We start from the raw sequence: 59,409 nt of genomic DNA, 5'->3' as shown, positions 1-59,409 counted from the left end.
GCCGGATGGAGGGTCCAGGTGGGAGGGGCTCGGGGCATGGGTGAGGGCGGTTACTGCTTTGTTGTGACATCACAAAGCTACAGAAGTCCTGACGTCTCGTTTTAAAGCCCAGTTTCTGAATGCAGGCTGTGTGCATTTCTCTGTCAACTGAGCACTTGGGATATTAATATAGCACCTCGACCTGCTTTATAATTAAAAAACACACACACACACACACACACACACACACACACACACGGAAATCTCACTTTATTCAATATGAGACTTTTAAATTATGAACATGTGCCCCTTTGTGCCCTCTGCAAAGTCTCCACAGACGCAACTGTGTTGCACAAGTCACACTCTCCTATGCTGCAGATAAATGAAAGTTTTAAAATTTCCTTGTGGATTAATAAAAAAAAAATATATATATATTTTCTTATGCTTTTGTTGTCAGAGCTTCATGTGATGTATTGGATCTGCAACACCAAGTTAAAGTTACCAAAAGTGTTGAAGTAAAATTAATGAGGTTCTGAATGAGAGTAGGTTGTTAGATTATTAAATTTTGTATTTCAAATTACACTTTCTCTACCCTTTGTATCACTCAGTGTATATAAACCTTTCTTTCCATTTAATGATATTCTGATTCTATAAGCATGATGAAAACATAAATCATCTGTCTGAAGGCTGTTTGGGAGGAAAAGTGAAATATTAGCATCCTCATTAGGTTTGCTGTGTACTCACGCTCACTCTCAGTTTGGTCACAGATGAGGAAGCGAAGGCAGTCATCATTGGATTTAAGTTCTTTCAACTCACTTCAAAAGCAGCCTTACACTGATAGTGCGGCAAAAATTCAAGCTTCAGTGCAGGAACATCACAGCCTGCACTCTCCGGATGTGTCAGCTCCATCATCTGGAGCCTCTTAGTCGTCATCTTCTTCAAATAGGATGTGTTCAGCTTGACTAAGATAGGGAATTGAGAACTGTATTTCAGTTTGTGCATTAGGGCATCAAGTGTGCGCCGTTCTGAGGGTCGTGCAACTTCATTGACATGCACTTCACTCCTACGCAGTTTCCCTTTTAAGAAGGGGAAAACAACCGTGTGTATATTCATAGAAAATAAAACAGTCAAATATGCGTGTGTGTGTGGGGGGGGGGGGGAGATTAACTGCTGCATAACTGGCAACACTAATGTACTATTAATCACATTCAGTTGTAACAAACTAATAGCTGAGGGTTGGTCAGTCAGTTAAGTTAAAGTTTTGTCAGGGCAAACAGAATAAAAATTCACGACAGGAGAAGAATTAAACACAAATTACATAATGAAGAATTAATTAACAACAATACACTACTGCAGCAATGAAGTGCAAACTTTGTTTCACTGCCTCCGGAGCACGTATGGTAATTCTACTCAGCGCAAATCCCAAAAGCTGTCCGCTGATAAATATCCTCAAGTTCACCCCTGCATACTGAGGTGTAGTGTGTGCACCGCTCTCATATCTGCTTCTTGTAGAATGTCCCTGCAGGCTTTCACTAAGTTGGGAGCATTGTTGGTTATACAGCACACACACACACACACACACACACACACACACACACACACACACACACACACACACACACACACACACACACCCTTGCCATCAGTCCCCAGTTTACTCTGTGTTTATGAAATCAAATTGGCAGTATGCCTTTGAGGTGAGGGATTATGCATCTCCCTTGCTTCTGATATCCTTGAAAAGCAATGTCAATGCTGATGTTGCTCTATGTTACAGTTGTGTGTGTGTCAGGCCGCGATAAAGCCGCCTTTCCTTTATTGTTCACAGAAATTACACGCACACGCACAAAAATGAAGGCTCACTCTTTGTGTTTCTTGCGCAGTTCGCTTTTGTATGTGCAAACAGGTAAACACTTCACGACAGCTGTATTATTTTTTGATGCTCCGGACTTCTCTCTCTTTCAACACATTTCCTGCAACCGCCACAAGATCAAACAACTAAAATTTCAATTCTTATACAATCGTCTTTTATCACTTCACTAATGCTTATTCAGATGGACTCTCCCTGAGTTGCTGTCTGAGTTACAAGAGGCGTAATGATTGACAAGTCTGAAGTGCTGACTGGTCTCTGCAGGAGTGTCCAGAGAGAGACTGCCGGCCTGCATCACAACTTTTGTTTGCCTGGTTTCTTTTGGCTAACAGAGGAAAAACAACAAAAAGATCTCACTTGTGCATCCCTTTTGAGTTATACAGCAGACTTAATCTACTGCATAACATTATCTTATGCTAAATATTTCATTTTATATCACTGTTGTGCTCAACGTCGGCTAACAAGCAGCAGTTGGGAGAGGAACAAAACTCTTACGACTCTTATTCCCTTGACAAATCTGCAACAACAAAAAGACATTTAAATGAAAATTAGCTTCACACTGAGCGTCTATGATCAAAAAAAAATAAAAATCTAAAAGCTGTGCATTTTTTCTAAACAATCTGCTACTGCTACAATCTGTTTTAAGAGTTTGCAGACATGGTCACAATGTCAGCGGTTGTCTGTTCAGCTACATTATTTATAAAATGGGATGTTTGTCGTTGGAAATTAATTTAAGAAAAATAAAAAAAAAAGGGCACTGTCATATTTAATAACAGACTAGCTCATCATCTAATATGCTAGCTTGTTGTTTTTCATAATGGGTGATAATCTAGTTCATTTTAATTTTTAATTTCAATTAACTTGATAGAAGAAACACATATGACATGGCTTATCTTTTATTTTCTTTTGTTTTTCCTCTGGCTTTTGTTGGTTGCTTTTTGCAGTTTTTGTAATGTGTGTGGCCTCAATTATTGTTATGGCCCAGAAAACAACAGAATCCATGCTTTTGAAAACAAAACAAAAAACAAAAAACACACAAGCGGAGATAAATCTGACACTTCTGACTTGTGGTCCTGCAACAGCTTTTCCCAGAGCTAAACGGTAGCACTTTACAGTTCTGTCTACCATGCAAAAAGTATGACAAATCACCCAAAACATCCACTTCTCTTTCTGCAGTTTTAGCATCTCTGAACCTTGTTCTTCGTATTCTGAATCTCCATCCCTGTGACAGTGGTGCAGGGAGAGGTGATGAATGATTGAACCTTTTCCTCTTCTGTTTTTTTTTTCCCCCCCCTCATTCTTCTATATGATGGCTACACTATCTCCTCTGACAGACAGTGGCTGTGTGTGGAGCTTCTCTTCAGCAGAGCAGGAACAGTATGGATACAGGAGTTAGCCTTCTGTGAAAAGACAAACGAGGCAGAAAATTGAACACCTCCATCAGAATTTGCAACAATCAATTTGCTTAAATGAAATATTTATGTACAGACCCTAAAGCCTCCTGTGGATACAGGTCTGTCTGACATGTATGTGTTTCAAGCTTGGTTTAACTATGATAAAAAACAGGGCTCCTCTGGGAATTTAGTGAGCATGGGGTGATCCTATTGTTAGATTTAAAAAGCACCAAAAGCAATGTCCTATACAATGTAATTATTCCACAGTCAGTGCAAGAGCACTGATTGTTTCGACTGCATGTTTCCATGGTCACTACCAAGCACCTTCCCTTTTCAAATCCTCTCCCAAATCCCCATAAGAACAGTAATTGAGACTAGATTCCTGGAGGATAAAGGCGCCAAGTCTGAACGGATGACAGTAAATGAGATCTGAATATGTAATAGAGACCAAGAAGGATTTAAATATAAATTATGGATACGTCAGAAATTTAGAGCGCTCTAAAAATTCTCCCTCACGCTTCAATTATGGATATGGTTTAGTGCTCTGCAGATCCATGTGGCATCGGCATTTATACACTGGTGTTTGTGAGTGTAATGCCAAATAATCTCTGTTCCTTTTTGTATGAAATTCGCAAGATTGTTTTGTCTCTTTTTTTTTGTTGCTGAGTTAAATTAAATTCACAGTATTTCATTTTCAAGCTCAGCCCTTGTCAGAGCTGTTTGATAATGTAAACACTTGTTAGAGCGCTCACTTCAGGTTTGCCACCTGTTTGGTTTGTGAAGAGGTGGAACCTCTTGAATAACATCTGCATGATTGTAGAGGGACTGACAGTGATACACCTCAGAGAAAAAGAAGAACATCTCAGACATCGCATTCATAAATATATAAAGTATTTCACAGCCCGTATTGAGTGCTGGGGATTTGCACTGCATTACATGTTACTTCTCTGTGTGGTCGCTGGATTCACACATCTGCGATACACACTTACATATGAAGTTGCTTTTTAACAAACGCCTTCTCAAACAGATGTCGAAAGCTGAGGTCTCACTTTTGTTTTCACAGCGGGAGGCTGTGTGAGAGCAGAGCTGCTTCCTCCTTGCACTGACAACTCTCGTATGCCAAGATGTCTGATGAACCGCAAGGCTCCTGCAGGAAAAATCAAGAATTACTGTGCAAGGAGGAGCACGCTGGAGGGGAATCAGTATCAGGTACTTTAAAAATTAATGTCACCTCAGTCCTTACAGATGAAATGATGAGCATTTTTGCCTTTAGTGCAGGAACATGGGTAAAAGTCACTCCTGTTTTTATGTGTTTTAAGCACACACACTCACTGTCTACACCACTTTCATGCTTTTTCCTGCCTGAAATCATCTTAAGCTTATGTAAACTCTTTTAGTTTGAGGTAAATAGCAGGGAGCAAACCTGCTCTTCTTACTGCGCGAGGGGAAATAATGAAGAACCCAACGGCCCACTGCTAAGTGCACCATAATTGTTGGTACACAGCCAGCTTCCTGTAATAAAATCCTAATTTGCTCCAAAACTACAGGTAAAATTGAAGAAAATCCATCTCAAAAAGTATTTTTGTTAAGTAAGAAAAAAAAAACAAACAAACAATTATCCATATTGAAACTACCCAAAATTAGACCAAAGAATAAACATCACCAAAGAAAATCAGGAGCAGCTACTTGCTGTTGTCCGTCTAGAATGAAAGAAAGTCTGAATGGAGTCTGATCAACAGCCAGTTAAGAAATTACCCCCCCCACCTCACCCCCGTCTCTTCAACTGGCAGCATGACCAACAATTTGCCTACAACAAAGGCAAGCCTAGTTGAATTTGGGCAAAAAGATGAGGTGCATTCAGTGCTGCCAAGAAATGTTTTGGTTTCCTTTCTTTGAACCAAATTAATGGTTTAATGAATGTCTTGCAGGCCATGGCAAAGCATTACAAATATTTAAACTGACTATTTGCTGGCATAGCCTTAACTTAATTAGAAATACCAGAACAGAAGGGCAGCAATGTGGAAGTCAGTGGTGTGTGTGTGTGTGTCTGTGGACACATAGTGTGGGAATGTCGGGGAGCAAGAGGCTAAAGAAACCACAGCACAGTGCAGGGAGAGAGCTATTCTGAGAGGAAGCTCTTACAAAGCCTGAGCGTTGGGCACAGCTGTTTTCAGTTGCACTGATGTGACAGTCCCTCCCATCAATTACCTGCAAGATCTACAACAGGTGTACATGCAGCGCTGATAAATGTTAGGGCACTACTATATTAGTGAATGACTGCATTTCTGTTCCCTTCAAGGATTATTTAAGGGATGTTCAAAGTTCAGGTTTTGATATACATTTTATTCAATAGTGCAATTTATAGCTGTGTGGAAAAATGTTTATATAATTCACTGCTCCGTTGAGTTGGCACTATGGACGCACTGGCTTGGTGCTAAAATGTACAAAATCATTGCTCGAGTCTCACTCATAATATATTTTGGCTGAGACTGCATCTGAATGTGAGTTTTGCTCTGTAAGAAATTCAGCAATTTTCATTCATTTAATTCCATTGTTTACTTTTGCCTTTGAGACTGATGTGTTGGCATCAACCTAATAAGGTAACAGCCAATCTAACATGTATTTACTTTATGGTTTTTGTTCTTCAGAAATGAAGAACATTTTGCACACACACACACACACACACACACACACACACACACACACACACACACACACACACACACACACACACACACACACACACACACACACAAAAACCCGCAGATGTAATTTTCTCCCTCTTGTTTTTCTTGGTCAGCATTTGGGAAACTGCTTGATTGATAAGAGCTGAAAACTCATAAACGCTTCACATAATATTCTGTGCATGTGGCCACATCAGACTGTGAAAATTAAACACTCCACAGTTTAGCTTGAAGCAGAATATGATCAAATTAAATATTCTCATCTCTGTCGGACAAAATACGCTGTGGGACATTCCAATCAATATTTGTCACTGGTAATACGATTAAACGATTAATAATTATCTAAAACTGAAATGAGGGATGTGAGCAACAGGTGACAGCTAAAGTTATGACACATAACTTTTGTTGAACCAAGTGTGACGTTTTTGTGACGGCCCTGTTTCTTGAGTTGGACAGAGAGTCAGAATTTACATGTGAAATGGATTAAATCAGTATACTAACTGATTAAATGTATATTAGCTTCATGTGAGAAGCTGACGGAGGCTAACGAGATGTTCTCTTACCAAGCTCTCTTTACAAAGTTTGTCAAGAGAGAGACTCGTATCCCTGCAGCGTCATTATCAGTGTATCAGTATACGTCATTACATTTCCCACTCCAAGGTTGCTCTGTGATAAAGTCCCACTGAGGAACAGCTCCCATTTTGTGTGGATTCAGGGTTGCTGAGCCTCGGAATAACAGCGGGGATGAGGCACTCCCCGTTTATGTGCTTTTCATAGGCCGGCAGCCATCCAGAATAAAGAATCTGTGGATCTGCAATCAAAGAAAACAAATCTGCGAGCCACTGAAGGGACATCGGAATCCACTTCACAGCCATCAATCGACTCCTGTTGCATTTAGGAAACAGAAACAGGGGTGTAGCCCTCTATGCACCGTGATCAATCACTCGCCGAAGCAACCCTTTGTCTGGGTCATTGAAACCCAAATAAAATGTGCAAAATCCATCAGGCATGTGGTTTGCCTCAATCAATAGGCAGCTGTGTTCAGACGTGCTCAGAGCAAATGAGCGGTTTAATTTCTAACAGCACTCGTGTCGTTCTCTGATGGCAGCTGTCCATCATCACAGAGCTGCTACATCAAAACGGGGCGGCTGTGAATCAGTCAGCGACAGAGGTGTTGGAATATTTTTATTATGCAGAGAGACTTGATTATGTACACGGTAAAAAAAAAAAAAACAGGCAGCTCCTGTATGTCTTGCAATGACTTCAACTGCCACAAAAAAAAAGATGGAAACAACTTAGAATCAATAATTTCTACTTCAAAAATCATTGTGGCAACTTACTTACGAATGCGAGCAAGAGCTGCTTAGAATCAATGCAGTTTATTGTGTGTCAGTAAATCCTTGTTCTATTATTAGAACTGTGACAAAATAAACCAAAAGTGGAGAGATCAAAGCGCCTAGGCTTCTCTGTCTCTCATATTATCTAATTTGAATTTTTGGGATTCCTCCTGCGAGTCTAGAGTCCTTTATACCTGGTAGCAGCTGGATCTGTGGGTTTTGACTTTACCCCTTGTGGAAGAGGATCAGAAATATTTGCTGTATTCAGGAAACTGCTGAGCACCATCAAAGCCAACTGTGTGGCAATTAGACGATTTCGTCGACTATCAAGACGCTCAGCGGCTGGCAGAGAGGGTGGCATTTCTGAACCATGTCCCCTTTTTTGTGACAGAACAAAAGGAGGCAGTGCATCATAACAGTTTTGATTTAAAACAACACGGGCAAAATGTCAGGAGCAATTAGCCGCCACTGTGGTCGGCGAGGAGAGAGGTAACCTGCTGTTCAATGGCCTTTAGTCAGAGTTTGTTCTTGTTGTATCTTTTCTCAATAGATCAGCAACAAATACACAGGAAGAAGATGAATAAGAAGATGAAAAAATTGTGGAGTGCTGTAGGTAAGACGCATTTTTGTAAGCCAACCCAGAAGCTAGCATCACCCTGCTTCCCTTGACAAAAAGCCAGTGGGATTTTATCAATGGCTTTTGAATTAATGCAGGAAATAAGTTGGCAAAAGTTTATGAAACTTATACTTTTTGTTCAGCAAGATAATCTTCACAAACGCTTTTCATTACAGATTGTCATTAAACTTTTTTTTTTTTTTTTTTTTTTTTTTTTTTTCCCAATTTCCAGATGTAAATAGCTTGTCATTTGGTTTAACTGCTTGCCTCTTCTACAAAAGACTTTCTCTGAGCCAAGACTGCGTAAGCCGAACTGAAATGAGACGGTCTGGCATACACAGGATTTCCCCTTTGCATTACCAGCCATTTCCACCCAGCTGCAGCTGGCATGCACGTGTTCACATCGGCTGCGTGTCAGCTCTGTCTGCTGTCTACTTTGATATATTTAAAATATAAATATGGGGGGGGGGGGGCAATTTTATGAAATGTTGCTGGTATGATGTCAATATGACTATGAACAGATCTTTTTTTTCTAATACTAAAACTTGAGGTTTTAAGGTCCTTGTTTGTTGTACCATTTGCTGTTTAACTGAGGTGAAACCCACTTCTTACATTTAAAAGTGTAATCCTTGGGCTCTCCGTCCTCTTGTTTGCTGCCATATTATTTTCATTACCACAAGTATTCAGACCTTTTGCTATGACATTTGAAATTTAGCTCAGATGCCTCCCATTTTTCTTGATCATCTTTGAGATGTTTCACCTGTGGTCAGTTTGATTGGACATTGATTTGGGAAGACACACACACACACACACACACACACACACACACACACACACACACACACACACACACACACACACACACACACACACACACACACACACACACACACCTATGTCTATGTAAGATCTCACAGCTGACAGTGGATATCAGAGCAGAAACCCAGCACATGAAGTGAAGGAACTGCCTGTAGAGCTCAGGATTGTGTCGAGGCAGAGATCTGGGAAAAGAACAAAAACATTTCTGCTGTGTTGAATCTTCCTTAGAGCCCAGTGGCCTCTATAATTCTTAGCTGGAAGAAGAATAACCTGGATTCTTCCTCAAGCTGGCTGCTCGACCAAATTGAGCTGCTTGGGAGAGGCTGCTGTCATACTAAAGCATCTGATTGCTTATGTCAATGTGATATTTCAGTTTTTCCTTTTGAATAAATTCTTTTAATAATTCTTTTTTTTTCAGTTTATCATTATAGGGGTATTGAGTGTAGATTGATGGAGGAAAAAATCAATTTAAACAATTTTACTTTGCCTCCAGTTTTCTTTACCCTCCTTTTGTTTTCCTGTGTGTGTGAGAGTGTGAGAGAGAGAGAGAGAGAGAGAGAGAGAGAGAGAGAGAGAGAGAGAATGAGAATGTTGCAGCAGACTAACCAGCTGACTCCACCCCGATTGCTTCATGCCATACACCTGCCGTTTCTACTCACCTGCCGGTCATCTCCAGTCAAGCCTCCCTGTATATGACCCCACATCTACTCACTGTTCTTTGCCAGAATGTTGCTCTGGCTACGTTGGAAGAAACTCAGCTCGGCTCAGTTATACAGATTTGCCACGTGAACATTCACCCATTACCAGATCAGTATGGATTAAGAACTCACATCAGTAACACACCTACTTAACAAACTATCTGCAATAAACTTATTTGTCACAGTATGTAACAGAATGAAATGTAGTCTGCCCTCATACGCCAGGCAGTAAGTGACAGTTTATTTGAGTAAACGCATTCACACAGATTCTTTGATGTTTACAAAAATGTCTTGAAATAATAGTCAGCTGTCTATATGTTCACTGAGCACTATCAAACAACTGTACTTTGCCTTATTTATTGCAGTTATCCAATCAGACAATCATGTGGCAGCTGTGCAATGCATTAAAATCCTGCAGAAACAGGTCAGCAGCTTCATTTAATGTTCACAAAACATCGGAATGGATTGGGGGGTGGGGTGATCTCAGTGACTTAAACCGTGGCATGATTGTTGATGCCAGACGGGCTGGTCTGAGTCTTTTTGAAGCTACTGATCTCCTGGGATTTTCACACAAAACAGTCTCAGATTTAGGTCAGAAGAGACTGGCCGAGTGGTTCAAGCTGACAGACTACAGTAACTCAGATAAGTCAGATGAGAATTGTGCATCCTTTCATGGCCTCAATTTACCCATCTTCTCATGGCTACTTCCAGCCTGAAACTGCACATGTCACAAAGCAAAAGTTGTCTCAAACTAGTTTCATGAAAATGACAATGAGGTCAGCGAACTTCAGTAGCCTCCCCAGTCCCAGATCTGAGTCCAAGAGAAGATCTTTGAAATGCGGTAGAACAGGAGATTTGCAGCATGACTGTGCAGCTGACGAATCTGCAGAAATGATATGATACAATCATGTCAACAGAATATCAAAGGAAAGTTTCCAGCATCTTGATTTGAGGTGTGTTTGTGTTTGTGTTTGTGTTTGTGATGGGACAAAATCCACAGTCCTTATTCTGTCCATTCCAAACTTCATCTGAAGCTAATATGAGGCTTCAGCAGACTGAGCTGAACAAATTAAGAGAGTAGCTTCTAACAGTAAAGTGTTTTTTATATAAATAACTATACTTTCTCCCTCCACCAAAGCTCAGCAAGGAAGCACTGCACACAAGCACAAAGAGGGAATGTTGAAATGAAAACTACTTGATTTTGATTAACTCAGACTGCTGAAGCCTCAAATGAACTTCAGATAAGCTTTGAAATTTTATTTTTGCAGAGAACACCAACTGTGGATTTTGTCCCCTATCATTTTACATTAGAACCGCATTAAGAAGGGATCTTAGAGGAGGAATGATTTTAGGCAAGTTTTTTTAAAAAAAAAAAAAAAAAAAAAAAAAGTGAAATACTGTGTGCATGTGAATATTTGTTTTATTGCGTTTAAAAAATTAACACCCCCCCCCCCCTTTTTTTTTTAAATCATGCAAACCAAGCACAGGAAGCTCCATCACAGCTGCTAATTAGGTGAAAGAAGAATATAAGCATGTAAATGTAAGAAAATAACTAAAGAAAATTTCAATAAATAAAATCAAAGTCTTAATGCCTACATGCAGAGACTTAACCTCTAAATATCATTCTGAAATTAACTGGTAGCACAGTATAAGAGCTGTTATAAAAGGTCTGTGAGGGCTGCTTTGTTAATGCCCTTTTTTATTCTGCCAGTCTTTTGGGTCAAGTTTAATTACTGGAAATGTGCAGGAGTGAATGATGGTAGAAAAGGTCTTAACTAAAAAAGGAGGCGCACTGTTTCACTGAAAGAAGCGGCAATAAGATCATCCCAGTCTGCTGACATTGTACCACTGCTAAGACATTTCAGTGAGCTGGGTTTGTTCAGTAGTTGTATAACACTGTTATTGACTCAGTAAAGTGGAATAAACATCCAGGCTACGTATATTTGCTTTCAAAGAAACATTAGTGCTGTCTCAAAGCAACAAAACATTACTGCCACTACCATGGTTCCCATTGTGCCTCTTCTTCCCTGAACGAGCACAGTGAGCACACTTAAGCAGACAGTTATTTCTAACTCGCACTTGACTTTAAGCTGTGCCTGCATCATGACTGTATTTCCACCTTGAGACTTTAGTGAATGGCAGTCTTGCAAAAACTGGATCCAGACAGCCAGGGACCCATACATCATATGACTTAAGGAACCAATCACATCAGCTTACAGGGACAGGGCAGGCAAAATAAACCCAAAACCTTGTCAGTAAAGAGAGCGAGAGTTTGCATGAGCAAAACAACTCTGGTATGGTATGGTCTATGATGAATTTTAAATTTGTCACCAAGTATGCTTTCTGCGAAACAACAACATAATCCTCAGCCTCTCTTCTACGAAGGACCCCACGTTCATTGACCGCATCCTCTGATGGACGCAGATCCTGAATTGGGAAGCAAAAGATGCTAACTATGTTAACCGTTCTGATACATATGCTAGTGGCAGATTTTGGTGTCTGGGTCTGACTGAGGCTCAAATGTGTTGCTGAGTCTCCGATATTTGATCTAATGCTAACTATCAGGATACACTCTGCTCTTTTGACCTGGTAACGTAGAGCAAGCAGTAGCAGCAGTGGTGGGGGCCATGATCCAGAATTTGTCAGTAAGCGTAGATGTGCTTTTCTTTTCTTTTTATGTGGGAAGATCGTGTTAAAATATTAGAGTAATTTTACATAGTTGAAAGCATGTCTGGAGAGGAACTTTAATGGTAAATGGATGGTAAATGAACTGCACTTACATAGCGCTTTTATAGTCTTATCAACCACACAAAGCTTTACAATGGAAGCTACCTTCACACAGTCATACAGCACTCACTTCTACACAGAGTGCTTCACTACCACACACACTCACACTCACACTCACACTCACACTCATTCTTATACACTGGAACAGCCAACAGAGGCAATTTGGGGTTCACTATTTTGTACAAGGGCACTTCAACACACGGACTGAAGGACCTGGTGATCAAACCACTGACCTTCTGATTAGTGGACAACCTGCTCTACTTCCTGAGTCACAGCCTTCTTAATATGAAATATTGACCAATAATCAGAACAAAGCCAAGATCTTGACTATATTTCACACAGGATGGATGACTTTACATGACCATTTTGTCTTTTTAAAGCATCTTGAGTTTATGACTAACTGTATCTGTGTGTGCTGTATAACCAACAATGCTCCCATGGGGTGGGTTTTTTTTTTTTTTTTTTTTTTTTTTTTTTTTAGGTCATGAACACAGTCAAGAGAACTCTCAATATGATTTCCACCAGACAGATGGGAATATGTAGGAAAGCCTGAGTGGGTGTTTACCACAAATAAAGATGACACATTTTTACATGAATTCTGAAGCTCATCATTGCTGTCAAACTTTTTCTTTTCAAAGAAACAATACTTACAGTCCTTACGCTGGCATCTCTTTCTTTTTATAACTGCAGCCTACAGTGTGTCACAATTTACTGGTATAATGTCAGGTTTTCCACAGAGTGGGTGGAATTACTTAATGCTTTCAAGTCCTGATATCATACTGATACTGTCATCCTATAATCTCTGGATAGCAAAAAGCTAAATGAGAAAGTGAGAGATCCTGATATCCTCTGCGCTATAGGATGACGGCAAGAAGAAAGGGAAGGTGTTTCATTACCACAGGGCGCTGTTGTGGAGAAGCTTGGCAAGGTTGCTTATTCTCAGTGGTTTGTAGCTTCTTAAAAGGGAAAAATTATTTGAATCCTGGGGGATAATATTCTCAGCTGGAAACGGCTTCAGCCAGGCCACAGCTGGCAGTTTAGCAGCAGAGATGAACTATGTGAGGTTAATTGGCACATAGCAGTAAGTGGTCAACAGCAGAGGGAGAAAAAGGCTTATTTCCCCCCCCTTTTTTTTTTTTCTTTTTTTTTTTTTTTTTTTTGAAGGTGGTGTATTTCATTGCATTGTTATGATATAAATTAACATCAGGTGTTTGCAAGAAAATCAAGGACATGATTGGGGCATGGTTGTTTTGCTGTGATGCAGCATCTGTATGAACAAAAGCACTGAAAGGCGCAGCCTGAAAGTCGGGTTGTTGGCCTACAAATGTCATATTTTGCGGAGGCTTGTTGCATGACAAACTATCACATATTGCAGAAGCTTGTAATTTGGGGAGCACTTTCTGGGATACCTAAACACATCAAGCAAACGTATTTATAATATTCCACTCTATTAGTCATTGGAATTGCACATAGTTGCATGGAATACAATATAAGAGTTCAGCTTCATCAAAGTTTTTCTCCCAGCTGTGAATTGCGAGAGTGGGGATGGAATCACATTTGTACTTACTCCTGAGGTTTAATGGTACACAGTGCACAAGTCATTGCAGAGCTCTCGATCATTAAAAGCTGAAGTCGTCCTTGCTGAGTGTGACATGGGTTTGTGTTGTCTTTTTCTGTAGTAATGTGTGGCTGGGATGTGTCTGCTCATGCTTTACAGGATCATTTTACAACTCCCTGTCCTGAGAGGCTGCTCTGAGGGAAGGAGACTCTCACTGTGTGGAGGATGTGAGAGCAGACAGGTGCAGTGTGGTGCATGAGTGGAGATGCTCAAAGGAGTTATGGAAAGGTCCTTTTTAGTACCTGCTGACCATGTGAGCAGACTTTAACCAGGAGGAGGTTTTTGTGTGTGTGTGTGTGTGTGTGTGTGTGTGTGTGTGCTTGCTTGCTTGCTTGCTACATAGTAGCAAGTAGTCAGGGTTAGGGTTAGGCACTCAGTTGTGATGGTTAAGGTTAGGGTAAGGGGCTAGGGAATGCATTATGTCAGTGAGTGTCTTCACAAAGATGGAAGTGCGTGCGTGCATACGTACGTGCGTACACTACAGTAAGGTTGGGTTAGTTAAGTCACTCAACATGATTTGCCAGTTTCTTGCATTAACTACTACTGAATTCTATTGCTTAGGAAGCACAGGAGACTAAGCAATGACTAATGTGAATCACTCAGCAATGAAGCAAGAATCAAAATTTTAGCAATGCAAGAACATATACAAAAGTGTGTGTGTGTGTGTGTGTGTGTGTGTGTGTGTGTGTGTGTGTGTGTGTGTGTGTGTGTCCTTGAGCTTCAGTTCTGAGTCCATAATCATTCACACCAGCTTATGTGTGTCCTTGCAGTCCAGGGCCAATCTCTCATGTTCAGTCTTAGAGTGACACATCAAAACAAAGTGTGTGTGTGTGTGTGTGTGTGTGTGTGTGTGTGTGTGTGTGTGTGTGTGTGTGTGTGTGTGTGTGAAAACATCTTCGGTGCAGTTTCTTATGTCTCAGTATCCCCTTGAATTGCAGAACAGATTGAGTTGCAACTTTTTTTTTTGTTTTGTATTTCTGTCATTTCGACCTTGATGGACCTGTTTGATCTACATGTTAGCTGATCATGTTTTAGTGCAGACTGACAAGAACGAAAAACGATGTTAAAGCCTCAGTAATTAGTCTGTCGGCCTTATTCTGCTGCTGATTTTCTCACAAAACCATGTTTTGGTGGGGCTTTGGGATGTGGTTATCTAATCTTGACCAGATTTACTTATTATTTATTTATTTATTTATTTATTTATTTATTTATTTATTTATTTATTTATTTTTTTTTAGTTTCATCTTTTTCAATCTTCGAACTGAAAGCAGACCAACAAGAAAGGGAGGGGGGGGGGGGGGGGCAATCCCAAATGAATCGTGTCCAAGTGGCTGTACATCATCAAACTTTTTTTGGAGCTGGTTACATTTCCTGACATCATTCACCATGAGCTGCAGGTGAAATGATGCTGTCTGGTGGCCGGCTCAAGAGGCCTGATGGATACCTTCATAAAAGTGCAGAAGGTGTAGAAGAAGAAAAAAATGTGCTTGTTTATTTCCTGGAGACCAGTGCAGCAGTGTGGCACTAAACCCCAAGAAGCCAGAACTGTTGTCTGTTTAAGCAGTGTTGAATATTAGATATTTCACTCTTTATAATGTGACAATATTCAAAGTACCTCTAACTATTCTTCTGAAAGGATCCACTTTACCTATTAGAAGCAGTTAGTCTGTGCTGCATAAAATCTTCCTTTTTAATGTGCAACAAACAAAAGTTAATGATCGAGAGAGGGAATAATAACAGATGCCAAACCTTGAGTGTCTTATTGTTCATGAAAACAGTTTCAGTTTTATTGTAGGCTTTTTTGTGTGTTAATGTGAGGATGCTGCTGTTGTGTTAATGTGAAATGGACTTTTATGAGCACTGAGTGCAGGTGTACTGAAATAATAAGAGTTAGAAGAAGACAGAAGCTGGTTATTGAGCATCTGCATTTTCTATTTAAGAGTGCTTTCACCCTCACCTCCCTGCACTTCCTCTATTTATTGCATTTAGCTAATAGCCTACAGTGTAAGTGCACCTTTATCATTATAATCCTTTTAGAAAGCTGACTTCTCTCACTTCTGTGCTTTTTTTTTTTTTTTAAATTTTTTTTTTTATTTCAAGAGCAGATTGCCTTGAAGCAATAAATGTATACTGCCATGTAACTTTTCTATAGTTTCATTCATTTCTAACTGCATGGATGTTCTTTGAAGCACCGTCTTAGCAACGGCGGTGCCAAGCAAACACACGAGTGCAGTGAAAGGATGTCAGATGTAATGGAAAAAGCCAGTTTGAGTCAAACAGAAATATTCAGGCATGTTTTTACCTGCAGATAGATAGATAGATAGATAGATAGATAGATAGATAGATAGATAGATAGATAGATAGATAGATAGATTCAGACACAGCTGATGTTGAGACTGTAACTATATTACTTAGTTGGAAAAAATGGCAGACTCTCCCTCCAGCTGACACACATGGACAGAAACAGAATGACAATATATTATATTAATAGTTTGGTATTTAAAAGTGGGAGACCATGAATATTGCAGCAGCTGTTTTTCTCCACTGCATAAGCTCCTCACTCTTCTATAATGAAACAAAAACTTTAACCGTGACATTGAAAGAGCTGACATTGAAACTTTGCATTCCAGTCTGCATCCAGCTTACATCATGGCAACACGGAGGATCAAGTGTGATCTTGACTTTCAGAGGCTGCTAAAGTGTGTGTGTGTGTGTGTGTGTGTGTGTGTGTGTGTGTGTAAAGAAAACACTCAGCATGTAGAGAATGCTGCTCAGCCTTAATAGGCTGAATCACTCTGTTTCAAGTGAAAAGCAACAATCGTTTTGCACAGCAGAAAATTGATTAAAAAACTGATAGCTGCTTTCGAAACTCAGGTGCTTTCGGTGTGTTCCTCTGAATTCAAGCATGTCATGATTACATTGAACATTATGAAACTCTGTCACAAAGCTTGGTCCACACACACACATTGCAGCGCAGACATCCTGAGGTAATGGCATTAAAACTGGAATGATCCTCTGCACAAATCACTGGCAGTCAGGAAGCCCAATGTTGCATCTCTAAGTCTCCACATATGATGATCCTGAAAATATTTGGGATGTTCCTTTAAAAGATGAGACGCATATTGAATTATGAGCATGTGCATGACGTCAGAAGGGTTGATGAAATATTTATAGCCAGCAGCCTAAGTGCATATATCTTCACAACTTCATTATGAAAGGGAAAGGTGGGCTATGCATCCAAATCCCCTCTGAGGCGAGCAGAACAATCGCGCTGGGGGATGTGTTGGGTTTTTTTTTTTTTTCTCTCTCTCTCTCTCTCTCTTCTTAGGGACGCAGAGGACGCGTTGGACTTTTTCTCTTCTCTCACGACGCACAGGGAGAAAGGAGAAGGTGGGCAGAGATGGCCGTAAAATTCCTCTGGGATTCATTTTAAGACAAGTGGCATCATTAATTGATCCAAATGACTCACTTCAAACTACTTAAGAACAACTTGTTTTAAAGGAGGACTGCCCCGTTTTTCTGTGCGTATTCATATTCTGCTCCAAGTTTTCTCGCACACTTCAGCAGCCTATGAAAAGAAATAATGCCAGTTACGCGCAGTTGATGCCTCCAAGAAGCCACCCCTATTCTCATGCCAGTCCGACTTTGGAACCTGTGTTATTGCCACACTCCGACCGCAGACCAAGAGAGGAGGAAGACTCCGATGGAAAATCATGCAGCACTTTGAACCCATGGAGACATGGCACATAGGTTCCTCTCACCTACCAACAGATTCAGCGCCAGATTCGCCTTCATATTCACCGTGTCACTGTCTTGCACCTATTTATGCTATAGTATCATTTTCTGTCGCAGCACAATCATGACAAACCGGGGTTACGAGGGGAGAAGATGCCCACCGGGCAAGAACGCAGGAGGGAAGAAACTTCTTGGAAATTCAGACAATTGCGCTTCGCTGGAAGTCAGGTCCGCCCTGGATGAGACTGCTGCCCAGCGAGGATCAAGTGATCTCCGCGACCACACTAAAGCCTCTGCCTCGTCCGGAAGTCACTGGACTGACATGAAGTTGAGAAACATGAGTGTTGCCCAAAAATATGGGAATAAGAAGCTGCCTAATGCGTTAATAGTCGGGGTAAAGAAAGGGGGCACCAGGGCGGTGCTGGAGTTCATCCGGATACATCCAGATGTGCGCGCACTCGGAACAGAGCCGCACTTTTTCGACAGAAACTACGACAGAGGGCTGGACTGGTACAGGTGAGGGGGAAAAAAGGAAACAAAGTGTTGTATCATTTGTGTTTGTGCCCTGTGATATTTCTGCCTACCTACTGGTTTTACTTCTGACACCCAGTGCAGCACAGCCCCCCCCCCCCACCCCCACCAGAGGACTCTGGTGAAATGTGAGGTTCTGATGTAGACGCTGTCTCATTTAACTTGTTTTCTGACGAGCATTAACGCAAGTGAGGTCTCGGTCTGAGGCACATCTCGGTTTTTTTACTGTAACTCAACCCTTAAAAATGAGTATTTGGCTGTTAAGTGGTTGGTACCATATCTTTTGGCAGGCTGCAACACACTGCACACATTCTCTCACACACACACAAGGTTTCATGTCACAACTAAGATCACAAGTTTGATCCTACTTTGAGTCAGTATGATGATGTTGTTTTTCTCAGTGCTGCAGATGTTAGTTGTCAGCAGAGCTCCGTGGTCTCGAACAGACAGCTCCATGAGGCTGATGTAGGATCAGTTCACACAATCGCAGCCAACAACACTGATGACACAGGCAGCCCGCAGGTTACCAGCTGCCTTCAAACAGGCTACATGCAGCCCGGCACAAAATGTTCTTGCGCTGGTTGGTGGAGGCAAAGGAGCTCACAAGGTGCAACAATCCCCACTGTGACGTCTTCTCCACATTTCATTCTAGATGGCCCAGGTTGAATCTCGACACCTTCTCTAGTTAATATTTATCTGTTTTCTCACCTATTATTTGTAAAGATTCAATTCAAATAACTAAAAGGATTCATAAAGCTGAAAGTTGAGGGTTCCTTTCATCAGAGCCCCTGAAGATCAATGCCAAACGGCACTAAAAAAAACTTTGCACTCAAGACTGCAAATGCCCTCCGAAAGGGCTCGATGGTATTGTGTTAAGTTACATTTGACCAAAGGAGCTGCCGACAGCTTTCCGCTCACATACCCACAATGGCACCAGTGGGGGGTATAGGAACAGATCATGGAGCCATGCCTTCAAGAACATGAAACAAGTGATGAACTCTATTCTCAGGCTGCACTGCAGGAATGAACAGCAGAAGCTGCAGCAAATTATCATGTATCTGAGCACCTGCCCATCATGTCTCAGCTCATGGTTTGTTCAGGCCTCATTAGACATGCACACCATGAGGTGTTAGCAGCCCGAGTCTGCACATATTTCAATAACCATTAATGCTTTAATTATGGGATGTGAATATTTAATTTCTGTGCCTTGGATACTATTTTTCTTTATGCTTCAGAGATACAATTTGTCGAGATTGAACAATTTATGGTAGAGTTATAATTGCAGCTATGTTTTCTATACCTGACATGTGGCAATGACGCATTACTTGTTTCTATCCTCATTTGAAACAAACTGTATCTTTTCATCTCTCCACATCGTTCACACCAGGAAACAATCAGTCCTGAAAAGTACAAGTTTGAGATTTATACATTGAAAATCTTCACATTAACTGCAAAGACAGTCTTCTCCTGTCAGTCGATTTCAGAGTTAAAATAAATTTACAAAATAAAATGTACTGTAGATGATGGTGGTGTGACAGAAAGTCAGAGTGAAGCCATGAAGATGCAAGACAGTTTGCCGTACAGCCACTCTTTATCTGTATGGAAGAGTTATCTCAAAAGCTTCATACTCCTGAAACAAGAATCAGCCCTTTTCATCTTCAAACTAATGAACCAGAGGCTGTAATATTCTAAAATTGCATTAATGTAAGACACAAAACACCCCAGATCCCCCTGGTTGGAAGTTAAAAAGCAAACACTTCGTTCAATAATTTGCATGTTTATTCAGGTCTCTTTTTAATTGCAGTTTCTGATATTAATCTTAATTTCCCATGTATTATACTTGGTTATTAAGCCTGCACTGTTTGCATGCACAAGAAGGAGCGCTTTGCTTCAAACAATAGACGTAAAACTTCCTTAGGGTCTACTTTACAGACAGTTAGTTGTTGTTGTGTATATTTCATAAATTACACTGATTTAGAAACAACGCATCGACAAACAAAGGCACTGGTCTTTGTAACAATTAACAGAGTGCGCTGGGAAGCCTGTTGAATACCACAGCAGATACCAGATCGGCACATGGAGGCATTTCATGAGAGCTCAGAGGATGTTCCTTTTCAACAGTGAAAGGGTTGATTCATTTACCAAAACAAATGCGTACACACAAGGCCAAATGTAGATGCAGCGTAAAGGAGTCAGTTATACATATTCATTCAGCAGGTCTTTCTTTATGAAAAAGCATCAACACATCACATTGACTAAAGTTAACCATATATCCACCAGTTAAACATCTGAACTACAACCGACTGCAAGAGACTGAGAAGACAGAAAGAACGAGAAGCTGAATCACTCAGTCAGCACATCAGATACCATCCCGCCCCACCAGCAACCTTCCATCACATAAATCTACCATCTTAATGCAGCTTAATGATGCAGTCGCAGCCATTTACTTCATCAGTGAGCAAACGATTAGACCAGAGGTTTGGGCTTTTATAGAAGTTCAATTTTGTTTTCTCTATGCCACTCTAGATTTAAACCGAGATGAATGGAGGTCCCTCACTGATATGATGCCACGAAAGGAAAATTACAACACTGGGATATTGCACACTTGTCACAAGCTGACAGTTTATATATTCAAGATAAACACTTAAACAGCACCTTGGACACAAAGATGGGATTAATTCAGGCTGTAGCTGCCGTTATTCAACTTGACGAGTGGCCGCGTGATGTTCATTGTATTTGACTGGACCTCTGTGATTATCTGTCACAGTGTTTGGGTTGTTGGCGCCACGTCACATAGTATCTTTCCATTTCGATTAACTGTCACGTTTGTCTCTATAGCAAGGAACGTTATGTGTTTGTACGTTCTACATGTGTTTCTGTGCTTTGTTGCAGTGAGCTGCAATGAGCTGTCTTCAATTGCCCAGTTTATATAGGCTCTCAATGGGTTTCAAATTACACTTATTTTTATTACCATGATCAATCAAACACACAACACAAAACCACTTAATGTTCAGTCCACAGGCTGCAATGACCAATCGAAAGAGGAGCCAGATTACAGCCCTTCAAAATAAACTGAACATCACAAGATCCTTAAGAATACAAAAGAAACCTAGAAATAATCTGCAGATTCATTGATAATGAAAACAATCGTTGGTAGCAGCCCTGTTAATAATCATAACACAGCAAGCAATTCTTAATATTTGAGAAGCTGTAAAGGTTTATATAATTTGCCACATTAGTCTAGTGGCTCTCCAGAACTCTCCACTGAACTGTAGCTTGATGTGCCATTACATTAGGCTCAGATATTCATGGTCCCCAGAGGATGAATCCTCATGATTTTGTATCATCTAGTGCCACCAACAAGTCAAAAACTTTCCACTTCAGTTTCATGACATTATGTCTAAAATAATTCACCTTATTTTTATCAGTCTTAAATCATGATCTGGTATCAGTACTCCCACAGTATACTAACGTACTAACATTAAAAAATTAAATTTTTAGTTTGAAATTTTTAATTTCATTAAAAATTCCTTGTATGTGAAAACATACTTGGCAATAAAACTGATTCTGATTCTGATTCTGATTAGCATCTTACATGGTAACTGTCTGGCTTTTGACTGCTCACATTCTAATACAATGATCTAGGGTTGAGCTAGAGAAAATTCACTCGACAAAATAATTGTAATCAATATTAGAGCTTTGCGGGGCTAAAATGGTCATCCATTAATTTTCTGTTGATGGACTAATTCATTTTAGCACATAAGTTCATTACTGACTTTGGTGTTTGTTTGTATGATAAAATCCTCTCAAATTACCACTTTTTCCTGAGCTATCAACCACATCTCAAAAACGCTTAAAACTCAACATACTGTTTTCTGTGGAAGTTAAAAAGCTTCCCTCTTGACACATTTCAAAACACCTTGTTTATAGCTAACATCTGTTGACCAGACAGAAGGGTACATGACACCAAATTAACTCTTGTCAGTTTCAGTGAGGTGGCCAGTTGTTCAGTTCTGTTGCACAGTCTGTCCTGTTACATTAAGCATGTGACAGATCATTTAGGCCCAGCAGAAAAATGGTGCGCTGTTCATTATTGTGCCTCCCGAACAGAACACACACGTGGCCTCATTTATTTTGTGCAAGGGTATTTTCACATAACCATACAGGACCTGATAAAGCAGACAATTCACTGCCACCAATTTCCTTGAACTCTTCTCGCCACGTTTTCGATCCTTCACAGAATCATAAAGATCAAACAAAAACACATCGCTATACACCATCAAGACTTAAAAGGGCATCTCAGCTCTATTGATTTCACATGAGTCAGAGGCACTTCCAGTAGATTCACTGAGAAGTGTTGAAATTGTATGTGAGGCTGCAGCCATGAATATTCTCCAGGTCCACATTAATTGGCTTGGGGAGGCAGGGAGCTCTGGAACAGTATCATCAGAAAGGTTGATGAGGACAGAAAGTTAGATGGTTCTCATTTAACACAGAAAACTGCACATTATACAGCGAGGGATGGTCAGGCGTAGCTCTGCATTATTAATGAGCTGTCTTCATTCCAGTGCAGCTCAGACACATGTAGTGGTTAACATTAATTACAAAACAAGTCTTTCTGAGACATTTCCCCAATGAGACCAATCTGAGATAGACGGTGCTTTTATTCCTTTAATTGAATAATGCAGGAAATAATGTAATCATGCATACATTATGGACCAATCACATGCTAACAAATTAGTGTTTGCAATAAAACAACCAATACTGTCAGTTCAAGCTGGTAACATTGAAGGTGTGGATGGTCTGGTTATTTGATATATGAAATAACATCTCTCACAACTTGCACCACTTTCTTATTAGCCGTTAATTGGTCATGCTGTCAGTTAGCCACTTTGGTCCAGACTTGAATATATTATAATAAATGTAATATATATCTTCCTCTTGCACCATCATCAGGTCAAACTGTCAGTTTGTCCAGTACTTTGTACAGTATGTATTTAGTTGTACATCAAACTAATGACATTCCCATGACTCCCATCAGTCTCAACTGTACTTTTTTTGCTAACTCTATGCAGTAAATGTTAGCAGGTTAACATGCTAAACTAAGATGGGAACCATGTTAACTTTGTACTTAACATCAGAATGTTAGCAATGTCCTTTTTGAGCATGTTAGCCGCTAGCAAGCTTTAGATTTTTTCCACCATGTCCACACAGTTGACACTTTCAGTTGTCTCTCTCACCAACCCTGTGTACTGGAAATTATTTTTATATACAACTAATTTGGAACAGTGAATCTTTTTTGAAGGAAATGTAACTGTAACTGGATTATGTTTTTTTTTTTTTTTTTTTTTTTTTTTAAATGGGGATGTGTTGTTAATTTACATATTCATGTTCGTTGGTACGTTTGAACACATTAGTAAAATGTTCGCAGCGTGTTTGTTCCAATGTCCATTTAACTTCTTATAGAAGGCCTGATGTTTAGGCAGTCACAGTTTACAGCTGTGCATTGTGGTCTGGTTTAATGCTGAAAAAGTTCACAGTGACTTTAGACACAATGTTCAAGTTACCTCCAGTAATAGACAGGAGGCACAAAGTCATGGTTATAATTATTACGCTGTTTACTGTATAAATGACCTCAAACCAAACATACCTTGTTGGTTGCTTGATACTTGAGAGGGGCTGAATCTTGATTATTTCCTCCTTGTCCTGTTGTTCTTTCTTTTTGATTATGTACGTTCCTTAAACTTTAAGTTTAGCTAGAGCTAATCTTATGCTTTCCTGCCACTTTGCTTTAATTATGGCGGCAGTGATTAGTTTTGCTTCTAAGACTACAATATTACAGGTATGAACCAAAATAGCAGGGTAGACAACTAGAAACTAAACTGACAATGGGAAGCAGTTAGAACTTGTTTTTTTACATTTAACAGGATGCACACTGTATGATGGCCATCCACCCAAGTCACTAAAAGCCATTGGCTCTGTTGTGTTGGCTTCATTTCCACCAAGACGTAACATAATCGGCTGTCTACCCCGGCAGCAAAACAGCTCACGTTTCACTTGTGCTGAATTCAAATAAATGCAACCTTATCATATTAGTTTCTTTTTGTTTTGTTTTTTTCCTAATTCCGTATACTAAATGGTAAACAAAATATTCACTCGCACCACATTTCATTTCCCTGCAATATCCAGTTGTGTTATGTTTGGGCACATCAGAGTCCTTGGATAAAGTTAGGGAGAGATGCAAGTCTTGATGACAAGACTTAAAGGAAAAGACTATTCAACCTAAACCAAAATCTTTTTGTAACCAAGGCTGAGAACTCCAGTCTGTCCCCATCACTCTCCCCACACTCCTCCCAGTCCCTTCTCTGCAGCACGAAAATGAAACACTTACTGGACTGGAGAGAATTTTGCCAGTGAATATAATTGTACTTTTACATTACATTTACTCATGTGGCAAAGCCATTTAGCAGTATAACAACATAGGTTTTAGGACATATGGTTGTTGATGAAGTCATTAGTGCTGTAGATCCAATACATGACTGATGAGTGTCTAGTTTGTCGTTCGATGTGTCTTCAAAAGTCAGTGATCCTGAGCTCACATTTAGAGATTGTCAGCTTGTTAACTTTCCCCTCCCGGCGAAACCAGTGTGTCCCTGACCAGGGATCAAATCCTGCCTGTGCTTTTCTTCCTCTGTCTCCCCTCTCTCCTTTTTGTAGTTCCTCACCATCTAAGTAAAGAGTGAAACTACTAAACCATCCACTGGCGGTGAACCATCCACTCTCCATTTATAAATATCCTTGACCATCACATTGCTACAGGCTATACTGTGAACCTTGAAATAATTTCTAAGAGCTCCAGTGTTGATGAAAATCCAAGACGTGTTTGTCAGTTAAGATAAACTGTGCTAAGAGGTGAGAAATTGAGGGAAGGTATTACTTACTGTGTGCAAGGGCAGGACATAATCTGCCCATCACTGATTAAGACTATCATTCATAATGTCCCAGTGTTATTATAATGAAGGTCATTTGACGTGAATTATAGTATTATAAAACATTTTTATTGTAGCTACCACACAGATGATAGTACAATGTCGCAAAAAGCCTTTAAAGATTTGATTGTATGTGTTCATCAGTTGAAATTAGAGCAATTCATCGTCATATTCATTGTAAATAAAGAGAGTACGTTTAGAAGCAGTACAGGATTTCAGAGGCTTCCCTGTTTGTCTGAATGTCTTTATTTCAGTGTCCGCGGACGCTTTTCTATGCCATATGTTAATGTGACAGCTCATAGCTCAGATCAATTCAACTTGTTATTGCTCAAGGAGAGCAAGTGTCAGTCATTCCCCTCTGCAGACCAAACCATGAATAATTGTTATTTCAAACAAAACAAGGGACTAGAATTGAAATGGCAGAGACTAAATAGGCTTTAGTCCAAGGTGAAAGACATTATGCAGTTTTTTATTTATTTATTTTTTTTTTTTTTACAGTATTACAGGACTGTATTGTCCCGGTATAAATATGTTTTGGTGCCATTATATTGCTGGGGACAGGCCTGATGTTGAAAAGATCAGGCAGCCTGCTATTTGCAACCAATTTGTCTTCAATTAAATTAGAGAAATTAGATTCTTGATTCCCAGGACCCTGAATTGTGATTCACCTCTGTTCCTCACCTCGCTGAATTGGCCTCAGGATTGCTGTATTCTTCTGGACTGCTCTTTGTTAACTCTTAATAGACTTTCAAGCGGCAGGCCTCTGTTGCCAGTGATTAATGATCAGATGTCATCACAGCTGTAATCTAAGTGAGTGATACTTTAATAATGGAGCGGCCTCTCCAGTGGTGTCTAGATCTGTTCTGTCAGATCAGGGCGGAGGAAGATGACATTTTTAGGAAGTGCTATGGCACAGACATTATGAGAAACCACACAGCATAAGAACATTTTCTCTGCACAGTCTACCTGCATAAAATAAACTGTTAATGGCTTTGGATGTGCAGGGTGCAGGACCGTGCATGGTATTGGCTTTTCAGGACATTTAGGGACAAATGGCTTGTATGAAACACAATTTCCTCAGTCAGTTTCTGAAAAGTATGGACAGAAAGTTTGCAAACAAAGAGATTTGAAAATCCTCAAATCTAGACTTGACTAATGATTATAAAAAATATATTAGAATGATAAATCATGTAAGAAAAATTAACAAAAAAGGAAATTCAAACAAGACAAAAATCCAATACTTGAAAGCTCCCAATTGAAAACATTAAAACACAAAAAAAGTAATTACCCTGCAGCTGCTGCGATGGGCTCTCAGGACAGTGCACAACTCATTTAATAAGCCTGGGTCTTTCCTAACCAGACCGCAGTCCTTTAGTAAATGGATCTACCTTTGCATGGCATTTGAGCAGATTTTTTTTTTTTAAACGTGTGTTCAGCATTACAGCACTGTTCACTTTTCTCACTGTTGATCGCACTTTCGTTACTTGTTTTTGACTTTGCAGTGCCTCTGATAAAAGTTTCAAACCATGAAGCATGGTGACATTTGTTTCTTCCGCAAAGCTTTTTGTCTATATTACTGCCAAGGACTGTGACCATCATTGCTCTGCATGCTGCTTACTGTGATAACACACAGGCAATGAGAGGAGCCTTCTTTTTTCATGTCTACTGTGTAACTGCTTTGTTGTTAAATTACTCCAGAGACTGGACAAACACAGCATGGAATGGATACTTTGATTCAGGCCTATGAGCCTGCATATTGTTTAATAGGCTGGGTTCCTTATTAGTTGTTGTAATGACAAATGTTTGTTGTCCAGTGGGAGGTAAAGGCCATTCTCTAAATCCACCAGCCCCTGACCCTGCAGAAACGCTTCACATTGTGATTAATGGCTTCGAAGTCCCCAATCAGATCAAGGTTTGCCTGAAATCTTCCAACTCATTAAACTGCTATATTAGTAACAGTCTGTTTGCACAATATACCTTAATTAATTAGAAGTGATAGAAAAGGTGGTGTGCATATAATACTGGTTAGTTTTCAGATTACTGGCTGAGTGTAGGAGTGGATTGGGGAAACATGAATGCACTCCTGGCAGGTTGGCATTAACTTAGTTGGACAGAATACTTTTTTTTTTATGGAGTTTACAACATATAAAATTAGGTTTTCATATGTGATGTCTACATTTGAGAAAAGGTGTTTATGATGAATGTCTTGGATCTCTTTGTTATTAGTGGGGCTTGCATTTTGCATGTGTAGCTATGCTGCTTGACAATTTTGTATTTGCACTGCAAACATTTACCTAGAATTTGTCTTGAGCCGGCAAAATGGAGTATTCTGTTTTTAAGTTCAAACCGGAGTGAAATGACAGTAATAAATTCTGAGTTCATTGATTGTTCACAAGGAGATGATTCAAAGCTGACCTTTACTTGTTCTGATGGTCTGCATCCCTGATGAACCTTTGCTGCTCTTTAGAGGTTGAAGTTGTTCAACAAGACACACTGTCTGGAGCCGAGCAGTCCACTGTTTCACTGCATTTGTTCAGCTTAGCTTCACGCTGTGAAAGAAACCTTACATAACAGAGGTAATACAGCAAATTGCAGCTTTTAGCAGCTATTTGTCTATGTGTGTGTGTGTGTGTGTGTGTGTATGTCACATTCAGGGGCTGCATCTCAGTTTGCAGTTTGTAACGTATGGAGCAGCTGTGCACCAAAAGGTTTGGTTTGGTGTTGGTTTAGTTAAATGTTAGTTTTTTGTTTTTGATCTGGCTGCCATGGCATGTATGGAAGCCAATGTCCCTGCTCCGAAGTCTGTCTGTCTGTCTGTGGTGAATTATCATCTGCTGTCTGACACATCTTGATCACCACTAGTCATTGCCCTAAATTCTTTGTGTAGCTTGTAAGTATCAAAATCTGCATAAAATATATCCAAATTGAATAGTCAGGTTGCCATGAGCATACTGTTTTAGACATGCCACATGAGTTCCTCAGATTGTGTAGCTTTTTATTTCTTCATTATCAGCTTTCAAGCAGCGGTTAAGTGATCACTACTAACACATGCAGTTTGCAGGTTGACTGCTGTGATGCAGCTGTGGTAGCACTATCATAGTCATATGCATTTCTATGTTGGTGATGTCACTTTAAAGCAGATGAGAGGTCACTGTCTGTCTAATTTAAGCCCAATAGTTGGCACGAACGCACAAAAGACAGTTACACAATATGTTTACTGAATATCACACAGTAGTCATTAAACTTCATGCCATACAATATTGCATATTTGAGCTGAAATAAAGTGTTTAACACACCAAAAATTAAAAGGGGCAATTTGTAAGTTTTCTCTGCCACTGAACATAGTTTCGTACCAGGAAAAGGTGGTGGTGATGGTTGCCTGCCAGGAGCTTCAGCCATTGCATTTACAATACAAGAGATTATTCTATGCCCTCTGAGCAGTGCTGTGTCTTCAGTGCAGACTGGACGCTAACTATCGGAAAGTGACAAGACAGTGCTTCCTGGCCAGGCTAGCTGGTTAGCATGCTAGCCTCAGTAGGAGAAAAGAAGTGACAGAAAGAAAAGTAAAACAGCTCTTGGCGAGTAAAGGAATGAAGATGAATATTGAACTTGTAATGTTTCTAGCGTTTATAGAAAAACTTACAAATATCTGCTTTAACCATGTGTGCTGTTCTGGAGACAGGTGGGTTCAATTTCATAGTTGACTTAACCACTGCTTGTGGACAGAGGATCCTGTTTTCTGTGTTTGTAGGACCAGAACACGTCTGACTGACTGAGTGATCAAGTTACACCATTGGTTGGCCAGTTGAGTGTTGGCGTTTCCCCACTGGCCATTGCTCTTTCAAAATGAAAGATGAAAGATTTTTTTCAAAAGAAAGCACCTAGTAACAAATATAGTAACCTTTTAGAAAAATCTTGGTTACTTTCCATACAAGAGAGTTGCATTGCCCGTCAAGCTGTTGCTTTATCTAATGTTCAGTGAGTGGCAGCAGTTTGTTACCTTGACCCAGGCTGTACACTGTGAGAGACAAAACAAGAAAGGTATTCTAATATATTCAAATCTAACTTTCCTTCTAAGGCATAATTTTAAATGGAAATACAGCCCAAATCACAGCACAGCTGTTGTCGTTAACTTGTGTGTATGGTTATTTATTTAGACAACACTGTGGTAATAAAATCAGGATTTTAGCAACGCAGAGCCGCAGATTGAAACAGTAAGACTACATGTTAATCAGCAGTCACTCCCAAGCCATTTCCAGTCACTTTTTCATACTTGTTCATTGTTTGACAACAGAAACAGAAAAATATGTAAATGAGAACAGCTTTACTGGGGACTCTGCTAATACTATAGATGTGGGAACAGAGAGGAGGGGAGAAGCAAACAGAAAGGCTGACACTAGGTGGAATGCAAATACAACATGATTACATCAGTTGTCCTCAATCATTGACCTTACGTGGTCCAGCCATACTAGGTTTTGACCTATTGTTTTCATTAGATTTTCTCCAGACCAGTGTGAGCCCAATGAACCCTTCTGGGTATCAAGTGCTCATCTTGAGTATACAAAATATGAAGAACATTCATCTTTTTTATAACAACAACTTTGAGGGCCCCGTGAGAAGTTAAAGGTTGTTTAATAGAACAACCAGGACACTGACAATTATAAAGCTGTCTGCAAAAGTCAAAGTAATTGTTACATGGATTCAGTTTCAGCTTTAGATGCATTGCTGATAATTGGCTTTAGGTGTTCACACACTTCAAATGTTACACACTCTAAATTTCAGTGTTAGCTTTCAGGTAATATCACTGTAGTTGTGGTCATCTTGAGCTCTACTCTTGATTGGCCAAGCTATAACAGTCTAATTGTTGTCCTGCACTGACTCTGCTGCTGTTGAAGCTGCAGAATATTTTCCCAGTGGAAATGCATACTGCAGGAGGATGGTGTATCTGGGTTTAATGGGGAGCCCTTGCTAGTTTCAAAGAAAGACATCCATGTTTGTGGCTTATTGCCCCATAATGATATAGCAGCATCCAGAGGGAACAAAGTGTGAACTCCAGACCTCCTGCTTCCACTTCGCCAACAGAGATAAATCGTTCTGCGAGATAGCCCGCAGGCTCTTTCAGGGTCACTACAATATGCAGACTAGCTTTCAGCGCACTGTGGCTCATTAATGAGTGACGATGACTGTTCCCACTGTTGACCCTAACAACATGTAGATAAGTGCTGCAGAAGGGTGCTCGTTTTGTTTCGTCCTCCTCTCCTCTCACAGAGCAGATGACTGAGCTGACAACATTTAATCAAATAATCACAGACAAGACTTGTTACAATATTAAAAAGCACATTTAAAGCTGGCAAAGTGGTTATTTATTTAATGCCAATGTCAATTAGATGTTGAATACTGACGACAGCTGATGTTGATATTGGGTCGTGTTGTAGTGTTAAGTAACCGAAATCCAATATCTTTAGAATGTCTCATGGCATCTTAACATGTCCAGCGTCTTTCTGATGTTACACTGACGTCCAGTGCCTGCTGGGTTAGTTAAAAGGGTCGCTTTTAATAATAAATATATGGGATGCTTGTGTGAAGCAACTTCTAAATAAGTCTGTTTATTTCTGGTGTGTGTGCTCCATCTGTTTTCATATTGCACATTATTCTGCAGTAGATTATTTTAAAATAGTGATAACACAAATTCTCCCTGTTGTGAAGAGACCAAAATCAAAGACTTCACAAGAAAATAACACCATGTGCTCCTCCATTAGTGGCTGCCTTACACCAGTTTTCTCTGGCTTCCTGTGATGTTCACTATGTTTAATCAGACGGGGCAGGTCCTTACTTTTAAAATGTGTTTTTTTTTTTTTTTTTTGCATTATGTAGTGTAAGAAACTCTTTATTTCAGAGTAGATATGCATTGACAGTTAAGGAGTAAATAATACTGCTAATATTAATATTAACTAGTAAAACCCCTTTATATTTACTTAAAAATGTTAATTTGCTGGAATAAGTACAGTAAAATATCATACAAACCATTGATGATGATGATGATAAATTATAGCTACAGATGTCAATGTTTAAGTCAGACATAGCTTAAAAAAATGTGTGTTTTTTTTTTTTTGTTTTTTTTTTATACATACATTGCCAACTAGAATTGTGCAATTATGGCATCAAATTCAATGCTGAAGCATCCAGAACAAATTAGCTTTCAACCACGTTCTCTTATTTAACCAGGAACAGGTCTCATTTACAGTATTGAGCAGACCGTCCACACCTGACTTCATTTTCCCAGAGTGATTAAAATGTCACAGCCAAGCCCGTAATGCTTCCTGACTTAAAGTTTCACCAAGAATTGTGAGAGAGACTGTAAATTACCCCAAAGAATTTTGTGTTGACTCTCAGTGAGGAGGTGGTAATCAATCAGAGCACTTCACTCAAATGTCAGTTAATCATTGTGTGTGTGTGTGTGTGTGTGTGTGTGTGTGTGTGTGTGTGTGTGTGTGTGTTCATGTGCAAGTCCCAAAAAGCAATATGTCCCCATTAAAGTGTAGTTTAACATTTCTACTTCTTTATACATGCATGAGGATGCTGAAGTTCCAGAAACATCAGTGATTACCCCCGAAGCAGTTCCGCTGGAATTACAATCATGTAGATTTTCTAATTGCAAATAATTATTACCAGGCAAGAACTAAACAGCTTTTAGTAAAAGCACACCAGAACATGCTGCAGTAAAAACGCACAACTTTATCTTTTCATTTCAGATGCTGTGTGCAGTGCTGATAGTTTCTTGGGGGCACAGGAGAAAAAGAAAAATCCCTGAAAAGTACATTTCTGGTGGTTGGTTCAGACATCTGCCTCAGGTATCACATGCTCCCCTTCTAGCCTGATTCCTGGTATCTCAGTAACAAACAGATACTTAAATGAGGCTGCTGCTGCTGCCATGCGTTTGAGTGAGCAAAGAAAAGCATGTTTTAGAAATCCTGAATCTCCGCTCATCACTTCCAGTCTTTTTTTTACATCACTTAAAAAGGCACATATGGCCATTAATGGCTAATGTGTAGCCATTAAAATCAGTTCTGTGATAACCAGTCAAATGGGCATGAACATGAGCCCTAACTACAAATGCTAGATCAAATATTAAAAAAAAAAAAAAAGAATCATGTTTGTATCCCCTGGTGTTGCTCATTAACATCAATCCAAGACAGGCGACTTGGAACTTATTGGTCCAGGCTGCTCCCACTGACATGAAAGCATCACGTATAAATAGTGTTGATTTCAACAGAAATAAAGACATGTGGGCTTTGATCAGTGGATTGCACCTTGTCCTCCTTGACTACAGTCACAGCTAGTTAAACAATCTTTTGAATGGACAACTGACAACTACAGGTGAAACATCAGACACAGCGAGCTCAGAGCACATGGCTGCTGTGGGTATCAATTTAATGAGTCACTGAGCAAGATTAGAGTCATAGTTAGATGATGCACAGCAGAAGCTTCTGTTAATATTCTGTTTTCGTATAACCTTGTGCGAAGAGATACTGAGGATACAATTAATTCATCACATAATTGGTAGCAACAGGTTTTCTCAAAAGCACACACTAAAGTTTTTTCAGGATTTATTGATCCATCAATGACAATTATTTTGAAATGACTGCATTATTTCAGTGAGCTCCATTTTAACAATCCAAAGCACGTGATGTAAAGTGCATGGCGCAAGAAAAAACGGTCGCTCTGCCAGACGCATGGTTCAAAAGGGTTGCTCTTAGTCTCCTAATTTTTCGTGGGAATGTTTTCAGCATAACATGCAATAAACCAATCAGAGTGCCATCTCCCATTCCCTTTAAAAGCCAGGCACTCCTGCACCATTGTTATAATAATGGCGCAGTGTTCTACACTGAGCTCTACAATGAAGCAACGGCACAAATCACAACATTAGACATCCTTTATGTTATGTGAAATGGAACAAATTCAGTCTAGGTGATGAATGGGAAACTCTGTGGTGGATTTGCCGGGTTGTAAGAAAGAATGCTTCTCTGCAGAGCCTCACTGATGTCCAAGAGACATCCATGATGCCTGGCAATGTGCAATACACAATACACAACACACAACACACACCCTCTGAGGGCTGTATTGTAATGTTGCAACTGACTTAGCACCGATGCTTGTGTTAAAGGCAGAGTGTGTGCACACTGTGCACCCCTATATGTAGGTGCATATTACTCACCTGATAATGTGTCTTTTAATATAACAGTTGAATACTGCGCCGTTGAGTTCAGCCCAGGTTTTTGTTGGTGAAATACACAATCACTTTCCACTGTCTTAAGATAGCAATGCATCAACAATGCACCAGACCACATCTCAATTTAGGACCAACATTCCCATGGATGCTCAGATGGGCACAAGCGTATCTGCTATTTTAACAACATGGGCGCTGGACAGGAAAATTACACCTGCATTGGTCTGAACCTTGCAAAGACACTTTGGTGCAAGTCATTTTGGTGCCTTAACCTAACCAAACCTTAGGTGCTTGGAAATGATGCCCTATGGATGTTAAGGGAAACTGGATATTGCGCTCAAAGATGGAGCCCCATTTATTCCTATAAAAGTTGCTCATTAGGTGGATACTTCACAAAAACCTCTGCAGGTTTTCACACACTTCAGTGGTTTTTTGCCAATAGAGTATTCTCCCCAGAGTCCTTTGCCAGCTAAGTCAATTAAGGGCATTAGCGTCTGAGACCTCCGGTAGCCAAGCCACCTGACTTCCTATTGACTCACTGCACAAAGGAATGGGATAAAATAATTCAAGACAGCTCCTCTAGACTTTCAGAATGTTGCTGAACTGATTAAGTTAAAATAGTTGCAAAGTTGAAATTCCCCATATATCCACTACACCAATCCAGCACCATTTCCACGGGGCGTATACGGGGTCTACTTGTTTAAATGCCACTGAGGCTTTTTGACACACAGCTCCTCTTAAATATTGACCCAACCTGTGGAGATGGCACCTGGCTGAGATCCAGTCACAGTGGGTGTCAGATCAGCTCCAGGTGTGGATTAACACCTTACAAAAGCATGTATTTCTATAACCAGGTTCAGATCATGTTAATAATACATCATGTAAATGAGTTCTTAGCTGGGACTGGCTGTGGTGATTTGTGTATGTGTTACATTTACTTTTAAGTCCTAACTTTAGCCTCGAACAACAGCAGCAGAAGAGATGAAGAAAGGACAGAAATATATCAAAGTAGCGGAGGGTCTGTTGTTCTTAATGTTATAACATTATTAATCCCTCTTTACACTTTGATATTAATTGATCCCAGAGAGCCCACTGGCTTCTCAGCTTCAGATGCATCAGAGCTTTTACACCTCTATTTCCACCTTGTCTATATCAGTCCCTTCAGTGTTGTATAGCTTCCATGTAACAGTCATGTAATTTATCCAGTGCTCAGACTCACAGGGAGTAAACAAACATAACAGCTGTAAAAATCAATCAAGGTAAGTTAACACATGTTGCAACCTCCACTGATGGACAGACTCCCTTCAAGTTTTTTTATTCTGTATCCAAACAAATACAACCCGTGTAAGAGGAAACATCTCTTAATTTAACATCAATATTTATTATGAACACCTTATTCCCAGTGTACTCATGCTTTGGTTGGTGTGTGTGTGTGTGTGTGTGTGTGTGTGTGTGAACATGCTGTCTGCAGAACTGAGTAGTATATAGTTGTATCGTCTACACCAGTAAGCTGTAAACAGCACTATTCCAAGCAGGACCATCTGCGACCTCTCATTCTACGTGTTCACATTGTCAGCCCAGTCTTGAACACTTTGGCAGTTTTGAACCAGCACATTCAGGATATTCTTCTCCTCTCACCTACACAATCCTCATCTCTGAGGATGGTGAAAATGTATGGACTTGATAAGGCAGATAACGAAGATGGTTTCCTCAGCACACAACCAAAGCTCTGTTTTAGATTCTGCACCTCCTGGAAAAAAGGCTGCAAGTTTTTTAGTGTGTAGCAAAGCTGTTTGCTTGAAAAGGTGCTGTTCTCATAAAAGATTGATAGTTGCCTAGTGGCCCTGAGGCGCCCAGGCCAACAACTCAGGATTCATAAATAAAGCTAAATGGATCAATATTTCCAAGACTTTAGAGGTAACCTATGGTTACCCCTACCTTGAGAGAGAAAGCTTTGAGAAAGGTTAGGTTTTAATCGAAGCCTTCCCACAATAATAATAAAGAAAGTGTGGTATTTAATCATCGGAAATATGTGGTAGCACAACCAAGGCCCAGAAACTGATTCACTTGCTTTTATACAGAGAAATTCAGGCTCTATATTCCCTGTATTCATAAAAGTAAAAGACCATTTTAATAGTATCATTTTGGAATTATTCATCCCAAACTGCAGATTGTTGTAGCATCAGCACTGACACTCCAGCACTCTGCTGTGTGCGAACTTCTCACTTGTCACTTTTCTATTAAAAGGAAACAGGAAACAAAGTATGGATGATCTAAGAATCGTGGCCAAGGCATTTATTGTCTCAGCAGTCAACACCAGATGCCTCTTAATCAACTTTTATTGAACCAAAGTGTCAAAGCAGAATGACACATTACACCAGGAAGGAAAACTCACACGACAAATATGACAAATGGAAACATTTGCCTGTAGTTTGCAAAGCCATTATCTTGGCAGCATGATGATGATAATTATGATGCATGTTTGTGTTGTACAAGCTGTCCTCTCACCAATGAATCTGTAACAAATACATTCACGTTGTTCTTATTGGAGCAGGACTGCAGGACTACAGTTTGCCTTATTTTTAAACTAACCATTCTTTTTCTAAAGCAACAGATCTGAAGGCTACTAAATACAACACTGTACCAATGGTTTTTTGAAGATTCTGAAAAATAAAATTGTATACTGTTATACTAGTATACTTTTATACTACTACTACTACTACTACTACTACTACTACTACTACTACTACTACATTTTACAGCACTGACACACATAACCTGTGATTCAGTTTTTTATCCTCTCTTTATTGCTGTGGTGCTGTTAAAATCTGAAACTGCCATACAATCTAATGTGTAAATAATGTGCATCTATCAAGTTTAACACGTTAAAACCCAGGTTGAAGTTAATGCTGGGTATTTGTGGGATTAATGTTTTTCATTCCTGAACTAAAACTTTCCTCTTACTTCTACATTTCTATCACCACTGTCATCCATGAAACAGAGAAAGCATGAAGAAAAGCTCCAGGACAGAAAAAATAACAGCTCTTGCTGACTCATCCATCTGTGTTTTATTCTTTTGTTTCTCTCCCAAGGGGACTAATGCCACGAACACTAGACAGCCAGATCACATTAGAGAAGACTCCCAGCTACTTTGTCACCAGAGAGGCTCCAAGACGCATCTCCAGCATGTCCCACGAGACCAAGCTGATTGTTGTGGTGCGCAACCCAGTCACAAGAGCCATCTCTGACTACACACAGACTCTTTCCAAGAAGCCCGACATCCCTACGTTTGAAGAGTTGGCCTTTAAGAACAGAAGTTTGGGTCTTGTCGACACTTCCTGGAACGCCATTCGGATCGGGATGTACATTCTGCACCTGGAGAACTGGCTGCAATATTTTCGCCTGTCTCAGATGCACTTTGTGAGTGGGGAGCGTTTGATCACTGATCCAGCAGGGGAGATGGGCCGTGTTCAGGACTTTTTAGGACTGAAACGAATAATCTCAGACAAGCACTTCTACTTTAATCGAACCAAAGGCTTCCCCTGTCTGAAGAAGCCGGAGAGCAGCAGCCAGCCGCGCTGCCTCGGCAAATCCAAGGGTAGGACTCACGTACAGATCGACCAGGAGGTCATAGAGCAACTGCAGGAGTTTTATAGGCCATTTAATATCAAATTCTTTGAAACAGTGGGACAAGACTTTAAGTGGGATTGAGGGTGCCATACAGAAACAGTGCTGCTTTTAAAATGGTTACCTCCAGAGACATGTTAAAATATAAATGAGGGTACCTTCAACAAAATGACAAGTCTGTTGAACTGTGTATAAATTCACAAGCTTAATACAAAAGAGCAGACATTAAAATATAATAGAATGGTTTTGCATCATGCTGGATTATCCTGATGATAGGTGCCATTTCTTTAAAAGATGAAGTATAGACCTATTTTCTTTACTGTATACAGGACATGACATATGAATTCATCAGTAGGCAGCCAGCAGTACTTCATTAACCAGAAACCACCAACACCAGACCAACAATAATGACACTGCTTGAATATTCATTGCCTAACTCGCTTATTTATTCCTCATTTCAACTCAAAATTAGCCGCTGGTTTACAGTTAAAATGAGCTCTCAACATGATGTTCCAGCAAAAATGTCAAATGAATAAATAAAATCACACCCTCAGTTTATTCTGTGCTGAAATTTGTTGGCAAAAGCTCACAGGCAACAGTTTATTGAATAAATGTACTGTAACTGAAGAGAGAGAAAAAATAACAGCTATATTGAGAGATGCTGTAACCCCGATGAAGGTTAACCATTTGATAAACTCTACTTCAGCTTCTTCTGTGTTCGTGTTTTTGTTGTGATCATCCAAATAAAAGGCAAAAGTGAAAATACAAGTATTTATTTGAGATATTTTCTTTTTTTTTCTTGCCTCTGCAAATATCGAACATGTAGAAATGGCGTCTAGTTACAGAATGTAGATGTATTACCTGCATTTGTGGAGGAAATCAAACCTGATGCCTGATGCTCTGTGAGGCCACACACAGGACTACAATTACATACACACTGCATGTGATTCGGAAACTCATCATGGGCAGGACACTCACACACATCTTCCCACAGAATATATAGAATATATGACAAAAGTTGTGCAGAGAAGTTTGTATTGAACCACTTGAAAGGTAAAATGTTCCTTACCAAATGCTGCCATGCATGTCATTGATCTCATTAACTTTCAAGATTCCTCTTTAAATGGATTTCATCGTGCTCCTCCTCTGAATGGGTCTCAATACTAAGCAGTGAGATTAACCTCCTGAATTTGTGGCCCGAAGCCAATCAGAGTTGTCATTAATAATTTCCTCTGAAACCTCCAAAATTCTAGATGCAAAAAAAGGAGAGGAAGGGGGGGGGGGGGGACTTTAATACTAATAATAATGCAGGATTAAGAGCATGGATCACAGATGACCTTTGCAATCATTTCATCTGAAGTCCAGGTAATATTTTAGGTCCTGTATTAATACAGCTTTAGATTTAACTTTAGCTCTGAGCTGATTCCAACACTGCTGAAAGTGGAACTGCTATAATGTTATTTCTTGAATTATTTCTGTGGTACTGACACTGCTTTGTGTTTTTTTTTTTTTTTTTTTTTTTTGTTTGTTTGTTTTGTTTTGTCTTATGGCTCATCTGCTGTTCACAGCAGGAAACAATGAATTTGAGCATTTTTTCCAAAGGCAGCAGAATAGTGGGAATGTCCTAACAAAAAATCAAACACGGGCTCCTTGAGTTCAACCAGACGTGTTAAAGAATTGACAACATTTTAATTTGAATTTTTGTTCATTCAAGCTCCAACTAGGTTTAATTGACTCTGTGCTGATGTTCCTGTTCAAAAGTATTGCAAACACAAACCTGCCAGTGAAGCGATGTGCATAATTGCCATCCTTTTAACTAAACATGTCTTTCTTTTTTGATGTTTCACAGTGATAATGCAGCACAACTGAACACTTTGTCCAGGGAGACAGAGACAGACTCTGGATTCAAGATGTATTTACCTTCTTAATTGTTCTTAGGGGGCATTTAATGAGATATTTGATAAAATAATATGATTATCAAAGGATAGCATGTAAATGGTAAAACGGTATTTAGAGTATGGAAAAAAAACAAAAAAAAACCTCTGACTTCTTCCATGCATTGTTGAATCCCCTGCTGCAGGGTGGTGAATTGAGCAGCCCCATCTAGTCACACTTAGACTAATGTGCAAATGTGACAATGTGACCTTCCATATTAAGCAAATTAGGCATTCACTTGCATTCCGACTGTGCTCTTCCCGAACATGTCCGATGGCCAACAGCAGTATTTAAACTGTCATTTGTGATATTCCCCATTAATTTTTGATTAACCTGCCAATGCCGTCTGCAGCTGCCCACTACTTAGTGAGCCATCAGCGGACATGCCAGTTTAGCAATAAGCTCAACTTTATCTCAGCTCAGTTAATTACAACTTTTCCCCCAAAATGCTTGGAGCTTGATGACATGGCACTGAGAAAAGACTCCCACACCGCTACCACGCCATAATACCCAGTGAATACTCTGATGTGTTATCCGTCCTGCATCTGACGACCTTCCATGTAGCTTCTGTTGAGGAACATTAGGTGAATATTTTACTTTGAGAATCTTGACAGAAAGCAAGACATGTTGCAGAGAGGGAAATGGCAGCTTTCAAAGTTCTGCACATCTTTTCCTTTGAATGCTTGTGCTCATTAAATTTTTATGCTTTGCAGCATCGAAGGTAACCTACATCTGCAGTGTCACACATGCAGAAGTAGCGATGAAAAACACACTGTTCATTGATGTATATAATGTATTTACTGGTCATTATGAAAGAACAAAGCGTTCATCGGGTAACTAAAAAATGTCTGATTGACCATTCTAACCTTCAAAGTAAATACCAAAGAAGCTGTTGTAAATGTCATGAACTTTCAAGGACTGAGGTAAAATAAATCTCTGCCACTCATTAGAACTGTCTAACAACACACAGTTAAATCTATTAACATCGAGTGCATTTATTTTACTTTTCATTAAACTGAAAGAAATAACAAAGCAAAATTCAAATATGTGTTTTGCAGTCACGTCTTGCGGACTCCAGTAGAGGTCTTTTATAACGCCTGCCTTGAAAACCAATTGAAATTCTACCGAGGCGCCAACCCTGATGCTTCACACACTTTACAAGCTTGTGTCTTTAATCTCTGTTTTGCGAGGACGACATCTAAAGAAAAACAGCTGCAAATGTGCTGTGTCCCAGAAAGCACAGTAACTACAGACTGCCTCAAAAAATATATCAATAACATTAAAAAAAATGCTCAAGTGCAATAATAGAAAAAAACGCTTAATATTTATCAGCTTGTTTTGTATTGTACCAAGTTTGCTGCTATTTGTTTTCTGATGTAAATTTCCAGATGTAATGAAAGACGATCTCAAGCTTGGTTCTAACTGGAAATATGCAGTTTCACCAAGTCTCCGTCTGGGGGACAGTGTTGAAGTATTTATATCGAGACATCTCCTTGTCCCCTCCTAATGAGCCAAAGCCATGGAGGATAATGAGGATGTTCCCTTTCTCCAATGGACAATGAGAGGAGCGGACTTCCCTTTAGATGATTTGAAACTTGGCAGCCAGAAACCCCTCCAGGGGAAATCTCATTAAATACTAAAATGGCATGCGAGCTAACCTCTACCTGCATCGATGCACCTTTTGAATATGTCATCCTGCTTTTTCCAGGAACATGTTCTATCCCTGGAACATGTTCTATCACTGAGTATCGTACTTCAAGCTGTTTCTCTAAATTAAAAGATGTACCAAAAAAAATAAAAATGTATTACATCTGCAGATGCATGTTGGTATTTTCTCATGCCTTCATCTCTGCAGTGCTGCTTCGTGCTTGATCTAATACACCTGACAAGCTCTGTGCCATACTAATGAAAAGTTTCCCATTAAAGGAGCCATGCATTCTTCAGGAAATAACACATCCACATATGTAGGCTACACCTACTGTATACACACACACACACACACACACACCACTAACCAATGTGAAAACCTTTCCCCTCACCTCATTTCCTCTGGCCTGTTAAACATGTGCTGCTCGCCTTACCTTCAGAAAGGTCAAGTGCAGAACAGGTCTCCAGGCACACAGTCAACTAATTAAGCAGTAGTGGTGGAAAATGCATACCAGCTCCTGGGATACCACAGTGGTCGGCAGCCACCCACAGGGGTAGAGAACATATTGTTTCACATGCAAGCCAGGTAAGGATTTGCATTACATTGTGAAAAATATAAAAGACCTCTCTATTGTGGCTGGAAAGAAAGTAAAAAGAAAAGGTCCCCGCTGTCTGAGCCTTTCACTTACTAGTTTTAAAGGAGCTATATGTAAGTTCTGCCATTGCCAGATACATAGCCAGTGTTAGCATGATCAGCTGTTTACTTACCAGTCTGGAAGAAATTAATATTGTGAATTTATTAAACTTCATTCCTTTGATTGACAAGAGCTGTGTCCAGCATGGAAACCCTTTTGTTTTGTTTCTATTTATTTCACCGCTTTTCTTGTATCAAAATTAGCATGCTAACCAGCTAGCCCTGACTTGGTCAGACTGTCTCATCACTTTGCCATAGCAACTTACTGTAGCATCGAGTCGGCTCTGAAGATGAAGGGCTGCTCAGAGGGTGTATTTGACCCCTTGTCTTGTAAGCACAACAAGGGCTAAAAGTCTCGGAAAGACTGTAAACAGCTGTTGATGTTAATCATGGCTGCGTAGCAAAAGTTACAAATTGCTCATTTGAAATGGGCTTTGAACTACTCTTAAGATTAATAACTAATTTATCATTTGTCAGATCTTGCTGGTGATCAGCAATTCAGTAAATCAGTCATTCATGTCATTAAGATGATTTTTGTTAACATATCAGCTTCCCAGTCCTGCGGTACCTGGAACATCCGAGTCATCTGCTAAACAACATGATATTCTGCCATTTTTCGGGGAGGGGGAAACCAAATTGGAAGACAAATGGTAAAATACAAACTGTTGTGGTGCCTGCAGTTTTGCAAGTTAAACAACTGTTCAGCATTGGCAGAGGGCCACACTCTGCCCGCTGCCTTCCATTTAAATGTGGGCTCACAGAGGAAGTCATTTCAGTGTACCGGACTGCGCCCAAGGGACCCCCAGAGGAAAAGAAGGGGTACGCAGCGATAACAGACACCCTCTCCAGGACGCCTGATAAATGGAGTCAGTCTGAGTCTGTAACTTAGATAATTAAGTCCTTATTCAACTGAGGGAATGTGCCCGGCAGCATGTTCAGAGGAGCAGAACACAATAAGCAGCCCTGCCAAATGACCACCACTTACACAAACTTTCACACAAACCCCAGAGCCCACCGGCCTCAGCTATAAACAGCTCAACATCACAGATCCCGAAGCTTTTAAAATCCCAGCAGGTGGTGTAAATGAATTGTACTTCAGTCTAAACAACACTGAGAGTTCACTTAACTACTAATGGGTGAGAAAGGAGAAGTAAGCAAGTAATCAGAGTGCAATTACTGCTCCTCACTGAGCTGTCGGTTCCACGTGCAGGTGCAGCTATTTCTTGTTTATGTCTTAATGGCACAGGAGATGGATATCTCTAAAATGACATTACTGATGTCGTTTTTTTTTTTTGTTTTTCCATGAGTGCGCTTTGAGATGTCTGTCTTCACTTTCATACCAACGGAATATGTGCAAATTAGATTTTTAAAAATGAAATATAAAACAATAGTTTGTTTTTTTTTTTTTTTTAATTTTTTTTTTTTTTTATAATCCTAACCACCTCAGACACATGAGCTACTGTGGGCATGATAGAATAGCAAAAGGTTTGCATAGATACAGTATTTAAAGCCTCAGCTATGTCTCACAAGAATAATGCCTCTGTTTGTGTTTGTTATTGATACTGCACATTTGCGTTGCCTATTCAGATGTAATTATAAATGTAAGGTTGAGATTTATGACGGCATCTCTAATGAAAGGGAACCATAAAGCTGTCATCATTGTTTTCAGGGCGTGAGTAAAATTCCATCAGCGCTGTAAACATGCATGGGGGACGTGCACTGCTATATAATGCCTCATTGACCCTTTAGGTGTAGACATTTTGAAAAAAAAAAAAAAAAAAAAAAAGGTGAATCATTTTTTAACTGTAAGTCTCTGTAATTAAGGAACTAATGCCCTTACTTTGGAGAGCAGGAGACAATAATCAGAGCAAATGCAAAGCCACTGAGATTGCTTCTGTCTGCCTGGAATAGATTCCCAGAGCGGAATTATCATAGATTGTAGCCAAGCTCGTTGCAATCACACTTGCCCTGGTTTAGTGTAATGCATCTTATCAAAGCAATTCCATAGTGTCATTACTTTCCTGCTTTCAGAGAAAATGGGCTCATTCAGTCAGTATCAGTCCAACTCCTTCTCTTATCTGTTACCGTCTCCGCTTTCAGCAGCCTTCAACCCCCAAATATTTTAAGATATCTGCTGCTCACTCCAGTCAGCTCTCTGCGTTTGAGTCTGCATGTCTATGGATGAAGAAAGAAGAAGCTGTATGTGCCAAAAAACACAGAATAAAGTCATCTATAATTTCACTGTGAAAACGGAAAAAGGATTTTAAATGTATTGGTTCTCTCAAGTGTCTACATGTGAACGTCTATGAGTCTGCTGTAAAAACATGTTCAAGGAGTGGTTTGTCATTTTGGGAAATACCCTAAGTTGATACCACGCTCACATCAGTCCCTTTGCCATTAGTTGCTTAGCTTAGCTTAGTTTTGTTTAGTTTAGCACAAAGACTGGAAACAGTGGGAAACAGCTAGCTTGGCTCTGTTGTTTATTTAAGCTATAAAATAACTGAAGTGTAAAAATGGCATATTGTTTTGGACTCTGGGAAATCACTACTGCAAACCCAGACGTGGTCTGGCACAAACATTCCATAAAATGACAAAATGTCATTTTTACATTTGGTTTTGTACAGATTAAACAGATTAGACATTGTGTTGAGCTTTGAGCTCTACAAATACCGCAAGCTGAATTTTTTTTTTTTTTACTTTTCTTTGACAGACCCAGACTGGCTGTTTCCCCCTATTTTCAGTGATTTTGCTAAACTAAGCAAAAGCTCTGCTGGCTGTAGATTCATATCTCACAAACAGATCCGAGAGTGGTGTCAAATTTCTCTTCTTTCAGAAAAGTGCTTTCCCCAAAATGAACTATTCCTTTAAGATTCAATGCACTCAAACTGATGAAATTAAACTGAAGAAAAGAGACAAAAGAATAGGAGATAAAGGTTAGCCATATTACAATTTAAGTGCAGTAGTTAATAGCCCCAAATTTAATAAAGAAAAGTTCAGTGGAGAAAATTAATCAATCTCCAGCACAAGAAGAGTTTTTAATTTCGATTTGAGAGTGGCTGAAACTGGGACTCATTTAAGATAACCAGGAACTTGGTTATAATGTACCCACTTTTAACAAGGGAGGGAGCTTAAAGCGTGAAGCAACATTAAATGAAGTTTTGATCTGTCAACATGAAACTAATGCAACTCTTCTAAAGACGTAACAGGATTAATTCAGTCTCAGAAGAATCAAATGTCTTTTCTGTCAAACTATTAGCACCCCGAAGAGGATGATCTCTTATCATTGGCACGTGTCTCATTTTGGCATCTTTCAAAATAATGTGCTAGGAGAGACAAAAACTGAAAGGTGTGCTAATTCACCTTTAAAACAAGTCTACCTGCCTGTCACCCTCCTGATAAATTAGAGAAAATCACCCACTGAACATTTACCTCATATTTTAACAGTTCTCTTTTTGTGGAGGTACAGTGATTTACATCAGAATTACTTCACACGCAGCCTTGAAATCTGAGAAAAAAGGTAGAAGATGTAACAAGGCTCGTCTGTTCTGACAGCCTGTGTAAAATGGGCACAGCTTAATGGCTTGTGGTTGGCAGAGACACTCTAAAGCTTATATGAAGGCGACAAAAGAATCAATCAGAAATGCATGACAAGTTGCACAACATGGGTTGAAAATGTAAGAGGATTATTAATGTTTACTGACATAACTGGGACTAACAGTGAGCTCCACTGGAATTGTCAGCCTTTGTGTCTCACAGCATCAAAGTTGTTTGACGACTGAATTATTAAAACGTGTCTATTCAGTCCAAAGCAATTCAGTTAATCATGGTAGCTTTATCCACAGGATGTATGTTACATATGGTATTGAGGGCAATACGACATTCAGTTACAGTGGATCGCAGAGCGGTTACAGAGACCTTTGTGAACTCCTCAGAAAATAAATACAGTATATAACATACACAGACAGGAAACATACTGCAGAGCTGCAGCTTTGCACTGGATTTTTTTCCGGAGGCTGTGAAAGTGATTGTTACAATGTCAGCGCCAAATTTCCACTTTCTGCAATGTGTGTAAGTGTCGAACGATGGCCGACCACACAGTGTCGAGAACAAGCATGTGCAATTCCTGTTTGCTGCCTTTTTTTTTTTCTGTTTCTCAAAGTCACGCTGATGCTCTAACACAGATCAACGTTGTTGCTTGACTTTGAAGTGAATGCCTTTTTCTTTTAGACGCGCCAACGCTTCCTCAAGGTGCTGAAGCTGAAGGTTTCCAAATGTGTTTTTTCTCACTCACAATAAATGACTTGTGAGACGCATCCACCGGCAGGAATCCGCACAGAGGGAGGTTCTAACTTCACTTCAGAATTCAAGGACTTCACAGGATTCTTTTGCCCGTTTTAGGTCATTGAAGTACAAATCACATAATTATTATTACTGTCAGCTGTTTTCAAAGATTTTATCATATGTTAGGTTTGTTTTTCCTACTTCTTTCACACAGCCAGTGGTCTCAGTTCTCGGTTTGGTTTCACAATAAACTTTGAGAGGACGAGTTTAGCTTGAAGGTTCATGGTTTTGACAAAGGTCTCTGTAACGGTGATTCATGTTCTTCTTCAGCTGGAATTTGAATTCAAGCAGTAGTTTGCAGGAGCAAATTTGCAATAATGTGCATAATCCTGCTTGAATTATAAATAGGAAGAAAATAAAAAGGTAAAAAAAAAGATAGTAGATACAATTGTGATGTTAATAGTCTTGCATTGTGCAGGTTGACCAGCCCAGGATCTCTCAGATTTTCATTCATTTTGGCTGATGGAGTCTTGTCCACAACGTCACCGCTCTGGCTCAGAAATAGTCCTGCTTGTCATTTTTATCCTCAAGGGTTTGTACAGATAAAAGATGCAAGAAATAAGGTGTTAATTAATAAGCTTTAGAGTTACTATAGGCATATTTTGTCACTGTTGGCTAGCTTTTCCCCTCTGTGCTAAGCTACGCTTATTGTCTCTGACCTTATATTTAGTGCCTGGATATGACTGTGGTATCTATCATCTTATATTACTAAGAAAGTGGTAACAGTATCTCAAAGTATTCTTTTAACCGCAGTAATTTAACCTAATCGCTGGAGAATATCACAGTGTTTGGTCTAGTGATAGGGTTGTGATATTTACATGGTGTTAACATTAACATGGAAATGTCTTTCACTGTCAAAATTACATTTCAATTTTGGGCATTTGGGCAACACTCATATCCACCACCCTTGAGTGCAAAGCAGAATAAGGCTCAGTTACCACCAACCATAACAAGCTATTAAGAAACATAAGCAAAGGTTAAATTCATTGCCCAAACAGAACAATGAACTAAATGTTAATAAGTGATGTTGACAAAAGAGATTAGATTCAAGCGCAGGGATAAAATAAAAAATGGTCTCTTTTTCCTCAAGCTAGGAACACATTAGCGCAAATAAAGGGGGATGATGCGGGTGAAGAGATGTGATTCATGGGGCCAAGCAAATACAGTGTGCCCTAGCTGCTTGTTAAATGTTCTGAAAATGGATAGTGGCCTTTCAAAAATCCCAGAATGCTGTCATGCATTCTTGCACCAAGGAGAGTTGAGCCTCTTTGCCAAAGACTCCCAAGACAAAACGATATGTCAGAACTCTGGCCCCTCATGGTTTGTCATGTAAAGGTCACACATATAGCTGCATGGAGGGCCTGATGAGCATCCAAACAGGGACCATGTGAAGTCGACAGGAACTGCGATTTACCACAGAGCTTCAGTTTGGTACAGATTATTGCAAAACACCACTCAGTCTTTACAGCCCATATTTCACACTTTAAAGTACTGTCTCATACTCATTTTGAGAAAGCTGCGTATGTAATTTCCCCAATTGGTGACCTTGAGCTGGCTTTAAACTCAGCATTACGAGGTGTTACGAACTGAAGCGCCGACGTTGTCATTCTTCAGCTCGCAGTCACACAGGATGTGAAAAGGGCAACATCAGATACATCTCATGAGACAAGGCGTTATTTGAAGGGGTCACTTCACAAAAAAAAAAAATACAAAAAACATATTTTACATATAGGAAGCTGGAGAACTACAGTATCTGAAACTGCTCATTGTTTGGGTGTGATTTTCTGGAGTTGCTGCAGCAGAGGTGTTTGCTGTCACCTCAACACAACAGAGCAAACAGCAGCTGGTTTGTGACACTCAAAGCACCAAAAAGTGTCTGTATTTCTGGAAAGAGATTTTTTTTTTGTTGTGAAGATGTTGTTGTTTTTTGTTTTGTTTTTTTTTCAAAGATGTCAAAGTTACTTCTGATAAACCGCAGACCTGATTAGACGGTTGCACTAGCTGCTGCCTGCTGAAGCACATCCCTCAATGAAGGCTGCTAACATGACCGTTAATGACGACGCTGAAGGTCGACGTTTTTTACATATTTCCAAGCATCACACCAAGACTGACAGAGAAGACAGTAAAGTAAAAGGTAAAGTAGAATATCAATCTTAATCAGAATTAGTAGCAAATTTGTACAAAAATACAAACATTTTAATGACAGGAGCAAGGAAAATGTGCAAATTGCTTGTCTAACTCTAACTATCAGCATCACCATGCTATATATAGTGCAACTAGGAACAACTGAATTTGCACACACACTTTCTACCAGGCAGGGCAGACACACAGGAAACAATACAAAGTTGTGCATGAGGATGGAGGGAATATGGGGAAAAACTGGAAAAACCAACCAAATACATTATTTTTATTTTCACCTGCATCATAATATAACTACAGTATACAAGAATGAGGAGCACAGTGTTTGTAAAATGCATCCTTGTATTATTCAAAGTATATTAGAGCATGATAATGCACTGCAGGGGTTATGAAATGTCACTGAATCAGCAATGTTTGAAATCGGGAGCCTTCAGCAGAACTGCCTTAAACTTCAAAGGGCATCAGTGCAGCACTGTAGTTTTTGATCATTGGAGACAATTGATCTTTAGTGTTCAAAGACTATTTATGCTCCAGGCTTCTCTAAGAAACATTTCAAACAACCTGCCATGAAGTGTATGATTGTAATATAAATGCCAAGAGCGATGCAAATAACCCAGCCCCCTGATTGTACAGCGCAGTATCTGCGTGGAATCGTCTGTGTGCCTACAATTACCAAGCCATTTCCTGTACAGTAGCAGTCAGTCCCAGAGAGCCGGAAGATTCAAATCAGCTGGATGAATGCTTGGGAACACCGGCAGGTACAGTTAGTGCTATAATACTGTAAAGGTGACAGCTTTATTTGTATGTATAGGCCTACGGGTCTGTGACACTGAAATTCATGCATTTAGAATAGAGTCAAGCTTTTGGGAGAACTTGTGTATTTAAAATCCCCTTACTCACACAATAGACAGACTGATCCCTGCACTGGCAACCCAGCATAGGTGTTTGTGATCGACCCCATCAGTGCACCAAAGTTTTGTGTGTGTTAATACAACATGTGATTGTGTAAAAATGTATGTTATAAAATCATCATAAATGCTTTCACACACAGGGCTCCTGCACTCGCTGCTTTATCTCTATTTTATCAGGTGTCACATACCTTCAAAGTGTTTCCTCTAGTTAAAACATGCTTTGTTTTCTTGCTGGAGAGTGAAAGATTGTGTGTTTTGAGGCAACATTTCTGAAAAATCAGAGCAAGGTACCCTTCATGCTGTATGAAGCTCACAGCCATCGCTTCTCCACAGCTCTCAGAGACAATGACAGCATCGTGTGTATTTACTTTAACAACACAGAGAGAGTTGATTCCATAAATCACTCTCACACCAAACTGTGAGAGAGAAAGTGTTATCACAGTGCACTGTGTGAAAAAAAAAAAGTCAACTCTAACACACTGACTTTAATGACTTAATGTTGGCAGATTTAGTCTGGTTTTTATTTATGTAAAATTAACCAGCATTTCTTATCAGTAAATATTAGAATAAACTGTAAATTGCTATATGATGTATGTATATGTATATAATACTGCTGATAACATGGCATATTCAGATTTTTAAACAGCATACCTCTTTTTCATGTTCTTTAAAAAAAAAAATCAGAAAATAAGTGGACATAAGTGGTGTTTAATTTCATTTGTGTAACACACTTGTTAAACAAAGACAAGTAAAAACTTGTCCTCACTCAGTCCAGAGGAGAACACTAGTTCCTCCACAGAGGTGACTGAGGTCAGGTCCGTCTGTCTGAACCTCACACAGCCAGCAGAGTCCCTTTTTGTGTCCTTTTTTGGCACAGGGTTGGATTTTGCTTTGAGGCTCAGGAAACCTGGAGGGCTCTGTTGTGCCAAAACCTTGAGTCGCCTCATGTCCGGAAACAAAGAGGCTCTGGCAAAGGAGCAGACAGTTTTATCGTCACTATTCAACATGTTCAGAAAAAAAAATAAAAAGGGACAGTCTGGAGGAGTTGTAAATCCACCCCACAGTCTGTGCACAAAACCCTCGCTCCAGTTGGTGTGAATGAAAATGTCTCAAGTCGAATGAGCGTCTGAACCAAACCCACTCAGACACACTGTGAACTGAATGTTATACCAAAAAAGCAGAAATGGTGTTGGGTTTTGGACACTTATACAGAAACAAAATCACTTATACTTTATGAGCACAGAGACAAACAGGTCCTTGGGTTAAAATAAATATGTGGTAGATGCTGATCTGGGGAAGATGATGTTAATCTGAGTGTAATTGAATATTTATGTGTCCCACAAATTGGCCTGGAGGAACAATCAGAAGGCTTTGGCAGCTCTCTGACTGTATACCAGCCACACACAAGCTGCTCATTTGCACTTGCTTCACACTTCTGATTGCACAAGTGGTGTGACTTGCAGCGGGCATGATGCATTTATGTGCGAGTTTTTTTTTTTTTTCCCCAACCAGTGTATCCTCACCAGAATCACTGGTGTCCTTCCCGCTGGGAGGAGGGAGCGCTGTCGACTCCCACGGAGAGGAATCCAGAGGCTGAGACGACAGGGAGTGAAGCTCACTGGCTGCTTTGTTATGCGCCGTGTGGACCCACTTGGGTCAGAGAGCACAAAAAAGTGGCTGTGATACTGACTGACAATTCCTGATACCTAGCCTCCAGCCCTTATGCTAACCTCCACACCGGGAATAGTGGGCAGACATTTTAACAAGCTTGTAAGCTGCAACCAGGAGAGGAGTGGAAATTATTTTTTGCTCTGATTGAACACCCGTTGATTCTTCTTTGAAAAACATGTCACTGATTGGACGTATAAAAGTGGAGAAATAACCATCAATCATCTATCAGTGAATCCTGTGGGAAGAAAATGAGTCACAGGCAGTTTTTCAATAATGGGAATTCAACATCCAAGGTCGTTTTCAATGCAAAGAAGTTCAGTCTAAGTCTGGTTTTCAACCATTGAAGGAGAAATCTGCAAGTGTTAATGCTGAATATTTCCTCATTACAGCCATTATGCCCCTTTCTTTAACGATGTTCATCCTTATTTGAATTTGCAGTTTCTGGAGGCTAACGGTCATGATTGAACTTAATCGACCAGTAGAACGAGCAACACTGCAGCATTTACTAGCTTCATCGTTGCATCTTATTCAAGTGAGATCTTAAATTCCCCAATTAACCTCCCGCTCATTCAGCCTTTTGCAAATTACTATACAGTAAATGGGCCTTGAAACTGTTTTGTCTTCATTAGTTGGGATATTTTTCACTTTAGATAAGCTGATGTCAAATTCTAAAGATAGAAGGTTGTGAGAAAACAATTTATGCAATAATTAATTATTGATGAGGCATTAAATCAGCCTAAATGGGAATTGTAAGCACATATAAGCATTTATTGAATATGTATATACTGCTGAAAGGAGCTATTTGTAAGTTTTGCTATTGCTTCATAGCCAGCATTAGCAATAACAGCTGTTTACTCACCAGTCTAGAAGAAAGGTTGTGGGTTATTCCTTTACTCACCTAGAGCTGTTTCCGGCAGTGGAAAGCAGCACCAATGTTAACTGTTGTCTCTATCACATCTTGTTATTCTACTGAAGTTAGGGTTAGGCTATCCAGCTAGCCCCGCTCTGCCTCATCACTTTTTAATAGCGACTCATTGTAGCTTCCAATCAGCCCTGAAGATGATAGCGCTGCTCGTTATAACGTCTTGCATTATAAAGACAACAATGGCTGAGGCTCTTGTCAAGCAACAATCACCACACTCCACGTTCGCCTGAAGAGAAAACTTACTAATAGCTCCTGTAGTGTCCTAAGTTCCATATGGTATGTGACTTCCTGGGTGTGGTACATTTAATTAGGGGCCCTAGGTCAAAAGGACATAGGAGATGAGCGTTTCTTTGTCTTAGGAAATGAGGTCCATTTAGATATGGACCATATATCTTGTCTCAGCTTCATGACACCAATCTATATAAGCGGGTAGTTAGAGCTGATAGACAGAGGAGAATCATATTGGCTTCGACTCCTCTCTCAGGCAATCCATGGTGCTTGATTTGATGCTGGACTTCTTTGTAATAAATCTCTTTATATACAAGTAAGACGGTGTCAGCGGAGCTTTCTTCATCATCATCACATCATCGCTGTTTAAGAAACAACACCCCTTCAAAAATGCTGAATGGGGGGGTTAAAGTAAAGTGCTACTAAAATTACCGGATAAGTGGTAAAACTCAATCAACGTTACAATGCAAAAACAATATGATGAATCGGTCATTTAGATTCGGTCATTCAAGTAGCCTTTCCACCTATTCATGAATCTCAATGAGTCACACATTACTTTTCCTCCATTGTTTCGAGGGCACAGAGGCAGAAAAACATTACACACTGCGAGTCGTCACTGAAATCACTGAAGGTGTTATTCTTTGACTGCTGCTGCAAGCCTATGTGGGCAGGCCCCTCCCCCTCAAACACTAATCAGAGGTGGTAAATACATGGCATACATGCCACAATTATCATTATAACAATTCTGATTATGAATGTAATGTTTTGCTTTGGTATCCACTTACAGCAATTATTACTGATTAACCTGCGCGGCTGTAGGCAGTGTGAGTGGTTTGACAATACCTTGTTATCTGAAATTAAGGGCTGCAGGAGAAACAAGCAGCAGATATTTATTATTGTATTATTTTGCAAATGCTCACCAGGCACCACAGTTTAACCCTCACTCTCTTTCTAAAAAGGGGGTGGGGGGGGTGGGGGGCGGCGTCTCGCTCTAGTGTTGCGTTAAAGAATTGCAACAGTCTGGTAAATAACATGTCAAAGTGACAAGTTCGTTGGCAGGATGTGGAGCGAAGGGGGACGGGCCAGTGCTCTCAGAAACACCCGAGCATATCCTCACCTCAGTCTGTCAGATTGAAACCTGAAAAAACAAACACGAAACACAAACGATCTTATATGAAGTATTTCAAGTAAACTTCAGTTGCCTGTTCATTGATTTTTCATCAAGCGTTCATGTCTTATTTCAAAGGGATGAGAGCGGAAGTTTCCTTAGAACTGATATGTTCTAGAGGAGCACTGCCACGTCTTATACAGTTTATTAGTATAAACCAGCTTGTTTGATGGTCAGAACAACGCTGCAGGACTGACTAATTGCTGACTCTTTCCATGATTGATTACAGCCTGCTCTTTGCTGTAGCCGCTAATTGATAGATTCTCGATCATTACCTTTAAATGATTGTAATTTTTTACACAACCAGGGACGTAAGGTTGGCACAACACATCAGCTAATGGTACTATGAAAAATGTGTGAGATTTCAAAATAAGGCACTAATAAGGAGAATATTACAAAAAAACGCCTCTGCAGAGTTTACTACTGCTTTGTACTCATTACATCTCACTAAACCAGCCCTTGCAAGAAACAAGCAAAGACACAGCTTCCACATTTAAACAATAAGCCAGTGTATCAGTTGCTTGTAAAACTTTCCTGACAGTACAGCAAACTCCCTCTAGCTCGACTAGAAGATTTACATCAGCTCCTACTTCACATTACAACCTTGTTCAAACTGGCTGCTCTCCTTATTTATTATTGAACATGATGATGTGCATCACTTAAACCCTCAGTGATGTAAACTTGTGTTTATTCCTTCTTTTCCTCTATACAAACCAAGCAGAGGGTAAACTACTGCCCACAGAAAATAATCAAGTCACTTCTACTGGGCCAAGACAGTCAGGAGGACACAAGGTGTTTCACTATGAAATGATAGAAATTCTCCTTAAACTCTGTTTGAAGAATGGAGAGAGGATCAATAACAATCACGACTCTGATCAGATGAACAGGACTATCTTGTTTGGATTGCCTTACATCAGATTTTTGCAAGTATTCAGGCCTGTGTGTTACCAATGTTAGGGCAAATAAAACCAGACATGTTTACTCGCGGTTAGTAACTGAAATATAGTTTCTCTGCTTTTGTTCTTACAGTGGATTTTCTCCACTCTCACAGGGGAAATTGTATTTTAATCAATATTTGTTGAGCCTTTTCGGTACAGAGGTGTGGTATTTTATAAATCTGTCATGTACAGAGAGAGAATGCCTGGGTAAAACTGTAGGTATCTGAAACATTCCCCCTGTCCTCTATACAGCAGCAGGGTGTGGGGATCAGTTCATCCGCAGCTGCTGTGTGAAGGAATACTCTGAGACATCCAACGACTTTAAAGGTGGTGGCAGATCAGCTGAGAACTGCAGATGAGAGACGAAAGGCGGAGGGAGAGATAGAGAGGGAGGGCTGGATGGGAGACAGATAGAGATAGAGCGGAGGTGAGAAGTTAATATCTCCCGTACGATACATCCTGCATATCATCCAAGTGAAATAATGGCTTGCCCATCAATGCAAATATGCGCAATTACTGCAAGTGTTGAACTACTTGATATTTTAAGCATGTCACAGGGATTTTCAGCATAAACCTGAGACTGTAGTAGAAGTCTGAGAGCAACCAGCTGCTGTCTTGTGAAAGGATCAGTCTAATAATCTTTGTAATATTAAAAACGCATTCATCATTCTGCGTGGTGAAGCAGGAGTCTAAAACGAGCTTACTTACTGAGCAACTGATTCCCAATTCAAATTAAAAAAAAGAGGCCCCTGCAGTCGTTCCTAATGTATGAAAACTGTTTTGAAAGCTGCTCAGTGATTCCAGTTTATTTACCATCCTGCCTGCATTAGCATTCCTTTGCACTCCTTAAGCTGTGGGTCATTAAAATACCTGACGGAAAATCCTCCAGCACATTGTGCTTTTTAACAGATTTGAATAAATGAATGAATTGCTGCAATTAAACATAAACACCAGTTCGACTTCAGTCCCTGAGCTCTGTGCCGTATTTAATGCTACATTCATCCATTCGGCTCCTGTGCGAACAGAAAATTGATACCATGTGCAGCCATATTGTTCTCAGCAGCACACGCTGACCTCCACGTGTGCGCCGTCTCATCTCACTAACAGAGTTTACATTTCAAACGTATCCAGCTGTCGGCTTAGATGTTTACTGTACGATGAGGAATTAAATTCTATTATGGGAAGACGAAATCTGATCAATTAAAAACGACACAAACGTCTGCTTTTCTATTAAATAATATGTTTGGATCCAAACCTGATTATAGAAGCCAACATGGCAGAAACATTTCTCCTTAATGAAAGTGCTGCTATCGGTGCCTATTATTGTGGTGATAATCATAAAGAAGTCAGCGTACACCACTGTTGCAAATATACGTCTCTGTTTTTCTTTGGGAAAACAATATAATAAAAGCAGCAGTGATTTATGGCACAATAAACTACACTGAAAAAGACTAAATAAGGTTTTAAAATCATGGCCTGTGGAGTTAGATGGCCTGAGAGCGGTCAGCAAGCGTAATATGTTAAACTAACTTATTACCACTTTTGCATACACCAGGAACCCAGAAGACTCTGTAAATCATTTCTAAAGCCTCTTCAGTTTTCCTTGATGATAATCGATTGTGCTAAATTCCCTCTTTTCTTCTTTATTAAAGCACAGGAGGAGCACAGGTCCAACCTGACAGCAGACCAATCTCTGAAGCCTCCATATCACACCCTCCCCTGCCACTTCCTGCCACTAAATTAAGATTAATTACAGAACAGGCCAATATGCTGAAACGGGAAATATAGTATATATGCTCCCTGGAACAGGGCTCTATAGATGCTCCGTCACAGTTAGTGGAACAGCTTTAAGATTGCACTCACATATCTTTATGCTGAGCACAGCAGGTGTGAGGCTGACTGTCTCGCTGTGTTCTGTGGGCTTGATAATACCTGGCAGAGGGGTCTAAGGATTATGATGACAATGATTAAAGCCACTTTTATTGCGTGTCAGGTGGGGTAGAATTCCTCTTATCTTTCTAATCAGTCGTTACACACAGTGAGACAATACACCACACCCCTCTGTGTGACGTGATGTATGTCTATAGTCCACCAGGCCCCATATCAGCCTTTACAATACAGTATGTGCAGATATATGTGCAGATTTTATTGCAGGGGAGTAAATCACCCAGATACATATTTACACTGGAAAGATGACCCACCTATCTGTTATGTCAGCAACAGTGGTACCGGAAGTACAATTTCCACCATAGAGTAAAAATATTCAATTACAGGTAAAAGTTTCAAACTTTTACCTAACTAAAAGTATTAACAGTAAAATTTACTATATCAAAAGTAAAAGTACTCAGCTTACTGTGAACGTGACGTGTTTTTTCTATAATTATACTTTTTTGGATGACAGGCAAGATCGCAGGATGCCAGCTCATTAAATCACATCGATGCAGAGAGGCCAGTCTTTCCAATACATTCATTAACTGCTGCTATTACTATGGATTATTATTGTAGATACATTAACTGCATTTAAATGTTGTTTCTGGTTGAGATGGAGCGTAAAACTATTCTTTATCCTGTATATAGTTTTAATGTAGGGCTGGAACAATTAGTTGATCAACAGAAAAATATTTTCTTAAATCAAAAATATTAAACATTCTTTGGTTCCTGTATTTCAGTAACTACAGCTGTCAGATATCAGCACAATCTCAAACGTAGTGGAATCGAGGTATAAAGTAGAAGCAAACTCAGTAGGGGAGACTGGGGATGGTTGCAACAAGGGACGGTTGCAACGGGTCTTATTCCTCCAATCAGAAACATGCTAGAATGATGACACTCATAATACACACACTCAGTTCAAATATTTTCAGCTGCATTTATTGAAAAACATTGTTTTGGAGGCATCAAAATAATTTTTTTATGTGTGTCATGGCTGACGGTTGCACCAGCCATATCAAAACAGACCACACTACAGTATTGTAAACATTTTTAGTTGAATAGGAGACAGATATGCTGCTAATTTTGTGTCATATCACAACACATGCAATTATAATTGCTAATTTTAACACATAACAGAACACAAACAAGTTATTTGGGGAATTATTGTGTTAGCCTCTCATGAGCTTATATTTGCTTGCTCTGTTTATCATAAGCAATGAAATAGATAAACTGTGCCTGTTTTGACTCAAGGTATGATCTATGCAAAACAAAACTCAATAGCTGTTCTTTTATAAATATTACTAAATAAAGAAATACTATTGTAATGTGTAATATTGTATATTTTCAGAATTCTCTGCTTATTGAGACAAAAAGTGAAACTTAATGCATCAATACATTGCAACTGTTCCCACGGTTGGGGCTAATAGCAACATCTGAATTATTCAGTTGAAATAGATACTGTGAATTATGCATCATATGTAATCATCTTAAAGTGGTATGGGTAAATAGCAGACAGATGTAAGTTTAATATAAAAGTTTGGTTGATCTAGTCTGAATAGTCTCTAAGTAACTGAGAGAAATGCAAAAAGTGTTGCAACCGTCTCCCTTATTTAAGTATAGTATTTAATTAGATGTACTTGGTCCACCACTGGCTAGCAATCATCTTTATCAGTGTTTTTCTGTCCATGTTGCAGTAGCTTCACAGAGAAAAAATTAAATCCCATGGAAATATAACTTCAATTTGGTTTAGATTTGAAGACAACTGTTGCAAATCTTGCATCACATTACAAAGCAGCATATTTGCTGCATATTTTCATGATCCCTAGTCAACAATAGGCATTTAGCTCATTTAGGCATTCATTTTTATTCACTCACACAATAGAGAACAATTGTCCTGCTCCTCAGCCACAAAACTGCACTTTTTGTCAACAACCCCAGTTTTATTGTCACCACAGAATCACACCACTTAAATTTGACAAGTAGCAGCACTGAAACCTGCACACTAAAATAGGAATACAAGTGTGATATTTTCTTGTTTGTTGTGCTCTCACAGCTGCACACATACTATCACCAACACCTACTAAGTGCAGACTTTTCTTTGGAGCTGTATTACAGTATCAGAATCAAAGGCCCTCCACGTAGAGGAAAAGCTTTGACCAGGATGGACCGGCTCAGCCACATGATCTCCCGCTGAGAACATCACCAGAGGAGGAGGAGAAGGAGTAGCAACTGCCGTGTTATGTAATGTAATGACTTGTTCTGTGTGTTGTGCTTTGCAGTCGGTGAAGCATTATTTCCCAGACTGTGTTCGATCCTCTCACCAAGGATGGAAGCAGAGTTGGGCAGCTGGTGGCTGCAACATGGTTCTGAACTATTTCACACATGCCAGAATCTGGCACAATTTTAATGCATTCGGTTGTGAAGGCTCCACACACTGACAAACAATCCAGCCATTGAGAAATACAACTAAACATTACGCTCCTTCAGAGGAAGAAATCCAAAATCTTCTAATGGGACCAAATAGAGAACACCTGTGCTGTGCTGTTCTTGTTCCAAGATGTGATCCAAGACTTAGTTGTAATTGTACTGAACTGCATTTCCCATGTGCACTTGCATGAAGTGGTGCAGGTGTGCGAAATTAAGCCCCATTATAAGTGTTTGGATTCCACTTTGTCAAACATTTGCCCTGATGAAGACCTAGAGACTGAAAGCTTTGTTTCTTTTCTTTTCTTTTTTTTTAATAATTGCACTGATGTGTGTTGAAAATCCATGACTACTTAAGTCATATTTGGTTTGCACCTTAATATTGGCTGAGAACTTAAATTTGAAGAGACTTTGCAGAGTAACTGTCACAAGATTTTCATTGTAGCCACTCAGTGGAATATAAGACTGTTTGTAGTGCTTGAGTTCATTTCATTTTAAGGTGCTGAACTCTTTTAGATATGTTCATCAGAAATCACTTTACAAAACATTTATCAAAATACAAAAAAAAAAAACAAAAAAAAAAAAGCTTTCAAGAGTTCTATCTGACCCACCAGACTTTTCTTATTTTATTCGGTCATAACCATGAAACTGTAGCAAACTTTTACCATCAATATCTTAAAAGAGATTCATGATAGGAATTGACAGTTGGTGCAGACAGCCAAGTGCCCTGCAGATACACACATCAATACCCTGCTGACTTTTAAACACTTTTCTTCCAGATTTCTCAATACTCTGCTCTCAATCAGTTTTATGTATACTTGCTCTTATTGGTTTGTGATGTGTGATTAGAGAGATGATTGAAGTCAGAGTAAAACCTGACTGGGTTCAATTTTGCAGGATTAGAACAGCATTTTTTTTGCAAATGGACAGAATTTGGGGTGGGGGATGCATCGCAATCCATGATACGAATACCAATATATTACATGACATAACAGTAAGTTTAAGGTTAGAGCTCAGGAAGTTTTGTGCAGATCCTCAGAAAAAGCAAGAATCAGGAGCAGCAGGAAGAGCTCATTTGGCTACTTAGTACCAGAAGACTATTTTTGGATAAAATTGCACAAAGGAGACATAAAAGACATCCTGATTGCTCAGAGAAGCACTTGCACAGGACGACGTAGAACAATTTATCACCATCACTGAAATTTTAAAGACACTGGCTGGTTAGCAGTCAGAACAACAGCTGCGACAGGGGACAGAGGACATAAAGGTCGTGGCCTCGGTACATTTCCCACATGCATGTTTTATATATTAAGAAGAATGAATAGTCCTGAGCGCTTTAGGTTAATCTGAAGTCATACCTGTAGCATTTTACACCCCAGCATGTATCCTCACAAAAAAGAACAGCACCACACTTCTCCACGTCAGCTGAGTCCATGAACTACTGTCTGAAATATACTGAAACCCTCTGTTCCTGCTCACTAGTGTCCTCTAAATTTGAGAGTATAAGTACTATCTACAACACGTATTATGAATTAAACATTGCTGTGAGTC

At 39.7% G+C, this 59,409-nt stretch overlaps 1 protein-coding gene across 1 annotated transcript; it reads left to right on the top strand.

Moving 5' to 3' along the window:
* The first annotated feature begins 16,999 nt into the window (after positions 1-16,999).
* hs3st2 (heparan sulfate (glucosamine) 3-O-sulfotransferase 2) lies at positions 17,000-37,618 on the top strand. Its single transcript, XM_071470522.1, has 2 exons — positions 17,000-18,050; positions 36,374-37,618. The coding sequence occupies exons 1-2, from the start codon at positions 17,539-17,541 to the stop codon at positions 36,990-36,992; spliced, it is 1,131 nt and encodes a 376-aa protein (XP_071326623.1). The 5' UTR covers positions 17,000-17,538; the 3' UTR covers positions 36,993-37,618.
* The last annotated feature ends 21,791 nt before the right edge of the window (positions 37,619-59,409 follow it).

Source organism: Trachinotus anak, unplaced genomic scaffold (assembly GCF_046630095.1).
Source record: "Trachinotus anak isolate AG129_WGS33_773 ecotype Australia unplaced genomic scaffold, CSIRO_AGI_Tana_v1 ptg000003l, whole genome shotgun sequence".
Taxonomy (NCBI): Eukaryota; Metazoa; Chordata; class Actinopteri; order Carangiformes; family Carangidae; genus Trachinotus; species Trachinotus anak.
This window is presented reverse-complemented; position numbering and strand designations above follow the sequence as displayed.

Bases quoted from the DNA above. Each gene is read 5' to 3' on its own strand.
- hs3st2 (XM_071470522.1), top strand. From the start codon at position 17,539: ATGGCACATAGGTTCCTCTCACCTACCAACAGATTCAGCGCCAGATTC. The intron at 18,051-36,373 runs GTGAGGGGGAAA...TTCTCTCCCAAG, and splicing joins AGAGGGCTGGACTGGTACAG to GGGACTAATGCCACGAACAC.